The sequence below is a fragment of the Lactuca serriola genome, chromosome 2 (assembly GCF_051521515.1).
Source record: "Lactuca serriola cultivar US96UC23 chromosome 2, Lser_US96UC23_V15, whole genome shotgun sequence".
NCBI lineage: Eukaryota > Viridiplantae > Streptophyta > Magnoliopsida > Asterales > Asteraceae > Lactuca > Lactuca serriola.
In genome coordinates, this window is record NC_136409.1 from 164,098,509 (window position 1) to 164,170,597 (window position 72,089).

General features: G+C 38.6%; 3 protein-coding genes across 5 annotated transcripts in view; all 3 read left to right on the forward strand.

The window, feature by feature from the left end:
• The first annotated feature begins 15,031 nt into the window (after positions 1–15,031).
• On the forward strand, positions 15,032–17,469 carry RKD5 (RWP-RK domain-containing protein). 2 transcript variants are annotated; one of them, XM_079025177.1, is made up of 5 exons: positions 15,032–15,291; positions 15,592–15,850; positions 16,475–16,698; positions 16,812–17,029; positions 17,135–17,469. In XM_079025177.1, exons 1-5 carry the CDS (start codon positions 15,198–15,200, stop codon positions 17,363–17,365), a joined length of 1,026 nt encoding a protein of 341 aa, XP_078881303.1. In that variant the 5' UTR covers positions 15,032–15,197; the 3' UTR covers positions 17,366–17,469. The 2 variants fall into 2 exon arrangements, with proteins under 2 accessions (XP_078881303.1, XP_078881304.1); XM_079025178.1 differs by having other exon boundaries at positions 16,821–17,029.
• Positions 17,470–42,207: 24,738 nt separating this feature from the next.
• LOC145087255 (dehydrodolichyl diphosphate synthase 6-like) lies at positions 42,208–51,225 on the forward strand. Of its 2 annotated transcripts, none has more exons than XM_079025180.1 (3): positions 42,208–42,446; positions 42,518–42,620; positions 50,154–51,225. In XM_079025180.1, exons 2-3 carry the CDS (start codon positions 42,583–42,585, stop codon positions 51,016–51,018), a joined length of 903 nt encoding a protein of 300 aa, XP_078881306.1. In that variant the 5' UTR covers positions 42,208–42,446; positions 42,518–42,582; the 3' UTR covers positions 51,019–51,225. The 2 variants fall into 2 exon arrangements, with proteins under 2 accessions (XP_078881306.1, XP_078881305.1); XM_079025179.1 differs by having other exon boundaries at positions 42,210–42,446; positions 42,555–42,620.
• Positions 51,226–71,742: 20,517 nt separating this feature from the next.
• The window catches only part of LOC145090555 (dirigent protein 19-like), a 793-nt gene continuing 446 nt past the window's right edge, over positions 71,743–72,089 (forward strand). The window contains exon 1 of the mRNA XM_079028712.1: positions 71,743–72,089. This exon is cut by the window's right edge and continues 446 nt beyond it. Coding sequence (XP_078884838.1) covers positions 71,764–72,089 — 326 coding nt within the window. The 5' untranslated portion in view covers positions 71,743–71,763.

The window sequence follows — 72,089 nt, forward strand, 5'->3', positions numbered from 1 at the left end:
CTCAAAACAACTTTCCTTCGATAAAACCTAGTATCAATACCACTAGGGTTTAGTCTAACGATAACCGCGACAAATTAATAGTCTGACTATTATTATTATTATTATATAAGTGTTAAATAACACTCAATATAACTCATAATAATATCCCAAATAATTATTTTAAGGACCTAATAACATTCCTATAATTATTCGAAAGCTATATTAAAAATTGCGTAAGCGTAGCACACTTACAGCGAATTTTATTGAAAACCGGAACTTAATTGGAGCAGCGTTTCGAAACTGAAAGGCTCTTTTTCTCGGGACTCCGAGAGCCTCGAGGCTTCCCTCGGGAGCTAAGGGGTTTAACTAGGGCTTAGGGGGGGTTAGAAACCCTAGAGAGAGAAAGAAATCTAGAGAGAGAAAGGAAATGGTGTGTTTTGCTTGGCAATCTTCGCATCTATTTATAGCCTCAGCAGCCTCGGTTACGCTGGGCGTAGTTCCGAGGTACGCTGGGCATAGTTCGCATTGGGCTACCAGATGGCTTCGTAAGAGACACGCGTTGGACATCGGTTGGGGCTACGTGGCTGCTTGTGGACCGAGGGTGGCAGCTGTACGCGGCACGTACTGAGCTTCGGACGCTGGGCGTAAGCGAGACTTCGTGGCGATCATCGGATGCGAGGCGTGATCAGCAAGCAACGGTCCAGATCATGCCACGTCATCGATTTAGCAACAGACTTCGCAAATTTCACTCTCGACTTCTAAAAATCGTAACTTTTGCATACGAGCTCCGTTTTTGACGTTATTTATATCCACGCGAAGGTGGGATTGTACTCTATAACTTTCATTTAGACTCCGTTGGCTAATTTTGGCTCGATTTTAAATTTTATTTTATTAACAGGTCGGGACAGGATTGGTCAGTTAAATTCTCATAACTTCTTCATCCGATTCCCGTTTAGTTCGTGTAGGCCAAAAACCGCTCGATCTAATATTCGAATTTCGGGTTGTACACTGCTAGTCCGAAACTTCGAAAAATCATAACTTCTTCATACGAAGTCAGATTTGGGCGTTCTTTTTATCGATGTTCTTAGTTTAACGTATTCTACGACTTTCGTTTAGATTGCTAAGGCTAAGTCTCGTTCTATTGTAAATTCACTATTTACGCTTCCCGGTGCCGTGCCGGTTCCGTCGCGAAACTTCGACGGGTCATAACTTCTTCGTTATAACTCGGATTTCGGCGTTTTTATATGTACGGAAACCTTGTGACATATTCTACAATTTGGTTAAGATTATTTATTCTAAATAATCTTTTGTTGAAAATTCGTTTTCGACCCCTATTGCCTCTAATTTGACTAGCTCGGATTTGCGGGCGTTACAGCTGCACCCGAACCCATCACCATGGCTGGAGTACGAACTATGATTCAGACCATGTTGGCTTAACAGAGGGAGGAATTGAGGCAAATGTTGCTGAACAACCGGGATGAACCTTCAGTTCCTGTTGAACAACATGAACTAAATGACGATCGATCTGAAGAAGGGAACAACAGTAGATCGGTTGGTCATAGTGAACCACTTGTGGTTGGGAGGAATAACCACGAGGGTAGAATGGAGAGAAATGGGTGCAAGTATAAGGACTTTATGACTTGCAATCCATCAACCTTCAATGGAAAAGAAGATCATGTCGGAGTAATGGACTGGATCTCGGAAATGGAGTTGGCTTTCATGACTTGTGATTGCCAAGGCAAGTTATAAACTCCCTTTGCAGTACGTCAGTTCAGGGGTAGTGCTGCTCATTGGTGGAGCACTTTGGGGAAAACCCTAAGCCCTAATGAGCCACTGCAACTAACTTGGGCAGAGTTCTTGGTGCACTTCAAGCGCAAGTACTGCTCGGCCCAAAACATACTTGAGTTAGAAAACCAATTTCTAACATTGCAGAAGGGAGTATGACCGTTGACGAATATACGAATAACTTCACGGTCAAAATGGAGTTTGCTTTGCGTGTTGTCCCAGATGAGTTGGCAAAAATTGATAGGTATGCAAAGGGACTTCCATGGGAGTACGCGGTGCCAGTATGTCAGACACTTACTTTGGAGGCAGCTATCTGGGCTGCCAAGTCTGTTGAAGATATGATAAAAGGGAGAGCCGCCAGCAAGGTTGAAGTTGATGAAAAGAGAAAGTTTGAAGGAACTTCAGGTTCCAATAAAAAGAACGAATTCTCGAAGACTGGTTGGAGAAAATTTGGAGGAGGAGCCGAAGCCAAGTGGTGTGACAAGTGTAAAAAGAAACACGTTGGGAAGTGCAGCGTGGAAGTCACTTGTTACAAATATGGAAAGCCAGGGCATTATGCCAATGAATGCACCTTCAATAAGAACGTATGTTTTGGGTGCAATGAAGAAGGGCATATTTTGAGGGATTGCCCGAAGAAGAAGGACGCAGCAAAACCCAATCTACCACCAAAGTCGAAGGCGAGAGCCTTTCAGATGACACTCAAAGCTGCGAAAGAAGAAGCCGATGTCGCTTCAGGTACCTTTCTCGTAAACAAATTGCCTGCCCAAATTTTGTTTGACTCTGGAGCCAATTACTCCTTTATATCGCATGAATTCGGTAGAAAGCTAGCTTTGCCTGTAGATAGGCTAGTTAATGCCTTATTAGTCGAGATTGCTAGTGGCAAGTTTATACCTCTTAGCCATCGTATTAAAAACATCCTCATTGACTTGGATGGGAATAAGTTCCACGAGGAATTATTGTCTATCGATTTAAATGGATTCAACATAGTTTTAGGAATGGATTGGCTTAGCGCCAACGATGCAGAAATATTATGTAGAAAGAAGATAGTAAAAGTAAACCCGCCGGGGAAAGAGTCATTTATGGTGTATGGAGACAAACGCAGAGTAAATTCTGGAATCATTTCCCTAATGAAAGCCAGAAAGTGTTTGGCCAAGGGATGTACATCATATCTAGCGTTCGTGATCGATGCTAAGAAGGAGAAGAAGGAGGTGCAGAATATTTCGGTGGTATGTGATTATCCGGAAGTCTTTCCCGAAGATCTTCCCGGATTGCCCCCTGATCGACAAGTAGAATTTCGTATCGACTTGTTACTAGGAACGACGCCGATAGCAAAAGCACCATCCGCAAACCGATGGTCAGAGCAAACGAACGATTCAAACATTGGAGGATATGCTGAGAGCATGTACCCTAGAATTCCAAGGTATCTGGGATGAACACTTACCTCTAGTAGAATTCTCCTATAATAATAGTTTCCACTCGAGCATCTAGATGGCACCTTATCACGCTTTGTATGGGGAGAAGTGTCGAACGCCATCATGTTGGCTGGAAGCTGGGGAAAAGCAGTTTATGGGACCTAAAATAGTCCATTAGACTACTGAAAAGTTCAAAGTGATAAGGGAAAGGATGTTAGCTGCTCAAGATCGACAAAAGAGTTATGCTGACAAGAAAAGACAACCGATATCCTTCGATGTTGGAGATTCGGTTTTACTTAAAGTCTCGCCGTGGAAGGGACTTATAAGATTTGGTAAGAAAGGGAAGTTGAGTCCAAGATTTATTGGATCATTTAAAGTTCTTCAGAGGATCGGGAATCAAGCTTACAAGCTAGAATTACCGAAAGAACTGGAAGGTATTCATAACACCTTTCATGTGTGTTATTTGAGAAAGTTCACAGGAGATGTGCCCGACATAATTCCGATTTCTGAGTTAAGGTTGGATGAAAACAAGAGGTTGATCGAAGAACCTGAGGCAATCGTTGACCGTAAGACTATGAAGTTACGATGCAAGATGGTCGATTTAGCGCTTGTGTGCTGGAAACATACGAATGGACCAAATCTCACTTGGGAAACGGAGAGTGACATGATGAATTGCTACCCACAGTTGTTTGGTGATATGTGATTCCGGGGACGGAATCATCCTAAGGGGGAGAGAATTGTAACACTCGTGTTTCTAGCCTAGGCATTTATATTGAGTTGATAGTTTAGGTTAACCTTTGTAACTCATTTTAAAAAATGAAAAGGAATTATGTGAATATTATGTGAATTATGTGTTTATGCTTAATTATTAGGGCTTAATTAATTAAAAATAAAAATAAGCATCAAAATTAAAGTGTGAGATAAGCCAAATATCTTTACATAAAGTTGTAGTGGTCGAAACAAGGATTTCGTGGATATAAAGAATACCAAAATCCGAGTTATAACGAAGAAGTTATGACCTGTCGAAATTTCGCGACAAAACCGGCACGACGCTGAATGTCGTAATAAGTGAGTTTTTGATAAACTACTTTTTAGCCTTAGTAATCTAAACGAAAGTCATAGTATTCGTTAAACCAAGAAGTTCGATAAAAATAACGCCCAAATCTAACTTCGTATGAGGAAGTTATGATTTTTCGAAGTTTCAGCTTAGCAGTAGACAACTAAAAAACTCGAATTTTAGATCGAACGATTTTTAGCCGACACAACCTAAACGAGAATTGAAGGTCTCGTCATTTGTAGCACAACGGTAAAGATTATGACGAAAACAGACGTCGGATGAAGAAGTTATGAATTTTTAACGGATTTCCTGTCCCGGTCTGTTAAAAATAATAGTAAAAAAATTAAAGTCAAAATTAGCCGACAAAGTCTAAATGGAAGTTGTAGAGCCTAATTTTAGCTACGCGTGCATATAAAAAACATCAAAAACGGAGCTCGTATGCGAAAGTTATGGACTTTAGAAGTTTTGGCGCGAAAATTGAGAAAATTCGCATAATCACACTTTGCCACGTCACCCTCGCTTAGAATGTGACACATGTCCTGCTGAGTCACCGAGATGCCGAGTCATCCGAAGCCGTGGCACATCCGAGGGGCGACGCGTGTGCAGCCTAGTTCGAGCCTCGCAATGCCTGCCGCGTGTCCGACCTTCGCACCATCTGTCTCCCTTCCCTCCTGCTTCGGGTCCGAACCTCGGACCTAGACTCTGGTCCACTTAGAAGTTGCCAGGGTGCCCCTCGCAGGTGCGACCCATGTGCGAGCCATGCGCAGCCCACGTGCGAGCCCTCCCCTGCGAGCCTTCGGATCTTCGCCACTTGGAGACTTCTCAGCCGTCCGATCAGAAGCTTCCCCCTATAAATAGAAGGTTGTGAGCCTTCTCGGGTATTTTTAAGAAATTGCCATATTTAGCCCCTTTCTTCATATTTTCTTCACCTTAACCTTCCGCGAAGCCCCGGTATCGATTGTAAACCCCGGAATACTCCACGAAGTGCCCGAGAAGCCTGAAAAATTTATCTTTTCGGTTTCGAAGCCCGACTTTTACAAAGCCCAGTTTCTCAATAAAACTCCCGGTTTTATTAGAAACGATCGTTTTAGGAAACAAATTGCTGCCCGATTATCATCAAATCAAGTGAGTGTGTAGTTACTTTCAATTTACATATATATATATATATATGAAGTATTTATCTTGAAATACGTGTTATGTGTAAATAGGTTAATTGTTTATTTGAGGTGACTGTTGAATTGATGTTTTATACAAGTTTTAAACTGTATATGCTTTTTATCTACAAAATATGTTGGGTAGAACATGGGTAGATGAAATAGTTGATGTGTGTTAAAATGGTGAGAGGCCTCGATGTTGTTATTGTTGTAGTCATCTAGCAGAGTATAGATGACGACCACAGACTTTTCTAGACAGTCTAGTGGAGCACTAGCAGGTTCGCAACTTGTAGGTGTTGATGAATTAAATGTTCATTGGCGTACTCCATCCCCCTCATGGTTGCCTTTAGGACATATATGGCTGAGGAAACCCCTTAGCAGTAGTTTCCGTCCCGATGATAATCCTTAGGCTAGGTCCCTTGTAATAGGTGCTTAGGGACGTAAAGTGAGGACAACGGGAATGGGTAATCAGAGTTATTGTTGATTGGTGAACTTAATAAGTATATTATTCTTGTGGGTTGAAAACCCTATATGCTCACCAGGCTCCCAAGCCTGACCCACTCAGTTTTATGATTACAGGTAGTGGACCCCAAACATAGTTGGAGGACGATGCGAGATTTTTGGATTATAGGCCAGTGGTTGTAAATAACTGTTGAAAGGCTTATAATGTCTTTTTTATGCTTTTAATCTGTATCGGAACATGACATCCCGAGGTTTTGATATGAAATGAAACTATACATTTCTTAAAGAAGGTTTTGATAAACTTTTATCATGTTTTGTTTTGGGAACAAATTCCGCAACATCTTTTAAAAAGTTTTCTCTGATTTTATTTTAAAAAGCATAAATTAAATCGGTCTTTTCTAGCCGAGAAATTAGGGGATGTCACATTTCTAGTCTTGTAAAACTAGAGAAAACCCTTTTACTTTTATTACTTGTTATTTAAAATTAGTTATTAGGTTAATTTCCGTTCCTCGAGTTCGACACCCTACTTATTCAACTATACCACTAAAAGACAGGTTCACTGCCTTTGTGTGTTTAAATTAAATTTTTAGTGTAGGAATAAAACGAGTTGGGTTTACACACATCAAAAAGATACATACCCATCACCGCGTCAGGAGCTGCTCATGCCTCATCTGCAGTAAGCTAAAAAGCCCTTCTTCGTGCCATAGGCGTCTCAGCCCTGACCAAACGGCCATCTGTAATCCTCAACGTGGCAGGAGAAGGCGCTGCCACCTTCCCTGCTGCTGCTAAACTCGGGCATTGGGACCGCTTGTGTCCCCTCTGATTGCACTGAAAGCAAATCTGATTTGATGTTGTCGTGGTGGTGGTAGTGGCTGTGCAATCCCGAATCATTTGACCAGTTTGGTTGCACTTGTAGCAACCCAAACTCCTCGCCTTGCACGTCCCCTCGTGCATCCTGCCGCATTTGCCACAACGGCCGTGGCTCTGTTGGCTCCGAGATCTGTGATCTGATACCTTGGGCTTCTTGCTCGAACCCCCTAACTGAACCCCCTATGGTTTCCTCTTCCTCTCCATCTCTAAATCCAACTCTCTCTCTCTCTCTCTCTCTCTCTCTCTCGCCCTATCAATCATGTCCTCCAGCGTCTTGCAGCTGGAGTAGCTCACAAACTATCTAATGTCACTCCTCAACATCTCATGAATTCTGCCCTTCTTCATCTACTCGTCCTCCCATAGTACGGAACAAGTAGGGCTCTCTCTTTAAACTTGGCGGTAATCTCCGCCACTGTCTTCGTCGTCTGCTGGAGATCCTGGAACTCCCTAGCAAGCTGTTGCACCTCAATAATAGGTACGAACTCGGCCCTGAACTTGGTCGTGAAATCACCCAGGTCATCGCATCCAACATTGTGTCATCACCAATGGCTCTCCCAACCTCCTCCTACCACTCACGTGCTCTGTCCTTCAAAAGACAGCACACAAGCCTAACCTTGTTCCCCTCGGGACATCTGCTGGTGCGTAATGCATTGGCGACATCCGCCAACCATCTGGTACTTGCAATGGGGTAGTCGGGAGCTCCACAAGCCCTGAACTCCCTAAAAGTCAGCATGCGCAACCCCATCATGGCCGCCACCTCCGTGCGAAAAGCACTGAACCTCTCATCCAAAAGCTCAAGAATGCCCTCCTTGATCGTGCCAAATATCATAGGATTTGTGTTTAGTATGTTGCGCGTAATCTCCGGGGAGGTGAACTCCCCGATCTGCTCATCTAACTGCTCGACTCCAGAGCCTGAGCCCGATCCCTCTCCAGCACTTGAGCTGCCAACTGCTAGTCTAGGCCGCAAAACCACCATTCTGAAAAACACATCATAATAAACTTCATAATACTAACATAACTCAAGGGATCACATACACTACAAGTTCCTTGGTCTTATCTCGGATCCTCTACTTTCAGTAGTACGGGCCCATACTACCTTCCACATCTATTCGTACTATCCTCAAGAACTGCTTTGACTCCACCAAGTCCCTTCTACTAATACTACTCTCTACTACTCTCATCCCAGGCTTGCCCTAGGGTAATCACCATTCCACTCTCCGCCATTAGCTGCATAAGAAGTCCATGATTTCTTCCCCTAACTAGCTTGTGAATACTATTACATATTGCTCATACTAGATAAATCTTCGAATGAGAGATCCTACCCTACAACGGTTAGACTCAAACGAGAGCTACGAAATAGGGCTAGACCTAACCTTCTGAAATTATTTAGTCATTGCAATATGTAACTTAACATATTCGTTTACTAGTTAGTGAAACACAACTAGAACTCCTAAAAAGCACAAAGCAAGCAGCATTCGGACATTGAGTACACATAATCAAGCATATACTACTCGGCTATCCTACTGTCTAATTTGTACTGGCATGCAATTCATAAAGATGATACATATATAACATGCACATAAGGCATCATTCCTAGATCCTTAGTCCTAATCTAGCATGATGTTCTCATAAGCTGAAAAACATATCATAACATAAACATGTATGGGTAATTTGGGAGTACTTCCTTGGGCTCGACTGATTGCATGCACCACACCCTTTTCTCTTTTCAAATTCCTTTTCTATTTTCAAAATCCTTTTTGTAAAAAAAATGATTTTCTTTTGAAAATTTCATACCATTTCCTTAGTTTAAGTTCAGAAACCCCCGAAAGTGTGCCCAAATCTCTCAAACCAAGGCTCTGATACCAACTTGAAACATCCCGAAAATACAGTCCAAAATTTTCGTTTTGAAAATTATTATAAAACCATAAACCATCCATAATCATAGAGAAAACCACGTATCATGTATCTCAGAACATCATATCAAATACTATGATAAAAACAAATGATAAAAATAATAGAGTAATCTTCCAGGATAGAAAGACTACGGTGTGTGCCATGTTGTCAACCCGAGCCCTTCCCTTTGCTAGCTGAAGTACCTGAAACCAGAACTGAAAAAAGTAAGCATGAAGCTCAGTGAGCTCCCCCAAAATACCACATACCATACACATAACATATAACAAATAACATAACTCTGGGACTACTCCCAACTGCATCGGGACGAACCTGACACCGGCTTACTGGACATCGAACTCCTGCCCGACATCGGGCTCACCCCGACATCATACTCGTCTGGCATCGGGCTCACCCCGACATCAAGCTTACCCCAGAACATACACATCATAACATATATCACATAACCTGCATCGGGCTTACCCCGACATCGGACCGAAACCCAGAACATATAACATATAACATATAAACTAGCATACATCGAGCTTGCCCCGACATCGTACCGAAGCCCGTAACACATAACATATAACATATAACATGCATGAATCATAAAGACGTCAAGCATACATAGATACTTCTTGGGATTGCCCCGACATCGGAATGAAGTCCGGAAACATATAATCTGCATCGGGCTAACCCCGATATTGGACCGGAGTCCGACATACTGTAACTACATAATCGGGCCGACATTGGTGCCTTAAACCCGTTCCTACTGGAGGAAAACTCACCTCTCAATTTGGCTGCTAAAAAATCGTGCAAGGTAACTCTACCTGCTGCTCCAATTACTCTCCGACTATTATGACCAAATAAACACTTAGTCAAAAACTGAGAATCCTTTTAAGGGTAAAATGACTGTTTTACCCCTTTTGATCTAATTTGGGCCATGACCTAGGCCCAATCCTTTCTAGTCCTTCCAAATTCATTAAAGCCCATTAAAGTCCCCAAATGGCCCAATTTTCTAAATTGGGCCTAGTTCCTCAAATGGGTTTTCCTCTCAAGCCCAACTAGTCCTTGGGCCCTTGACCGACTTCTAAAGGCCCATCACGGCCCAACTACTGCTATGTCTAAAGCTTGGCGCAAACTAAGGCCCAATAACATAAAGCCCGCTATCTGAGCGTACCCTTCTGTACGCTGCGCGTTCTGCTTGAATGGTTTGTACGTTGCACGTACTGGCGTGTATGCCAAGCATACTCTCCTGTTAAGCCATTTTCTCCAAAAACTACATAATCCCTTAAGACACTACGTCCAAACTACAGATCTGAATCCAATAATTCGTCCTAACCCATAAAGTCGATCACTTGGTGGCTTGCAACCCACCAAGTGAACCCAACTCTAAAAATAGCAATAAACTTCCATGGAAATGGCTAGATCTCCTGCATGGCTACATAAATGCCTCAAAGCTTGCAACTTTACTACTAAATGAATACTTTAAGCTTGAAGGGTGGAAACCCTAAGCTCAAAAACGAAGTTGCATGAACAAGATCCATTCTTTGGACCTAAAAAGGTCCAAAGCTTCAAAACCCTAGATCTAAGCTTGTAAGAGGAAAAATAGGAGCTTTATACCTCCTTTGGGTGCCAAAAGATCAACTAGTTCTAGGTCCTAGAGCTCAAGATACTTAGGTGCTTCTCCTCCAACTTCTCTTCACTTCTTCCAAGCCTTTCTTCACCAAAAATGAACTCAAAAAGGTCAAACACACACAAAAATGGAGTATGAGGCGAACTAGGATTTTCTGAGGGTGAGGGATTGGTGAGGAGGCCAGAGGGGAGGCTATAATGGGGTATTTATATGTCTTAAACTCTAAAAATTAGGGTTTGACATTTGCCTGCGTACGCTGGGCATACCTCTTGGTACGCTGCGCGTACACCCCCGAGTCCCTCAAATCCAATGTGCCACTACGCCCCACGTACGCCAAGTTACGCCTAACGTATGACTTATGGGCAACCCAACTTCTTGGCCCATTTTTCTTCGGTCCATCCTAAAAGGTCCATTGTCCAAGTGTTATCCCAAAGCTAATATTAATTTACATAATTTAAATAATACCTCGAGAGACGGATGTTACACTTCTGCTCCACAAGCCATGTTACTACACCCTTTTCAGAAAATATGCACAATACAACCCCAAAAAGTATCCTGTGCGAAATACTAGAGACAATGGCAATCCAACCACGTTTGAAAATTTTAACTTAAACATCCGTTACATGATTACCTGCACTAGACTCGTTAAATCTAGGTTCAAATAGCAAAACATATTAATCAATTGATGAGGAGGATGCTCTAGGAACTTGTCAATATGACAACTGACCAAAGCTATGATATAGTTTATGGATTAGGTGTCCAAGCTAATAAATAAACTGGCATATACTTGAATTAAAATAAGAGTCCTTTTGGATTACCGTCAAACCTAGTAATTGATAAAATGACTTTTTTAGAGAGAGAGAGAGAGAGAGAGAGAGACAGAGAGAGATTGATTCATCGATTGATCGGTTTACTATATGATAAACAAATAGCAATAAATAATTTATTAATATATTATGAGAATAATTTATGTAACATCCCGAAAATAGTGATAAATTTTTTCATTTTAAAATCGATTTTTTCAACCATCAAATAGTTCCAAGTCAATCACAATGTACAATATCCAAAGCATCAGAGTAAAAGTATCCAAAAAGTGTGTAAATCATGAGGGGAGGATGTTGTGCCATCACGTTGGTCCCTTCCCTTTTGTACTGGGAGTACTTGAAACCATAAACAAATATACAAGCACAAGGCTTAGTGAGTTCCCTAAAGTACCACATACCAATAATACAACTTGGCCTAGCCCTGGGGTATATTTCAACCCAATACACAAATATGGGCCTAGCCCGGGGACCCAACCATGGGGTTTCTTCCAACCCATCTTATACTCATGGGCCTAGCCTTAAGGTCCATCCATGGGGTCTATTTCAACCCAAACATATAATCATATAAGGATCATGTAACATCTATCAATCCACATAACAATCTGTGGGCCGATATTGGTGCCTTTGAACCACAAGTACAATGAGAAGACTCACCTCTGACAGAAGATAACTGAATCGCACACTCAAGCTGCTACTAACACAGATCCTCACATTAAACATAACTCATTAACAACCATAATAATCAGGGTTTAACCTACGAATAATGGTCCAAAACATAATTTACCATATCAAGGGCAAAAGACCATTTTTCCCTTCCACGTATGGCCTAAAAACCAAATCCCAAAACTCCCTAGTGACTCAACGCCCAAAATGGCCCAAAAAGGTTTTATTGAACGTACGCCTTGTTACGCTCAGTGTACAACTTGATCACGGAAGGCTTACGGGGTTGCAACCCAATACGCCCAACGTACTCCGGGATACATTTAACGTACTCAACAGACGTCTAAAACTCTATCAAGGTCTTAATACATTAAGACTTAGGTGTTCTTTGTTTTTTCCGAGGCAAAATGTCTACAGTCTGCGGACCATATCTGTAGACCTCTGCAGTAGAAGAGGTGGACTAAACGTCTGCAGTCTGAAAATAAAAGACTGTTTGTTTTTTTAGCATTTGCAGACTACTAAAATAAACTAAAATCTAAATACACTGATTTTTTTAAACTACAAAGTGATTTTTTAATATATTTACGACTTTGTTATAAATAATTAACAAATCTAAATCAACTTTTTTTTTTATTATTGTATAAAAAGTGAAAATAAAAATGGTACAAATTAATGCATATATTTGATAAAAACCAACAATTTTGGTCGCAAATTTATGCCTAAACATTGTAATTAGGAATCAAAGAATTTGATATATAAATGAATGAAAATAAACTTCGATTTTTTCAATTAAATCAATTAAAAAAGTGCCATAAATATTTTCTTTAAGAAATTAACGATGCTTTATTAAATGATGTTTTATAAAATTTGGCACAAAAAATATAAGAATATATATATATATTTTTCATATTTATATAAACAACATCAACGACCATTATTGTAATAAACTTTTATTTATAAATTTGTCAAAAATAGTATACTTGTGTCGTCAAACTTTTTTTTTTAAGTATTGTAACTTTTTTTTAAAAAAAAATTGTTTATCACTAATAAAGTTGGAATAAATATAAAATTAAAAAAAAAACTAAAAAAAATAATAAAGTATATGTTTTTTTAGGCTACAAGATGTTAAAAGACTCTGATCCACATCTGCGCCAAGAAGAAGACACACATACATTTTTAGGTCTGTAGTCTTCAGAAAAACAAACAGTCTGCGAAGGCTAATGTATGCACGTGGTCTGCGCCGCACAGACAAAAAAGGCCAGGAAGATATGCAGATAAAAAACAAACACTACCTTAACGTCCAAACTTCAGATCCAAATCTAATGAACGTCTAAAATCATAAAGTTGCAAAATTTATGATTTGCATGGCTACAAGGAGTCCAAAATTAAACTCCAAGTATTATTCATGACCTAAAGACTTAATAGATCTATCATGTATGATTGGGAAAGACCAAGATCCTATTTTTATGAGTCGCAATGCTCTTAAATGAGAGGAAACACTCTTTATTAGGTCTGGAGTTGCTCAAACTCTCAAGATCTAAGGCCAATAATGAACATATTATTATATAACTAGATCTAAAGAAATATGCATCAAGGTTGGAGCTTTATACCTTCATAAGATGCACAATGATGAGTAATTGTTGGATCCAAAGGCTTGAGTGCAACACCATAACTCCAAGTGTCTTCCTTCACCACCAAGAACATCAAATGGCACTCTAAAGCTTCAAAATTCACACACACAATTAGGGTTTCGAAACGGAGGCTACGAGAGGTGGAGGCTGGAGTTAAGAAAGGGTTTGAGGCCACAATGTTCTTTAAATAGGGTCCAAACCCTAAAAATTAGGGTTTGCTCTCTGCAACAGTACACCCAACGTACATATGCATACGCTCAGCGTATGCAAGGGATCCACGATCATCATTTAAATGCCTACGCCTGTCGTACCTATCTCGTACGCACAACATAGGGATCAAATTTGCAAATTTTTAAGGAAATGAACCACAAATGAAAACACATGAAACACTAGTGTTACAAATCCCATTGATGTTTCAATGAGTTAACTTTAGGGGTAGTTTTGGTGTTTGTAAATGGACCGATTGGGCATGCTGTCTTTTTAACATTTTGTAATCTTTTTACCCGTGTCATTTTTGTCTTGGCATTACACATTTCCAACAAAAATCAACTAAGATCACCTTAACTTCATTTATTTTCCTAGATTAAATTAACTAGAACAAGTGCCACTTGATAATGACTAGTGTTTTTTATAAATTGGTGAGGATTATATAAAATTATGGATGATCAGTGATTATTATTATTATTATTATTATTATTATTATTATTGAAACAGACAAGGAAAAAAAACTTAAACTTTAATGGCTATATATATATATATATATATATATATATATATATATATATATATATATATATATTAACTAGAACAAGTGCCACTTGATAATGACTAGTGTTTTTTATAAATTGGTGAGGATTATATAAAATTATGGATGATCAGTGATTATTATTATTATTATTATTATTATTATTATTATTATTATTATTATTATTATTGAAACAGACAAGGAAAAAAAACTTAAACTTTAATGGCTATATATATATATATATATATATATATATATATATATATATATATATATATATATATATATATATATATATATATTGAAGTAATGCTTTATAAACCGTTTTTAAAGTCACGATTAAGTTGGAGATTATTGCATATGATTCTTTTGTACAAAGATTATTGCATATGTTTCTTTTGTACAAGATATTAAAGTATTCATATTAATTTTTTTGAGCAACCATCGAATTTATATTAATGATATTGTGATTGTTACATATGGTTCTTTCGAATAAAATGCATTCTTCATATGTTTAGATAGCACTGATTTTATCTTTTAAAAAATAATTATAATCCTTCAAAATCCTAAAAAAGATTTGAAAGACTTTACCGATCACGACAATTAATATTCTGAATTAAAATTTTAGAAAAATTAAAATATTATGAGAAAAACATTGAGTTTTTCGTATACTTTTAAAGATAGTAAAAATAAGTTACATTATAGTTAATAAAATCTTGTAATGAAGCCACTAATTTTTTTATACAAAATAAAATTTTAGACTTAAACTTGTTATTTATGTCAAAGCATAGAGACAAAAACTTTTTATATGATTCACATCAAAAAAGGGTTATTCAAGCAATTACACAAAAGTAGATGGGTGAAAGTGAAATAAATGTTGGATGATTCATCAAAAACGATACAATTAAATCACATACTTTGAGTTTGAAACAGTGTATTGTCAATTGTGTATGTGTGTGTGTGACTGTGTGTGAAGAGGCTTTCACCTTTCTCTCTCTTCTCTTGGAAGTGACACAAAACGGACCTCATGCAAAAGCAAAACCCCTTCTTCCCCTCATAAAACCCTCCTGAAGTTATGCCTTCTGCTCTTCAATGGCGTCTCCCTCACAACAATCTCCCCCTCCTCCTCTTACTCATCCTCATTCCCTGAAAGCCCTTGTCGCCTTCCGCAACCTCATCTGTCCAGGTAACAGCAATGCCGTTCAAACTTTCAGATTCTTTGGTTTAGCAGCTTAGCAACACATTCGATTAATCTCGAAATCGGTTTCTGTAAGCTTCAATTTTTTTCTAGACCGTGCGTTTGTGCGTTGTTCAGACACAAAACACAAAAAGCATACGATTGTCGTCAACCGATGCTAAATGCTATTCCAATTTTCTAACCCTCGACCGAGGGTTCTCAAGTTGGGTGTTAGATTCTAATTTCAGTTGCAATTAGATAAGTTATACTTTAGATTGATGATTTTGTGCCCGATTTTGTTGATTACAGAGCTGATTAGGACGGTGCATCTGTATCGATCGGAGGAAGGAGGGGAAGAATCGGAGGTGGAAAGAGAGTATGTGTTTCATAAGGAGAAGGATTACGAGGAGATTAGCTTCTGTAAAGTGTTTACCTTGAAGAAATTTGAAGTTTCATCACACTTTGAAGGGCTTGTGAATGGTGTGTGGCTCTGCATTTATGTCTTCGACGCTTCCTGTTGGTCTCCTGCTGATATCGACCGACTCCCTACTGTTCTTACAATCTCCAGGTGAACTCATTTCTGCCATTATTACTTATCACTCACACCTTCCCAAAATTAAAGTTAACCTTTTTTTCACTTTAAAGTTGGTAACATTTGTTGATTGTTATGATTACAAAGAGGAAAGTCGTAATTACAGTAGAATCACTAGAATGAATGAACTACCAAAAGCACAAAAAGGGAAAACTTTCAAGCTAAGTTACCAAAAATACCAATGTGAAATTGAATCTGTAAATTGTAATACATCAGGATTTGATTTTCAAAATGAAAGATTGGACTTAGATTCCTTTCCTGTATTGAAAATCTTTTTTTTGTCTTTTGTCTGTGGTCTTCTGTAGTTCTGTTTTGTTTTGGTTTGTCAGCTCTAGTCAGCATGGTGGGATTTTGTTCATGTTTCTTCTGTTTGATTCTTTCTCTATTTAATAATATATTGACCATTTCATAAAGAAAATTTCCATCCTTTCAACATAACTGTTTCAACTTTCAAGATTGAAATTTTTTACATCTGTTGAGCAGATAAACGAGCTGACAATTGTGATTGTTTTTTGCATTTGGACATTCTATTTCTCCCTATAGTTTTGGGGTTTCAACCTAAAGTTTCTTGAATGTCTGAAAATATTTCATGATTTCCAGGAATCACAAGCTGGATTCAATCCCAACATTGGCTAATGACTTACAAACAATTAATCAGCTCAGCTGTGAAATGGGAAGGCTTAAACATTGTAAAGGAGAATCTGAGGAAGATGGGGAAGAAGACAAAGACAATCGGTATAAGAATCATCACATGTGTGATGTGGATCTTAATTCTCTTCCTTATGGACTTTCAGAAAATGATGAAAGTGATCAAAGCGCCACAGGTTTTATTTCTCAAAATACAAACTTATTTCTATAACAAGTGTCTTTATTAAAATAAAAAAAAAAACAAAGTTATTATATTAACAAGTTAAAATTTAAAATCTGTATTGTAAAGATGTTTCAGGGAAGAAGAAAAGAAGGGCAGCAACAAAAGACATAGCTAGCCTTAATCTAGAGGATCTATCCAAGTACTTTGACCTTCCCATCATTGAAGCTTCAAAAAACTTAAAAGTCGGACTCACCGTCCTCAAAAAGAAATGCCGCGAGTTTGGCATTCCCCGTTGGCCACACCGAAAGATCAAATCACTTGACGGTCTCATTTCCGATCTCCAGGTTCTGTCTCTGTCTGTCTGTTACCAGTTCTCATGGGATCCGGTGCATTAGTATTACTGCGTTGGTGTCGGTACTGATAAAATATAATTTATGTGAAATATGTAGGAAGAGGTAAAGCGACAGCAAGAGGAGGACAAGGGCGGCGGTGGGGGTGGTGGTGCCGCCTTGGCGGTGGTGGAAAGGCAAAAAATGATAGAAAGTGAAAAGGAAACGATAGAGAAGAAACCGTTCATGGATATCCAAAGAGAGACCAAGAAATTCAGACAAGATATTTTTAAGAAAAGGCATAGGGCTAGACTTCTTGAAACCCAATGCCGAACTTTGCCTTTGTTTTAGTTTTTTTTTTCATCTCAAATGACTTTTAACAATCCAAATAAAACTCTACTTTGTTTTTTTCTTTGTTACTCTTTAAGAATTTGAATTTTATGAGTGTTTTCGTATCTTGTGTTCCATTTGTTTCAACAAAAAAAATTACATTTTTTTTTAATCAATTGACAATGGCTTTGGTCCTAGTTAAACACATCTTTAACATGCATCTCTTTGAGTACTTACAGTTGGACTTGGACTTGTTAGCGGATCTTAGTGTAGCCCATATTATGTTGTATAATTGCCCAAAGGCCCATATATGATGTATTTTTAGTATGAATATGTTTTAATGAAACGCAATACCTTTTCACTCTCAAAAAAAAAGTAAAAGGTGAAAGGGTTAAATGAAAACCAAATAACTATCGAAAATGTCACTTCATTTTCTCATGAAGTTTTATAATTATTGAATTCATTCAACTTACAAAAATGTCCCTCCCTTACAAAATGAACCGGTATAAAATGCAGTTTGAAATCTCACTCGACCTAATTTGAAAACCCGATCTAGATTCAAATTTCGTAACATACAGGTTATAACTCAAAATTTTTATATTTGAAGATACATCAGACAACCACAAAGTGAGTAGTACAAAATTAAATCCAACTTTATTGCTTCCATAGATATCTACTACATATTAGTCTTTACTTCAGAGTTTCCCACGAATCTGTTTTTAAGATGTGTTTTGAGTTAGTTTCAAAGTTGTGACATGCTAAGGGAATCGTTGTTTGCATTAATTAAACATTTGTTACAACCAATGTTCTACACTTGGTAACAAAATACATTGGTTGTCACAATTATGATTCAAGTACTTGTTGTCTATCGAAACAATTTCTCAAGTTTCTAACTTATATCATGTTTTAGGTGGTGCCCTCGATCATATAATGTAGGTCCTATAATTATATAATGGGTTATTATAGCGTTGCTTTAACATCCTTTTTAACTTGTATTTTTTTTTAATATATATTGATCTATTGAACTGTTTTATATAAAGGGTGTCTTATTAATTTAATATTTATTTTGATGTTAGAATGATACATATTTAATCATTTGAGGCATGAAAACGTCGCTATATGTGTATTTGGTGTTATATATAGTCATATAACGATATCATTGATAGAAGAAATATTTTTTTAGCCTTTTGGTCACACAGGTGAATGTGAGTTTTCTTGGAAAAACAAAAGTTTTGTATTACCAAAGTTTACATGCAAACCGAATAAATGAGGCAAATAGAAAAAATTGAAGAATATAATTTTTTTTTATATAGACAATTAGATTTAAACCCAAAAAAAATTGTATTTTATGTAATAAACAACATGACATGTGTTCCTAAAGAGTATTTAGTTGTTCCCTTTCCAAAAAAAAAGAGTATTTAGTTATTTAAATTTAAAAAAAAAAAAAGAAAAAAAAAAAGAAAACTTGTAAGGCACATGACGTCGCAAAGAGTATTTAACTTTTGAAAGGGCTACACACACTTTCGTCACACAATAAATTATCAGTCGTGACGCTAGTGACACAACCACATGTTGTAGTGGAATTAATCTGGTTATTTTTATTAAGATTTTTAATCGATGACCATAATTATAAAATAATAAATATTTAATTAATATTCATTATACTTTTCATGCTGCACTTATTCATTACAAAATTATTTATTTTTACTCGATTTTGAATATTTTAAAAACAACATTCATTGTATAGTTAAAGTGAGCGCACTATTTTATTATTTAATTACGTAAGGAAAAAATACATATGATGTGCAAAGTTAAAAAATGGTTTAGATTTTAGAATAAAATAAAAGAAAAAAAATATAAACCAAAGGAAAATGATGAAACACGTTGGATGACAAAGAAACATGGAAACCACCGATTAGAAAAAAAAAAAAAAGATAAAAGATACTAACATAATATAACACTTTAAAAAAATATATATACTAATTAGATATATCGATAACTAATTCATCTATTACTAATTTTCATAGAATATTTTTAACGCAATTTGCAAAATAGTATCTAGTTACGTTTTGATAACAATTCCCAAAACGTTGAACATTTTACAAAGTGGTGCAATTCCAATGTTATCGTGTATTTTCTAGTTAGGGTTTTATCGAATATATTAAAAACCGGTTTGAACCGGCTGGTTGAATCGGTTGGACCGAAAACCAATGAACAGTTCAACTAGCATCGGTTTTATGTCTATTTCTGAACCGAAATGAACCAGGTTTTTACAAAATCCAGTTGAACCCGTTAAATTAAACCGGTTGAACCGGTTAAAATAAATAAAAACACATAGAAATCAGTTAAACAAGCGGTCGAACCGGAAACCGGTCACTATTTCGGTTCAACTAAAAAAATGGTTTTTAAAACATTTGTTTTATCATATTCTTGGTCAATGTTGTGGTATATTGTCATACCCCTGAACCAGACGGTGGAAACGTCTGATGGCTCACGTGACTCAAGTTGAATATAATCACAATGAATATATACATGAAACATAACATAAACTTCACCATGCATCAATACATTACAACTGACATTGTTTACATCAAGTACATTGTCTAAATATTACATATTCATATCATAATTGTTTGAAAGTTTTCAAAAGCATAACACCATAACATACTTGGTACTACTCCTCAACTTACCTGTTACCTGAGAATACAAGTTATTTTGAAAAACATCAACATATGGAATGTTGGTGAGTTCATAAGCATGGTTGTTTTGAAAATGTTTGTATAGTTTATAAAACCCAGAAAATCCGATATTTTCTGAAAAGACAATTGTTTATACCAAAGTGTGAAGATCCATAGTTTTGTACGTAAGTGATTTCAAATAAATGAGAAGTTTTGCATGATAGTTATTGAAAAGTACGAATGAATGGTGTTGATTTCCTCGAAAAACTCGATGTTTTCTGATAACATAAAATATAATATAATTGTTTCGAAGTGTTATACCATCACAACAAATGATTATGCTTTTCCTTGATTACTCGGATAGTATTGGATTTATTTATGTGAGTCGTTATAACCATGCATGATAATGACTAGTTCATTTGTATTGGCATTCTGACGAACGCCAGAATTGATCTTAACATTTTGTCACCCTAGACTGGCCGAGTGTAACTGTAGCGAACAACTGAGGTGTGGGGGAGTCACCCCCGTATATAGATCTATACACAAACTCTCGCTCTCCCTCCAGGAGACTTTGATTATAACTACAGACTACAAACGACCCATAAAGGTGCCGCCCGTTATTACTCACTGAATCCAAATTGAATTTGATTATCATTGATTAACGTCCTGTATTTGTTTACTGAATTGAAGATAAGCCTAACAAACGAGAAGAAGAGGATTACAAAGTCCTGCTAATTACGTGTATTATTTAAGGCTGCTGGGTATACGAAGGACACGTAAGCCCATTTCGCATTTGATTTATTTGGACCATACTAGCAATGCTAATGGGCCACTGAGGCCCAATAGCACTTGAAAGCCATTGAGGGTCCCTTAAACATGTAATTGGGTCACAGGAGGCCCAATAACATTGATTTTTTTATCGTTGGGCTCAAAAGTTATGTTAATGGGTCACGAAGGCCCAATAAGCATGATTTGAGACTTTCAAGCCCAAAGATTTGAATGTTTACTTGTTTTAGGTATATTATAATTGTTGGAAAGTTTAATTGAACGATTGTTAATTTCGTATCGGCACGATGCCGGTCGGTTGTTTATAACGATATTTGAAATTATACGTATATTCATCTTTCTATTTTCATGAGTTGTAGTTTGGTATTTTTGACTCAAATATCTTAATAATAAAATAATTGGTTCAAAATATTGGTTTGACCTTTTCAGCCCTTCTTTAATAAAAATGACAATTTTAGTCCCTTATTTAAAAAAAGACATTTTAGGCCCTTAAACCATTTTCTTGACAATTTTGAACCATAGACTTGTTTAAGTGATGTTTTTAGTTCAAAATTTACTCTTTGGCAGTTTCAGCCCCTCCAGTAAAGAGTTTTTCAGTTTAAGCCCAAACTTTTCGCAAATTTTACAATTTTGGCCCAAAATCCAAAAAGTTTACATTTTTGATCCTTGTTTGGAAAATAAATCATTTTAACCCCTGAATTAGTTTTGTTTACCCTTTTACCCCTTTTTTTGAGGAGTTTACCATTTCAATCCCTTGAAAATTTTATTTTTCGTAATTTTTTGTAACACCCGAAATTAGAAAGGTCAAGAAAGGAAAGGAAAAACCCTAAGTTAAAGAGGGTTGACTCGGCGAGTCTAGGGAGGAACTCGGCGAGTCGGAGCGGGATCCGAGTGTAAAGTAAGTGACCGACTCGGCGAGTCGGCAAGTGGACTCGACGAGTCTGGTCTGGGTTGGGAAACCCTAATTTCGGCACCTGGTACCCTATTTAAGCATCTTATTCTCTTCCCTATGGCTCATTCGCGGCCCTATAGTCCAGAACCCGAAACCCTAAGCCTCCATTGTTGCTCATTCAAGCTTCCAAGCCATTTTTGGGTGATTTGAAGGAAGAAGAAAGAGGGAAATCAAGGAAGCTTCAAGGATTGGTCTTAGATCTGGAGTTTGTGGAGCCTTCCTGAGTTGTTGAAGGTACTTAGTCGTTTCCTTCATTTAGATCTATTTTAGTTGTGAGATTTGGGGCTTTTTGGACAAATTTATGAAGCATTTCGAGTTAGAAGCCCAGATCTGAAGTTGCTACTTCAGATCTAAGTGTATCTTGGCCTAGAGAATCATAAAGCATCAGTTTATGGGTTAATTGTTAAGCCCCTTTGTCTTAAACCCTAGTTCATGGTGTGTTTAGCCTAGATCTCCTTAGCTACACGTAAAGTTTGCCACTTTACGTAAGGAATAAGCTTTAGAAGAATGGATCTACAGTTTGGAGTCCATGCATGACTCAAAAGCCTCTGAATATATGAAGGACTGAATAGACTCGACGAGTCCTTCGAGTGGACTCGGCGAGTAGTATGAAGATGGAGATGAACTCGACGAGTTGGATGAACAACTCGGCGAGTCTGTTGAAGATTGCCTCGGACTCGGCGAGTCAAGTCGCGAAACCCCAAACCCTTCGAGTTAAGACTCGGATCAGTGAGTTGAGTGGGGACTCAATGAGTTGGCCAGGTCAGGACTCGGAAATCGGTAGACTCGGCGAGTCAGGGGCTGACTCGGCGAGTCGAGTCGCGAATGAATGGATTCTGAGCATATGAACTCGGCGAGTCAGTAGGCAGACTCGACGAGTAGGGTTGACCAGGACTTTAACTTTGACCAGAGTTGACTTAGTTGACTTTAGAGGACTGTCAGACTAAGAGTCATATTGATATTGGTAGCTTGGAGAGCTAGAGGAACAGAGGCTCAGAGGATTGTCGGTTAGCAGCCAGAGGATTATCGGCAGAGCTCAGCAGTCCAGGTGAGTTTCCTTCCAGTAGGAACGGGTCTACGGCCACAATGCCAACCCGTTTAGTGAGCAGTAGTTCCAGACTTTAGTCCGATGCAGTAGTTTAGTATGCGTGGTGTCTTTGTGATACATACATGGTATGAGTTATGTGTTCCGGACTATGGTCCGATGCAGTATGTAGTATATGTGTTTATATTATATGCTATGGTTATGTTATGCTATGTTCAGTTAGTTCTAGACCTCGGTCCGATGCAGTAGTTAGAGTGCTTGATGTCTTTGTGATTCAAGCATGTTTTATGTTATGTGTTCCGGACTCTGTTCCGATGTAGTATGCAGTATATGTATTCATGATAGTTGATATGTTTATGCTATGTTATGTAAAGTCAGTTCCGGACTTCGGTCCGATGTAGGGGACAAGGTCCCAATCAGTTCCGGACTTCGGTCCGATGCAGTTAGTTCTGGACTTTGGTCCGATGCAGAGGGCAAGACCCTGGTTAGTTCCGGACTTCGGTCTGATGCGGTTAGTGTTGGATTAGTGTCTAAGTCCATAACTATTTTGGTATGTACTTGACCCGATGGTGCATGGTCCTTTTGGGTTGCCTTCACCAAAACAACTTGATAGGATGAATTATGGAGAGAAAGGATTAAATATGATTTATTAATATATTATGGGAATAATATATTAAAGGAGAAATCATATTGTTTAATTAATATTAGTCAATAATTAATTGGTAATTAGTTTTGTGACTAAAAGAGATTAATTAAACTTAAGGGACTGGAATTGTAATTATAAGATAATTGCAATGTGGGCCATGGATTGCCTTGTATTAAGGAGTGGGCGAATTCTTTGGGGAAGCCCATAAGGAAATCGTCCAAGGCCTTAAGGAAAGGGATCCATGGGTTGCTTAGGGCTTAAGCATCCAAATTAGGGTTTCCTTATTAGATAACCCTAATAGCCTCACTATATATAGACCCCTTAAGGACCAAAAACATGGCTAAGACTTCTTCTAGGGTTTCACACGTTTTAGGGCAGCCTCCTTCACCTCTCCTCTTCATCCTCTTGCTTATGGTGTTTGTGAACTATTAGAGGAGTGACATTTGTGACTCTAAGCTTTCTAAAGTCAATACAAGGAGATTTGGGATTGTTATTGCTACATAACAATCAAGGTAACATCTTAAACCTATTCTTATGTTAATATGATTACTTGTATGCTAGAATTAGGGTTTATAGTCTTGGATAACTTGCATGTACAATAGAGAAACCTAGATCCAAGCATTAGGGTTTGTATGAGCACATAGGATGTTCTTAGGACCAAAACCCATCAGTGGTATCCGAGCCTAGATTGGTTTCTATTGTATTGATGCCTTGTATGTTGAAAAAATTCGTTTTTTGTGGATCTGCTTGCTGAACTCGCCGAGTCTCTAGATGAACTCGCCGAGTCCATGCTGACTCGACGAGTCCATGCCTGACTCGACGAGTCGGCTCGTCAGAAGGAGGGAATACCGGGATTTCTTGCTGTTTTTGCTTAAGGATAGTTGCCTTATCATATTAGATCAATATAAATCCGATTTTATGATATATTTGACTATATTCTTGATGTAATTGAAGATATTTATCAATTAATAAAATATTTGTTTCCCTATGTGATAATTGATTAATTATTTTGATTAAATTGATAAATCGTTTTGCAAGAAATCATTAAATAAATCAAATATGGATAATTATGTGATTACTTGTTAATCTAGATTATTTGTTATTTGATCCTTGTGTTATGAAAAGTTTCATATTTTCCCCTTTAGGTTTTATAGTTTAAATTTGAACCCAAAAGTTTTGTTGTTTTGAAATTTAAATAGTTAAAACCCTAATGTTTTGAAAAAGGTTTCAAAACTTGCCTTAAAGTTTTGGAATTTAAATTTTGATTAATTGTTTAATTTTGATGTATATTTAAATTCTAAACCCTAATGTTTTTAAATGTTTCAAAACTTGCCCTCAAGTTTTGGAATTTAAAAGTTGATTAAAAGTTTAATTAGGAATGTTAAATTCTAAAACCCTAGTATTGTTTTGAAAAAGTTCAAATTACACCCTTATGGTTTTATTAATTAATAAAGGTGTATAATTAAAAGAGATTTAATAAATCCATATAGTTTTTGGTTTACAATTTAATTAAATTAAAAGTGTAATCTATTAAATTAGACCACATAGTATTTTAAAAGTATAAAATACACCCTATACTATATATAACATTAAAAGTCTAACATTATATATATGTATGAGTAAAAGTCAGTTTTACCTTTAGTAGGCCTCATTCACGAAGCTGGTCTATAAGGGGTGTTTAAGGAAATTGCCTATAAAATGGCGATTGAATGGGTATCCACTCTTACCCACCGCACTCTTGACTAGTGGAGGGTCGTTAGCCGAACGGGTAGGATAGGACGAAAACCTTCCATTATAAGTATAATGAATTACAAAAGTAACTAAATGTTTTCATAAAATTCCCAATCTTAGTTACTTAGGCAAAAGTGAATTGATGCAATTCCATGAAATTGCACTTTGTGCCCTTGCGAAGACGTTAATGGAGCGTGTGTGGTTTACCAACACACTAAATGGTTCTAAGCAAAGGTAGCAAAGGGTGACTCAATGTTTGTCATAGTTCGGTGGAGCGTGTTTGGTTTACCGGCACATCGAATAGGTGACTGTAACATGTGGGGGCACCATGTAAGTTTGCATGGTTATTCACACCCGCTTTGTGATCCTCGACATCCCAGTCACAAACAAGAGGGGCATATCGAGATTTAAACATGCCATTGAAATGTTCAATGAATCTCATAGGATCTAGGAGTTTTCATAGATTCAAAACTTAAATTTCCTTTTCGTTTTTCATGGTGGAAATTAGTGAATCGTCATTCACTTACCTTCAAATGTTTTGCAATTTGGGTTACGGCATCCCTCTCCCGAGTTGTAGAATATTGTGTTGGGTCCTAGCCTTAGTATCTCATTTGTGTGATTTACTAAGGACTCAATCAATCAACTAACTTGAATTTGTTTTCTACCGTTTTGTAGATGTCAAAGTTCGACAACTATGGTCTTCCCAAATCCCGTGGAACAAGCTTTCCACATGAAGATGATATTCCACGATTCGATCGAGGAACAAGAAATCATGCTTCACTTCCTCCACCTCCTCCAATTATTCTCCCTAACCCACAAGTTCAAAGGCTTGAAAAGTTCAAGATCATTGAAGCCCTTTTGGCAAGTAAACATAAAGAAGGAAAGTCGGTGTGTGCACACGTCCTAGGGATGAAGTCACACATTGATAGGTTAAGAATGTTGGGATCCGTTGTCTGTGAGGAAATGGCTGTTGATTGGGTTCTTCAGTCACTTCCTAACTCATATAGTGAGTTCGTAAAAGAGTACTATATGATGAACCGCGACGTGACCCTTATAGATCTCACCTATATGCTTATTGCTGCTGAATCAGTAATGATTTGACGCAATAGAAAAAGCAAAGTTGATTGGTGAATCTGCCTTCAAGACCTCTATGGATATAGACAATGGCAATGAAAGACATGCTATGATCGAAAAGTTTGATCATAAGAGAAAGGCAATGTCTGAAGTAGTTCCATGTCATGTTCCAAAAGAGTCAATTTGCTTTTATTGCCAAGAGAAAGGGCATTGGAGACGAAGCTGCTCCATTTACCTAAGAGATCTAAGAGATGGGAGAGTCGAAACATATGGATCTAATATAGGTAAAATCCATTAACTAACTCTTTTAAGCTTCTATTCTAGATTCTTAATACATAATGTGATAAGATTACAATTGATGTTTTGTAGGATCGAAGAAAAGAAAGGAAGCTTAAGGGAAGAAGTGAGCAAAATCTAATCGTGAAGGAATGGATTTCGATCGCATTTCTCGAAGATTAGATTCTTGAGCTACTACTTAGAGTTAGAATTAGATTGCTAAGAAAGATGTATTAGAATAGTTTTTAAATGAATTGCATTGTAAGGATAAATTTTTCCGCAATAAAATAAATTTTGATTTTATATTATTTATTTATCCTTGCAATGGCGTATATGAAAAATTGATGTTTGAATGTTTCTATTATTAACAATAATGGATTTGGTTCTTATTATGTTATTTATGAAAAGTCGAGAGTTTACCAAATAGGGAGAGTTTCTCATCGCCCAAGTTTCAATTGGACAGAACCTTGGAATCATGAAACTTGGTTGCACGATGAATGAGAAATTTCATATTTGGAAATTAGACTAATTCATTGACAAAGTGCCGAGTGAAGGACTATGAGATCAAGTACACAAAGTTGTGTGCTGATCAAGTCTACCACAAGAATAATAAAGATATTCGTCATGATTTACTAAAGGTTTAGTAAATGTGATTATACTTACAAGATTAAGTGTAATTCTGAATTGATTAAAGGGTTTAGATCAATAGCAGAACGAATAAGAAGAATCAAGTAGGCAGAAAGATAAAAGTTTCTCTATTCTAAGAAGAAGGGAGAGTACCTTTTATGCTTTATGATAGGTCTTAATGATTAAGAACCATATCTCAATTGATCCTCTAAGTGAGTCTTAGTGCAATTGTATGTCTAAGAAGAGGAATCAAGAATTGAAGAAATGGTTAAATCAGAAAGTCAATCATACTTCGTTCTCCTTCTTAACAGATAGTTAAGTCCTTCATCCTACTCGCCGAGTTGTATGAACAACTCGTCGAGTTCATCTTCATCCGATGAACACTTATGCTAAGACTCGCCGAGTTGTATGAACAACTCGCCGAGTCTGTTCTTGATCTAAGGAGATTGCCTTGAACTCGCCGAGTCAGGGCATTGACTCGCCGAGTACCTCCATAGACGAGTTCAGCTTCCGACTCACTGAGTCACACCCCGTGACTCACTGCTCACTCGACACTACGAAAAGGGGACAAACTCGGAGACTCGCAAACAGACTCGCCGAGTCGTTGCCATGCACCCACTAAATACACAGATCTGCTCGATTCCAGTACATGCCATTCACATATCTGGGCTTCTAGGACACGAATCACACGTAAAGTTTCAACTTTACGTGTAGATATTCACCAATATGGATTTTAGGGTTCAAAATGCCTCAAAAGGGTAGATCTAGGGTGAACAAGCAACATGGGTCCATAAAGCTAACAGATCTGAGCTCTTGGAGCTCAATCTTGCCTAGATCTAGAGGCCAATCAACTTATTACGAAATATTATGCACATACAAGCTTGGGGAATGGCTCAAGAATGTTTTAAATAAAGCCTTAAGCATAGAAATAGGGGAAAATGGGATATACCTCAATGGAACTGCTGAAAGAACACAATAATGCTTGGATGGCTTCCTTTCTTCTGGATCTACTTCCCTTCTTCTTCAAAACCTTCAAGAGCACACAACAAATGCTTCAACTCTTCAAAGAACAAGCTTAAACGAGGGTTGGGAGCTCTGGGGGGTGAATGGGGGCTGGCCTGGGGCGGATGTGCTGTTTAAATAGGGTGCAAACCCCTGAAACTTAGGGTTTCATCCAACAGTGGTGACTCGTCGAGTCCAGAATATGGACTCGCCGAGTCGCCAACTTAAACGTGTCCCGGGTCCCGCATCTACTCGGCGAGTCGGACCTGTGACTCGCCGAGTCCAAGGCTAAAAGAAGAGAAATACTCAAATAAGATTTACGTACCAGGAACCAGGTGCTACAAATCTCCCCCGCTTATTTTAGACTTTGTCCTCGAAGTCTGCTGCTCGATCCTGAAACAGCTCGGGATAATGCTCCATCATCTCGTCCACCGGCTCCCAAGTCCATTCCGAACCCTTGCGGTGCTGCCATTGCACCTTCACTAGCTCCACCCTCTTGTTCCTCAAATCCTTCGACTTCCTGTCAAGGATTGCGACTGGGCGCTCAATGTAATTCAGGCTGTCATCAACCTAAATGTCCTCTAACGGCACAACCGCTGAATCGTCCACTAAGCACTTTCGCAGCTGAGAAACATGGAAAGTGCTGTGGATCTGGATGAGCTCGGCTGGCAGATCCAACATATACGCCACCTTGCCCACCTAGGCTACAACCCTGAACGGTCCGATGAATCTCGGGCCCAACTTGCCCCGCTTCCTGAATCGGATGACGCCTTTCCAAGGCGACACCTTTAGGAGAACCATATCCCCGACTTGAAACTCCAAGTCGGATCGACGCTTGTCGGCATAACTTTTCTGTCGACTCTGAGCAGTCTGAAGCCTGCTCCGGACTTGCTGAATCCTCTCGGCCGTCTTGAGCACCACTTCAGTGCTCCCCATGACTCTCTGGCCAACTTCATCCCAGCATATCGGGGTCCTGCACCTTCGTCCGTATAACAACTCAAATGGAGGATGATCAATACTCGCGTGGTAGCTGTTGTTGTATGAGAACTCGGCCAGGGGAAGATAGGTATCCCAACTACCACCGAAGTCTAGCACGCATGCCCGTAGCATATCCTCCAGAGTCTGGATGGTCCGCTCGCTCTGACCATCCGTCTGCGGGTGAAAGGCGGTGCTAAAATGCAGACGAGTGCCCAACTCGTCATGGAATCTCTTCCAAAATCTAGAAGTAAAACGCACATCCCTGTCCGAGATCACCGATACTGGCACCCCGTGCCGCGCCACGATCTCCCTGATATATAGATGTTGGCCAATTTCTCGGCTGATATGCTCTCCTGAATCGGAATAAAATGAGCACTCTTGGTCAATCTATCCACGATGACCCAAATCGAATCCACTCCACGTGCGGTCCTGGGAAGCTTCGTGATAAAATCCATCGTGATATCTTCCCATTTCCACAGTGGAATATCCAACGGTTGCATCTTGCCATGCGGTCTCTGATGTTCGGCCTTGACCTTCCTGCAGGTCAAACACCGCTCGACATACCATGCCACATCCCGCTTCATGCAGGGTCACCAATAATCTAAACGAAGATCCCTATACATCTTCGTCGCCCCGGGATGAATAGAGAATCGGGACTTGTGCGCCTCCTCCATCAAAGTCTGGCGCACACCTCCGTGATACGGCACCCACACCCTACGGTGTAATGTCAATAGTCCTCGGCTATCATAATCAAAGGAGGAAACTTGACCCACCACACGCTCGCTCTTCCGATGTTCCTCCTTGATAGCCTCCTGTTGAGCCTCCCAGATTTGCTCCAACAGGGGAGTCACCACGGTCATCCTCATGCAAACGTCCCTGATCGGCACCGCCTTGCGGCTAAGCGCATCGGCCACCACGTTGGCTTTCCCCGGGTGGTAAAGGATCTTGCAATCATAATCCTTCACCACATCCAACCACCGACGCTGCCTCATGTTCAGATTCGGCTGATCCATGGGTACCTCAAACTCTTGTGGTCCGTGTAGATGGTACATCGAACCCCGTAGAGGTAATGTCGCCAAATCTTGAGGGCAAAAACCACCGCCCCCAACTCCAAATCATGCGTCGGGTAGTTCACCTCGTGAGGCTTGAGCTGCCTCGAAGCGTAGGCAATGACATGCCCCCTCTGCATCAGTACCGCGCCCAACCCAGAAATGGACGCATCACTATAAACCACAAAATCCTCTACGCCCTCTAGTAGGGCTAAGATCGGCGCCACACACAATCTCCGTCTCAGCGTGTCAAATGCAGCCTGCTGCTCGGGTCCCCAACGAAAGACCACGACTTTCTTCGTCAGCCGCGTCAGGGGCACGGCTATCTTGGAGAAATCCTGGATAAATCTCCGTTAGTAGCCTGCCAATCCTAGGAAACTCCGAATCTCAGATGGAGACTTCGGAACCTCCCATCTCATCATGGCCTCGACCTTGGCCGGATCGACCAGAATCCCGTTCTGGTTGACGAGGTGTCCAAGAAATTGCACCTCGCGCAACCAAAACTCACACTTGGAGAACTTGGCATACAAGCTCTCCCTCCTCAGGGTCTCCAACACCTCTCTCAGATGCTCCTCATGTTCCTCCCGAGTCTTGGAATAAACCAAGATGTCATCGATAAAGACTATCACAGACCGATCCAGCATCGGTCTGCATACGCGGTTCATGAGGTCTATGAACGCGGCAGGAGCATTGGTGAGCCCAAAAGGCATCACCACAAACTCATAATGGCCATAGCGCGTCCGAAACGCGGTCTTCTGCATATCCTCCTCCCTGACCCTCATCTGATGATAACCCGAACGCAAATCAATCTTGGAGAACCAAGATGCTCCCTGAAGCTGGTCAAAGAGGTCATCAATCCTCGGGAGCGGGTAACGGTTCTTCAACGTTACCTTGTTCAGCTCCCGGTAATCTATACACATCCGATGCGACCCGTCCTTCTTCTTCACAAACAGAATCGGAGCTCCCCAGGGCGAACTGCTCTGGCGAATAAATCTCTTGTCTAGCAGCTCCTGCAGCTGCGTAGACAACTCCTGCATCTCGGGAGGAGCCAACCGATACGACGCCTTGGCTATCGGAGCCGCACCAGGAACAAGGTCAATCCTGAACTCCACCTGTCGCTCCGGAGGTATCTCAGGAAGCTCCTCCGGGAAAACATCTGCAAAGTCTCGGACCACCGAAACCTCGCTCACTGTCGCCTTACCCGCCTCCCGGGTATCCATCACATACGCGACATATCCTGCGCATCCCTGCTGAAGGTAGCGCCTAGCCTTCGCTGCTGAACATACAGTGGGTCCACACTGAGGCCTCTCACCATGAATCACTAACTCTCCCCCGCTTGGGGTCCTGACCCGCACTAGCTGTTGCACGCAATCTATCACCGCCCCATTAGGGCTCAGCCAATCCATGCCTATAATCACCTTGTTCCTACGCAATGAAATGGGAACCAAATCTACCAAGTAGCGCTCCTCAAACAAACGCAGCACGCAATCTCGAAATACCATCGATGCTCGCACCGATCGATCATCAACAATCTCCACCTCCAAAGGGCAATCTAACTCGCCCGATGACTCATGAAACTTCTTGCTAAGCGCAAGGGAAACAAATGATCGGGACGCACCCGAGTCGAACAACACCTGATCTGGAAGGCCGTTCACATGGTACGATCCTAATGCATACATATACATACGGAGCACATATCAATAACATAACATCATAAAAATAAGATAGAGGGAAAGAATCATACCCGTCACCACATCGGGTGCGGTGCGTGCCTCCTCGGTAGTCAGCTGAAATGCTTGGCTCCTCGCCACTGGAGCCTCTGCCTTGCCCTGCCGGCCATCCGTGATCTGCAGGGTCGCTGGAGCTGGCGCGTTCACCGGCGCTGAAACTATCAACTGGGGGCAATTGGCCTTCTTGTGGCCCCTATGGTTGCAGTGGAAACACAACAACTCTGATGTCTGAATAACCGTTGCCGGAGCAGTGCAATCCCTGCTGATGTGCCCAGACTTGCCGCACTTGTAGCAGCCTGATGATCCCATCCTGCACGCCACCTCGTGCGGCCTACCACATTTCCTGCAGCGGCTCGGTCCTGACTAGCCTTTCGGCCTACCATCTGATCCCTTGGGCTTCTTCCCCGAAGCCCCTCCTGCCTGTCCCTCCTTTAATTTCCGTTTCCGGATGTGCTCCAAATCTATCTCCCTCTCCCTCGCCCTGGCAATCATAGAGTCCAAGGTAGGGCAAGCCGAAAAGCTAACATGATCCCGGATGTCAGCTCGTAGCATATCGTGATAATGAGTCCTCCTCATATCCTCGTCACCAGCATACTGGGGCACCAACAAGGCCCCCTCCCGGAACTTGGCGGTGATCTCCGCCACAGTCTCCGTCGTCTGTCTCATGTCTAGAAACTCCCTGGCCAACTACTGAAGCTCGACAGCCGGCGCAAACTCTGCCCTGAACTTGGTTACAAAGTCCGACCAGGTCATAGCCTCGATAGCTGAGGCTCTCAACGAGTCACCCACTGACTCCCACCAATCCCGGGCTCGGTCTCGTAGACACCCTGCTGCATACCTCACCTTCGACCCCTCGGGGCAGAAGCTAGTCAACTGGGCAGACTCGATGTCTGCAATCCATCGCCTGGCAGCAATGGGGTCTTTCACCCCATGGAAATTCGGCGCACCACTGCCCCTGAAGTCCTTGAAGGACAATGTGTGAGATCCCGACTGGCTAGATGCCAAATCACTCCTGAATGCCCGCAGGCGATCCTCCATCAACTCCATGATCCCTTCCTTGATCGACCCAAAGAGGATGGGGGTCGACTCAAGGATGCCTCTGGTGATCTCTGACGCGATGAACTCGCATAGTCCCTCATCTACTGGCTCGGAACCTGATCCCGAAACTGACCCCTCTCTTGAACCGCCATCTACCGGCCTCGATCGAAGTACCACCATTATGCAATACATCACAACAATAATTAGAGATACTGATACTTCCTGAGGGATCACAACTACTTACAAGTTCCCTGGTCTTGTCTTGGCCTTCCTTGGTTCGGGTATGGATCCTCTGCTTTCAGTAGTACGGGCCCATACTACCTTCCACATCTATCCGTACCTTCTTCAAGGACTGCCTCGACTCCACCAGATCCCTTTCCCTATTGCTGATCACTACTATATCCACCCCAGGCTCGCCCTAGGAAATCTCCGACTCTACTCAATCCAGTCCTCAGCTGCTGCAGACCTCCTTGTAATGCCAATTAGCCATCCCCCGAATACCATCACACACGATGAGACTCAGATAATCCTTTGAGTACCCGACTCGTCCCTATAATGGTTGGACTCAAACAAGAGCTGCGCAGTAGGATCAAATCCGGTACTCTAAGATTATTCAACTCTGATCACATGTAACGTGACGTATTCGCCTAATGGCTAATTCCCATTATTCGGAGTCCCACATAGCACGAAGCAAGCAACATTCAGACAAGGGAAACAACCTCAAGCAATTCCGCTCTCTTGGAGGGAAACTGAACTAGCACACAGTGCTAACTCATACTATCGGGCACAACCCTAACAGGCTACCCTACTGCTGTCTACTCGATACTAGCATGCAATTCTCATACAACGGGAACACATAAAGCAGGCACATAAGGCATCACTCCTAGATCCTTAGCCCTATTCTAGCATGCTGTTCTACAAAAGTTGATAAACATAACATAAACTTGTATGGGTACTTTGGGGAATACTTACTTGAGCTCGGCCGGTCGCGCACATCACACACTTCGTTCTTTCTTAAACTCTTTTCTCAATTTTTTAGAAAACATTTTCTTTTAGAAATTCTTTTAATCCCTCGATTTGAGTTCAGACACCCCCGAAGGTGAGTCCGAATCCCTCAAACCAGGGCTCTGATACCAACTTGTAACGTCCCAAAATTTACGACTAAAAATTTCGTTTTAAAAACATTACTTTAGAAAACATTAATAGTTAAAAACATTGTTTGATCAACCATAACAAAACGTAAACCATGTCTAAAAGCCAAATCATACAATCATCAAAATATCAGAGTATAAATCCCAGAGAATCTCGTAAGTGCGGAAACCAGTGTGTGTGTATGATGTGCCGCTACCGCGCCGACTCCTTCCCCTTAGACGAAGAGGTACCTGAAACCAAAACTGTAAACTGTAAGCACAAAGCTTAGTGAGTTCCCCCATCGTACCACATACCATACAAACAAATAACACGTATACTGCCAGGCTATTCTGGGGTGTCTGACTACCTGGTACGGCCATTCTGGGGTGCTGACTACCCGTGTCAAGCCATTCTGGGGTGCTGACTACCCATGTCAAGCCATTCTGGGGTGCTGACTACCCATCGGTCCTAACAACCGATCCTCGGGGACTAGTCCCCTCCTACTACCACTATCGCATATAACATAACAGGCCAGCATGCAAACATATCATCACGTACTGTCAGACATTTCTGGGGTGTCTGACTACCCTCCGGTCCTAACAACCGAACTCTACTATTATCACATATAACATATCATGCTAGCATATAACATATCAGATAGTAGCAACCTAAATGATATCACAAAGACAATCATCTAATCATACGACTCCTACTGGTGGGCCGACATTGTGGCCAAAGACCCACCGCTACTGGAAGGTAACTCACCTCGAAGTAGCTGCTGATCTGAGCGGGAACTGACTGTCTACTGCTGCTGCTGCTGCTCCGGAAATCCTCCGGCTGCAATTCCCACAACATACTCAATCAAACACTGCTAACTGTCGTTTGGGTAAAATGACCATTTTACCCCTGATCATGACCTAAGTCAAAATCAGAGTCAAATTTCAGTTGACCCGACTCGCCGAGTTGGCTTTCCAACTCGCCGAGTCCCTACCCAAACGTTTGCCCTGAATCCCGTTCCTACTCGTCGAGTTAGGCGACGACTCGACGAGTTCTCCTTCTTAACAGATAGTCAAGTCCTTCATCCTACTCGCCGAGTTGTATGAACAACTCGTCGAGTTCATCTTCATCCGATGAACACTTATGCTAAGACTCGCCGAGTTGTATGAACAACTCGCCGAGTCTGTTCTTGATCTAAGGAGATTGCCTTGAACTCGCCGAGTCAGGGCATTGACTCGCCGAGTACCTCCATAGACGAGTTCAGCTTCCGACTCACTGAGTCACACCCCGTGACTCACTGCTCACTCGACACTACGAAAAGGGGACAAACTCGGAGACTCGCAAACAGACTCGCCGAGTCACATGAACGACTCCCCGAGTCGTTGCCATGCACCCACTAAATACACAGATCTGCTCGATTCCAGTACATGTCATTCACAGATCTGGGCTTCTAGGACACGAATCACACGTAAAGTTTCAAACTTTACGTGTAGATATTCACCAATATGGATTTTAGGGTTCAAAATGCCTCAAAAGGGTAGATCTAGGGTGAACAAGCAACATGGGTCCATAAAGCTAACAGATCTGAGCTCCTGGAGCTCAATCTTGCCTAGATCTAGAGGCCAATCAACTTATTACGAAATATTATGCACATACAAGCTTGGGGAATGGCTCAAGAATGTCTTAAATAAAGACTTAAGCATAGAAACAGGGGAAAATGGGATATACCTCAATGGAACTGTTGAAAGAACACAATGATGCTTGGATGGCTTCCCTTCTTCTGGATCTACTTCCCTTCTTCTTCAAAACCTTCAAGAGCACACAACAAATGCTTCAACTCTTCAAAGAACAAGCTTAAACGAGGGTTGGGAGCTCTGGGGGGTGAATGGGGGCTGGCCTGGGGCGGATGTGCTGTTTAAATAGGGTGCAAACCCCTGAAACTTAGGGTTTCATCCAACAGTGGTGACTTGCCGAGTCCAGAATATGGACTCGCCGAGTCACCAACTTAAACGTGTCCCGGGTCCCGCATCTACTCGGCGAGTCGGACCTGTGACTCGCCGAGTCCAAGGCTAAAAGAAGAGAAATACTCAAATAAGATTTACGTACCAGGAACCAGGTGCTACATACATTGATAGGAAAGGGTGAGATGTTTAACTACTTGGAAGACATGGTGGGCAGCTGTGCTACCATAAGGCAAGAAATCAATATTTAGAAAGTTCGATCCATATGAGTTTGAATTTGTCGTAAACTTTGGTTTTAACAAATTCACATGGATAGGAACACATACACTGTTTAAATCTAAGTGTCATAAGATTTCCTCCTTCATGAAAATGATTGTGAGGAAATGCTTTCACTAAGAAAGATTTTAAGAAGATAGTGATTGTAAAATTGCATTCTCGAATTCGATCATGGTTACGGTATCCCTTTCCATGATTTGAATTGTGAGGTTTGGCAATTAGTCTTAATTGTTTAGACACACATATGAACTATCTAAGGCAAAGGTGTATAAGTTCAAGAGGCCTTGATAAAAGATTATCAAAGCATTAAGTATTAGAAACATGGACTTAAGAAATTCAATAGGTACTGTTTTTCTGAAAGTCAATAGGTATTGTTTATGAATACATGTCAAAGCTAGTGGGAGCATACGTGTTATGTTTTATAATAATCATCATGATAGTGGGAGCATAAATGTTATGATTGTATGATTATTAAGGAAAGTATTGCAAGTTGGCAATATTAATTATAGAAAACAAAAGTCATTCTTTGCAAAGTTGTAAGGATGGAATAGTTGTTTTGCTATAATTAAGGGAGAGAATATTATGCTTCATTTCAAATCTAAAGGCTTAGGTTGTGGAATGTTAATAAAATTTAGTCAAAGGTACATAGTGTGTTCTTAAAATTTTGATTATGATTACGACATTCCTCTTCACTATTCGATTTTTGAGAACATAGCAAATAAAACATTATGCGTCGTGTCCTATACGCTTCGGGTATAGGATCGATTGCAAATGCTTTAATGTTTGACCATTCTAAAATTTTCCAAATGTCTAGCGCATTTAGAGGGAAAAGGGACTAGAATCGGTTTTGACTAAAATAATTAAACAACTATCAAAGGACAATCCAAAGTTCGACGAGGATTGGTTGCTTGTGAGTAGTTGGAAGCATGGTATTGAATGGACCATATCGACATTATTATGAATAGATAAGATTCTATTAAGAATGAGTTGTCATATGGAAAATATGGAAGCGTGTCCATATTGGAAATTGAATATTGACAAATCTATGTCTAAGATTAGAAACATTTATGCAAAAGGATGTTCAAAGGAATGTACCTTGAGTGAGAGACATCATATCTAAGGAATTGTCTTGTAACAATCTCTGATAGAAGACTTTGTAATATCATTGGCAATAGTCTTTGTGACTTTGGTGTAGTGACATTACGAAAGGATAGTTGTATAGAATGTTAGAATCTAGCATATTCTATAAGTAGCAAGAATTTGATATTCTTTCACTTATGAAAAAGGATTTGGGATTGTGAAATGAGAATGATTGGAAATGTGCTCAATTTGGTCTATACAACAAAGTAAGAACCATAGGTATACATTGTGTGCATGCTAGGAGCATGGGACAAGTGTAATAATTCAAGTAAAAAGTTGATTACCCGAAACGACAAATAATGAGTAATCAATATGGTGATAAATAAAAGGTGTTTTATTTATGCTCAAAGGGTTGAGGCCATATGGGATTAGTATTATTCTTGTGTTTCACTTTGCATGTTTTGACTTTCTGAATAATTTAATTGGTTAAGAACAGTCAAATTATTCGAACGGGCCACAGTCGTTCATATGTTGGAAGTAGGTATGAATGAAGACTGTCATGAATTGGTGTGTGGATTGTCTAAAGAGCATTAGACATAAGCAAATGTTTGCTGCAACGTTCATGAGTGCTTATGAATATGATTTGATCATTGGATTAGACCCACACTCACTTGGATCACTCCATGAATTGTATCACGAGTGATTGGTGAGACGATAACATCTTATGTTCTTGAAACCGAGATGTGTGAGTTGTATCTTACGAGTCGGTTGCATATTGATAATATGTAAACGCACCAGTAACTTGGTGTCATAAAACATATTGTTGTGTGTAATTCGGTGAGTGAGTGCAAGCAAGCATTGTATCAAAGTTTATTCGTTCCTTTTATCTAAAGTAGGATAAAATCGATATCTTTGGGCCCCTCGATGATTTAGTGATGACAAACGTAAATGCTCGGCCGGGCTAGGGCTAATTTGATTTGTTCAATTAGTCAATCGTCATAAATCGGAATCGAGATATAGTACAAAGAGAATGATTTGAAATCATATCTCATATGATATCTAGAATGGAGGAATATATGATCCCTTATCTAAAGGACACGCGTATCTGATAGGATCAGAGTTGACAGCGGCTTTGGAAGGCTATGATTGCAGATCAAGATCTGAAGTCATACGCATAATAGTTATTAGACTTATCCTAGTGGGAGACTGTTGGATTAGTGTCTAAGTCCATAACTATTTTGGTATGTACTTGACCCGATGGTGCATGGTCCTTTTGGGTTGCCTTCACCAAAGCAACTTGACAGGATGAATTATGGAGAGAAATGATTAAATATGATTTATTAATATATTATGGGAATAATATATTAAAGGAGAAATCATATTGTTTAATTAATATTAGTCAATAATTAATTGGTAATTAGTTTTGTGACTAAAAGAGATTAATTAAACTTAAGGGACTGGAATTGTAATTATAAGATAATTGCAATGTGGGCCATGGATTGCCTTGTATTAAGGAGTGGGCGAATTCTTTGGGGAAGCCCATAAGGAAATCGTCCAAGGCCTTAAGGAAAGGGATCCATGGGTTGCTTAGGGCTTAAGCATCCAAATTAGGGTTTCCTTATTAGATAACCCTAATAGCCTCACTATATATAGACCCCTTAAGGACCAAAAACATGGCTAAGACTTCTTCTAGGGTTTCACACGTTTTAGGGCAGCCTCCTTCACCTCTCCTCTTCATCCTCTTGCTTATGGTGTTTGTGAACTATTAGAGGAGTGACATTTGTGACTCTAAGCTTTCTAAAGTCAATACAAGGAGATTTGGGATTGTTATTGCTACATAACAATCAAGGTAACATCTTAAATCTATTCTTATGTTAATATGATTACTTGTATGCTAGAATTAGGGTTTATAGTCTTGGATAACTTGCATGTACAATAGAGAAACATAGATCCAAGCATTAGGGTTTGTATGAGCACATAGGATGTTCTTAGGACCAAAACCCATCAGTTAGTTCCGGACTTCAGTCCGATGCAGGGGACAAGGTCCCAGCCAGTTAGTCCGGACTTCGGTCCGATGTAGTGGGCAAGGCCCAATATGTGCTTTATATGTTATTGTATGGTATGTGGTAGATTGGGGGAGCTCACTAAGCTTCGTGCTTACGGTTTTCAGTTTTGGTTTCAGGTATTCAGTTTTCAAAGGAGGAGTTCGGGAAGATTGCAGTGCACACACCATAGTCAGTTAGCCTGGGAATGTTTTACTCTGATAATAAGATCATGTTTTGAATTGATACTCGGAAACTATGTTATGAATTATGATACAATTTTTATAAATATGGTTTAAGTAATGTTTTAAAAGAAATTTTTAGCCATGATTTTTGGGACGTTACATTTTTGGCTCAATGGGCCGAAAAGCCCAAAATTTGGCCCATTAAGCTACAAATTACATTTCTAGCCCTTAGAAGAGTATGATATTCATAAAAACATTTATTTTTACTGTTTTGACTCTTTTAGTCCTTAAGAAAACCGTGGATGGTAATTTTCAACCCAACTTTTGTTTATTTGACAAATTTAGTCCAAAAATGAGTTTTATGTTGTAACATGTTTATTATAACCTTAGATGATAAATTTTCTTAACTTGTTAAGTGTAATACATCCTAGATCACATATTTCACCCCCATGAACTATAGATCTCGAAATATCTTTCATTTTTGGCACATATTTACCACATAAACATAAGAAATCACACATAACATACAAATACACATAGATCTACACATTTTACTTGTATTCTCCCCCATAAAACATGTGAAAACCGAAAATAGAGAGGTATGAACTCACCTTGAGTTTGTGGGTTCGGTTTTGAAGAGAAATGGAATAGTTTGATGTTATTTTCGGCTTTAGCAAGCCCTCCTTGGATAGATCTCAAACTTATGGAGGTTTTCTAAGAGTATGATCACAAAATGCTTAGAGTGAATGATCTTAGCATGGAAATGAAGTTATACAACTTAGAGGTGTAAGGACTTACCAAGGGAAGATGAGTTTTTGGTGGAAACCTTCTTGATCCACCTTAGATCCTCGAAAATTTGAGAAGGAAATGAAGACTTTCTAGAGAGAGTGAGGTTGAAAGAAGTTGGTGAAATGTGTGTGTGTGTGTGTGTTGTAATTTTCGGCTGAGAGATAAGAAAAAGAGAGGGGAGGCGAGAGATGAGGTGATATGCATGGAAATATGAGATTTATGCATGGGTTTCCAATGGGTAATTATGAGGTGTCTTGCCCTCATAATTCTACACTTCTCTTTTTTTTTTCTTTTTTTCCTACTTGGGCCGAGATTTGGGTTGTATAAGAGGGAATGGAGTCATTTTGAGCCCATGTTTGAATTTATGAGGCTCAAGTAACATTCTTCGGCCCATTGGGCCTCTAGAGTAAATCACGGCCCAATACACATCAAAGAATGAGTTTTATGGCTTATTAGGGCTAATTAGGTTTGTTATGGCCCAATAAAGCCTATTAAAGATAAATAGTCCATTCTAGACTTATGAGGCCCAAAATATTTAGTTTCATACAAATGGGTCCAAATTAGGGTCCATTTAAGGGTCCTAAGCCCAAAATAGTCAAATTGGAAGCTTATGGGCCCATTAGGCCCAATAAGAAAATCCTAGTCCAAAATGGACTTAAACCGGGATTTTTAGGGTTTCCAACTTTTGTTGACTATTTGAAAATTTGTATAGAGTATTTGATGGGATTTTGTTGTCATTGAATAAACCCCATACATGTTTTAGCTACAATGTCATTATTTGTTAAGTGTTTACAACGTATCAGAATTCCTAGTTGTGACATATATTAAGTTAAAAAGATTGATTATTTTTGAAATTTTTGGAAAGTTTGTGTTTCATAAAAAGAGAATAAATTCGTAAAACTTTAAAACGTTTTTGTAATAAGATGTGTTATACTATGTTATTTTATGTTTTCTTACCTATACTTTGAGTTATAAAATTCAACATTACGTTTATTCAAACAAGATTTCAGTTCGTTTAGTTAAACGATCCAACACAAACAATTGTTTTGTTCGTTCATTTATCTCCATGAACATTTATTTAAGTTTGGATATTTATATTCGTTCGTTTATGTTCGATCATAATATTACACTATATATATATATATATATATATATATATATATATATATATATATATATATATATATATATATATATATATATATATATATATTATAAACCGGTAAGAGTGAAAGTGAAGCTTTTAAAAATGGTTTAAGTTTTACGTTTTTAGATTTTGTAAAATATCATAAATGGCACCGGTAAGTACGGCCAACATATAAGAAGTGTTAATGGTTAACTTTTATGGTTTTTTTTCATTTATGTTTGTTTATGTTCATATTTGTTCGTTAATGAACATCTTGACGAACATAAATGAATGAACACGAACAAAGTAATTTGTAAAACAAACGAATATGAACAAGAAAATTTGTTCATTAACCGTTTACATTTGTTCGTTTGTTCGGTTAACTTAAACGAAAGAATATAAACAAACATTTGTTCGTGTTGTTTTAGATTGTTATAATACCATATAATATAAGCATATAAAAAATATAAAAAAAGGTTGTAGCCAAAAATACTTATGCAAACCCATAAAAAAATGTATTTTTTTTTTTCTTTTTTTTTTTTTAATTTCTTAAAAGTTGTAGGTGAGGCCACCATGAAATAAAGATGATTATAAATAAAAGTGAAAGGCTAACTATTAGATAGAAAATCCCTCCCTACGATGGGCAAATATTTACACCTCTAAAAAAGAGCGTAGATAGCAACTCTTTTTTGCAAAATGTCAAATATAAAGTATCTTGCAAAGGAAAAGTGGTCAAGACTCCAGTGCACAACCTGTATACTTCTCTTCGATTCCATTCCATTGCTATAAAAAGTGTTGTGGGAGCAAGCCACTGCTAAACCTCTCCACATAATTAACATCTTATACTTAATTATTTCTGTCACTCTCTTTCCTACTTCCTCAAATACATAATCGGCCAATAGGGTGAGACTCGAAAATATGTTTTGTTTCAGACGTTTTTACTTTATTTATATTTATCCTTTGTATGGGTGTAGGCCTATATTTGATCGATCTGGATGTTTTGATCAACAGATTAAGCATTCTCTTTTGTTGAACCAATATGGAATTGGATCCAATCATTGCAACGGACACTTCGCTGTAAGTCTTAAGAATTTTGTTCCAAGTATTAATGTGTTTTTTCTTTTGGTTTTCTATATATATCTTGGTGAAAATGATGATAGACCATCTTCAACATATCTTTATTTTACTTTTTTTTTTTACATCAAAATAGACTAAAAATGAAACAAATAGTATTTCATTTCATCCCTACTCCATTTTTTACTTCAAAAATATATTTATAGTATATTTCTTTTTTAAACTTATAAAGATTTTTTTTTAAAAAAAACTTATAAAGATTGTTAAAAAGACCTTTCAATTTATTAGTTTTTTTTTTTACATATTTATAAAATTTTATATGAATTCGATACATAAGTATAAATTTTATATTTATGATTTTCTGATATAATTTAAATTATAGCAAGTTAATTAAAATAAAGTAGAAATTGATAAACCTAAAATATGAGAACTAAAATTGACAAATAAAATATAAATCTATTTTGGAGTAAAAAATAATAAATACTCCATATTTTGAGTATTACTATTCCTTTGCTCCAAAATGTAGTCCCAAATAATATACATTTAATTTCATAACGGAATAAAAGATAGGGTTTAAAATAAAATTGAAAATGCTCTTAAAAATGATTGTTATTTTGATTGTGACCATGTGCCATCACCTTTTCAAGATGTTTCTATTCTTTTTTATTTATAAATTTTGATTGGTATGTTCTATGGTTCCTCAAAGTGTCTAGGTCTACATATAAGTGGCAAAGAGTATTTAATTTAATGCTTGCGTTGGTTTGTATGATCCATCAACATCTATTTGCTTTTGTGTTTTTATATTATGATTAAATACAAGTTTGGAGGTTTGAAGTGCACACTTATATATAAGACGAGTTTAATCTTAAACATTAAAAAACAGTCAGGTATCAATAGGGTTGTGCCTCTTGTCGGGTCAAAGGAGAGAAACCCTGACAGTGGAATGTAGTGGAAAACAATGTTTCAGACCAACACATTAATAGAGAGTAAGTTCATTAATTCCACAACCAAACTATGCTCAAACCTAGATAAAAGGTTTTAGCTTCTCAAAAACCATTTTTATCAACCTTGTCCACATTGTAAATATAAATACAAGTGAAACTTCAAAATTTTAGACTCACAAATAAAAACAATTCTCATACTTTATGTGATTATGGCTTTCGATTTTGCTAAAGTCGAAAGTGAGTTGATTGGTTATCACCGATTGATTTTTGTGAATCCATACATATAGGGTTGAAATAATTTACTAAATCAATCAAAATCCATATCCAAGTTACCATATGATCCTATTTCATATCCAGATTCTATCAACTAGTTAAGTTTTTAAATATTATTCAAGTAGTAATAAAAATAAAATTAAAAGGTTGTAACTATTTGAAAGCATTTTGAATAGTATTCAACATATTTAACCTGTTCTATATTTCTTTTTATTTTTTTATTTTTCGTTGTGTTGTGTTGTGTGCGTTTTTATATGTTGCAACCGTAAATATAACTTATTTTTTTAACACAATTCATTACAATAGCTACCATAAAACAACAATTATTTTCTTTCAATTCACTCACTTGTGAAGAAAAAAAGAAAGTTTACGTTCTAATGGTTATGTCCTAGAAAAAGCTAAGGTCTCATTTGATAGTTTTTGTCTGGGAAAGTGCTGTCTAGGAAAGTTTTCTGACTGGAAAAGAAATCATGCTGTTTGATTGTACATTTGCGTGACTGTGCTGAATGATGAAAAAAAATAATTCAATAAAAAAATAAATTTAAAAAAGTTATTTAAAAAATTAATAATCCAATAAAGAAAGAAATAGGCGGGGTTTGGTGTATAATTGTCTTTCCAGCCTATTTAGGCAGAAAAATGTGACTTTGGGGCTTTGTGGGAAAGACATATTTTACCGGGAAATATCTCTTCTTTTGTGCAAATCAAAAAGTCTTTCCGGTCCATTCAGCCAGAAAGATCTGTTTGGACCTGAAAAGATGTGTACCATATTCCTAATTATGGAAAATACTAAATACTAAGAAGCTATAGATAGGAATTTAATATTGTAAGTACACTTCCACTTAATTCCTTTGTGGTTTCAAAAAAAAAATACAAATATAAATTCAATAATTTATAATCTTTCTAAAAGATAAGAATAATTAAAAGAGTAAATTACACGAATGGTCCTATGGTTTGAGTAATTTGTATGTTTGGTCTCTAACTTATTTTTTTAACTCGGAAAATGTCTACTGTTTATTTTTGTTACATGTTTGGTCCCTATTGTTTGTTTTTGTTACACGCTTGATTCATGTCTTATCTAAAAAAAACTATTATTTAAATAGGAAAAAATGACGGAGTAGGTAAGGTAAGGTGAGAGGGTTGGGGTTGGGGGTGTGTTTATTTAAATAAATTAAAAATCAAGGGAAAATAATCTTTTTAGGTAAAACAATGACCAAACGCGTAATAAAAACAAACAGTAGAAACCTTTCAAGTTAAAAACCAAACGTACAAATTACCCTAAACCATAGGAACCATTCATGTAGTTTACTCTAATTAAAATATGAAGTTGTTTTTTTTCCCAAGAAATCCACCTTTTTTTTTATATCTAGAAGCTAAAAAAAACCATATATTTCCTCGTTTTCCTCTCCGATATGAAGGTGAAAACATAAGGTCGCATAAAAAAAATGTGGACAATGATGGAGAGAGAATAATCACACTTTTATTTTAAACTTCTACTATATTCAAAGGTTCTTTGTTTATTTGAGAAGAGATAAAATATCTTTCTATTTATGTTTTAACTTTTTAAATTAGAGGGAAAGAAATGCGGTAAAAGTCCTATGACATGTTTTATCGTAGTGAACACCGTTTTTTCTATGTGATTTGGGATGTGCGGTTTGGATTGTTCGACTCCCTCTCTCTATTTCTTTCATCTTTTCATGATATATCATCCTTTGAGTGTGTCGCCATTCCCTTCAACTTAATGATAAAGATTTTCTAATATGTCAAATGCCAAATGCATTAATTATATGGAGTATTTTTTATTGAAAAATTTGAAATACATTAGTTATAGAGAATTATGTATAATTATAATATTTAATATTTAATTATGATAAGATTTTCCATAATTAATAATTGATATATGTGTATATTAGAAAATTTCATCTGTTAATTATTTGTTTCATATCATTGTTATAACTTTATTTATTATTCTTACTAAGAGTTATAATCTTTTTATATAATTTTTATTACAAAGTTTTAAACTTGTTTTCCAAATTATTAAACGTTTTCACACTTTCATATAACTTTATGAAGTCTTTTTTTTTTTCCTCAAATGTGTCATTGTGTGTTCTCCTTTCCTTTTGTCTCGTTTCTATTAGCCTATTAGGGGTGTTTACAATCAGATTTTCGAAATTTGGGATAGCAGATTTTGTTATCCGAGTTAGTATCCGAAACTTCGGATATCTGAATTTTGGATATCCGAAATTTCGGATACTGATTCGGATATCAAATCAGATATCCAAAAATCTAACCTTTTTTCGTTATAAAAATTAATCAAATAAAAGAATTAATGTTTTAGTATTAACCAAAAAAAGTTATGATTAAACATTAACAATTTACTCTACGTAATCAATCTCAAATAAAAAGGAGATTAAAAGTCTTTAGTATAAATTCACAACGAACTGATGAACAATTAAGCATTAACGTAAAATTCATTTATTGTATAATCAAGCTCCATTCTTTAGTTACTTAAACAAGTTAGAAGTTAAAACACTACAAGAAAACACTCAAAGAGTATAATAATGTCCACTAAAATAAAAATATTGTATATAATAACGTAGCATCTACACCCATCATGAAACCCCTAGCATGTTGTGACACTTGCATGTACATCTTTTTGATCTTTTGTTACTGTCTTTGTGTCACAAAAGAAACACACACAACACACAGGATGTGTGTCTCACATGCAATTTTTTTGTTACACACGCATCACACATGCACTTTTTTTTTTCTTTTTATTTGCACACACTTGGAATTTTAATTTTAATTTTTTTTGGATATCTTCTTTTACGGCTTTATTTTGGATCAAGAAAACAGATTCCAAATAAAATTTTGAAAACAACGATGTAAAAATTAAAATTTAGGATGAATTTGTAAAAAAAAATGTAAAAATTAAAATTTAGGATGAATTTGCAAAAAAAAAAAAAAAAAAAAAAAAAATTGAGACAAAAGTGTAAATTTTGAACCAAATTTGTAATAAAATTTAAAATCTAAACCAAAAATGTAATTTTTAAAAGTTGGATAACCTGTTGAACGGATAAAAATATCAAATTGAATATAATTCATAGTTTTTGGTTCTTAATTGAATAAAAAAATATATATAACAACTAAATCGGTTACTTAGCCAAAGCATAAAGATTTTTACGGAGTTTTTTTTATTATTACGATGTTGGCTGAAAGTGTAAACAATTAGGGGAGAGCAAAAAAAAGGTTTAAAAAATTAAGAAATATTTTGTTTAAAAAATGTTGTATAAAAATTATAAAAAAAATTAAAAAAATTAAAAAAAACTCTTAACCAAATAAATGTAGGAACATTTAAAAAGTTTACTTTATACAAACTTGTTAATATTATTAATAGAAAAATCAAAAAAAAAAATTATTACATTTGAAGACAGCTGATTTTTTTTGTTTTATTATAATAAAAATAATAATATTCTTTTAAAAAAAATTTAAAGTATTATGTTGGTTTGAATTAAATTTTAAGAACTTTATTTTTTTATTTTTTATACAAATTAAAAAATGTTACGGCAAAAAAAAGAAAAAAAATAAGTTGATATCGTTAAACATGTGACACGTGGCAAAAAAGAGAATCGCAAATGTATGTTTCAAGTTTCTATATTTAGTTGTGATCATAAATTTTATCATTCTTAAAGTTCTGTTTCGAAATATTAATCGTGCATATATATATATATATATATATATATATATATATATATATATATATATATATATATATATATATATATGATCTCTCAACAATTAACAACAATTAACTGAAGGATTCGTTTCACCTGCATTGAGCTGAATATTGTAACACTATGAGTCCTTTGTATATAGTTAATTATAGGAGGAATTTCGTATATATCTTTATTAAATATCAAAATATCATATATACCTTGTTAAATATCAATGATAATATCTAAAATATCCTCCATCTAGAAAATGATAATAGTTAACAACAATAAAAACTAGGCAATGAATGCATACATTTCATGAAGATGGTTGAAGATGAAATATTTTATTTATCAAGAAAGCAACATTCCAACAATTTAGAAATGGTTGTTCTATTATTATAGATGTAAAGATAATATAGTTAAAATTTTTAATTATTATAATAATTCCAAGATATAAAAAATGATTATAAACTACTAAAAACATTATAAAAAAGACTTGAGCAAATATGATAGTTTGAAGTTTTACAAAGGCTAAATATGATATTAAGAGATTAAGTTGAGCGAATATGATATTTTGGTGTTTAAGATTGACATACATTAAAATTCTCTTTTAAATATATATACAAGTGGAAGGTAGTATCTTACTAAAACAAGATAAATATTTGAATACATCACCTTTCTATCCATAAAAAGTGAACATAAATTATCATAAGTTTTTGAAACAAAACCCTTTAGTTATATATAGGACCTATATCCAAAAATGTCTTCATATGCCATTTTTTTTAGATTTGATTACTTTATGAGGAGCGGCTTCTAAATAGATTTTACATTTGATTATTATTCTATAAAAGTGATATACTTAATGAAAATAGAATTAAAGGAATTCATGAAAAACAATCAATTTTACATTTATTAGGTAAAGTTTTAAAGGGAAAATGTCACTTTACCACAATAAACTTTTTCAGTTTGTCCAATTTGATCACTATTTTTTTTCTTGCTCAATAGACCATTAAACTCATTTATAACCTATGAATTAAGTCATTTTGCTGGAATTCAACAGGTTACCCGATAGCAAAGTGTTGATGTGACATTAATAATTAATTTTTGATAACTATGTCATCTAAATAACAAACAAGTTACCCACCCTTTTTCCTATCTATATTCTCTCTTCTTTCTTTCTCCATCATCTTTAATCAACATCATCGCTATCCTCCACGTTCCTCACTGGGAACCACCATCCAACCATCAAATCCAACAACACAATTCCCCCTTCCCTGATTATAACTTCAATTCACCACTAAAAACCCACCTTATCAGCACTTGATAGTCTCGTTATCTTCACCATCACACAACCAAACACTATCCTTATTCTTCATTTCAATTCACTACCAAAGCACAAACCATTCTCCATCTCCACTCCACAAAACCTATAAGAAATACATCTCCGATCAATCAGCTACCATAACCAAGCTGGAACCAAATACATGCCCTTTCTCCATTCCCTTGATTACCATGATTTATCTATCACCATTATCCCTTACAACCGATTAACCTCATCGTATCATTAAAGGATATTAGTTCATACACAACCATCGTCACCAACCCTTACCTGCGCAAAAAAGAAAAGAAACAAACAAAATAAGAACACTGAATACATAGATGCACACACAAAGGGGTGAGAGACTAGCCCTATTATTCAATTTTTTACCTACACTTCGATCCAACAAATTAGCAAAAATATCCCAAAGGAAGAGAGAAGGATGCATGAAGAAGAAGCATAGGAAGAGACGACACCCACTTCGAGTCTCAAGGGACTCTTGTCATATTTCGATCCATCACCGAGTCCAGAAACAATGAAAAAACAGAGATCTGATGATCGACATTTGAATCCAGGGTCATAAGACGTCAGCTCATTTCCTGCTTTTTTTTTCCTCGAAACACACATTTTATTGGTTTTATTGCTGACCTAGATATATAGTCATAAATAAGCCAATGAGATGAATATCAAATTTTACAATAAATGTAGTATTATATAATTCATCGTATCCATCTTATCAACTAGTTTAATGACTACGTGTCTAAATCAGCAATCAAACCAATAAAATGTATGTTACATGAAGAAAAATGCTAAATCATCACTAAAATTTAGTTTGGGAATTATTCGTAAATTATGATAAAATAATGAGACTTTAATGAAACCAATAAATCGTTATTTTTACCGATAATTCATTTTTTGTAAACAAATTTTAGTTTGTGATTTTTTTTCGTAAATTAAGGTAAAATTTTAGGACTTTTCTGGAGATTTGTTTTTAAGAATACAAATTGCTATATTTATGTTTAAATTGATTATCATTTAACAATTTGAGAATTTGGCACTTTAACTTCATCCAAGATAATCGAGTTTCCATATTTTCAAATGAACTAAATTTCAGACACAATGAGTACGTCCATGACTTTTATGTTCATATTACACTTGGAAATTTCAAATTTTTATTAGAATATTTCTCTTTCTTAGAAAATTCAAAGCCTTATCTAATTTTATGTCGTTCCTATTGGTTTAGATCTACATTGGAATTAATCTAAGTGCAATTTTAACTTGTTATTGACAGGAAACAAGCGGAAGACGAAAGATCAAATGGTACGATCAGCAAGCTCCTAGGAGGCGTAAACCACACCTTAAGAAAACTCATATTTCGTGTCATTTCTTCACGCCCGATTCCAGAACACATCGCCTTCATCCTCGACGGAAACCGAAGGTTTGCTAAGAAATGGAAGCTCACGGAAGGTGCAGGTCACAAAGCCGGTTTTTTCGCACTCATGGCAGTCCTAAAATACTGCTACGAGATAGGAGTTAAGTATGTCACCATCTATGCATTCAGCCTCGACAATTTCAATCGACGCCCTGATGAAGTCCAATACGTAATGGATTTGATGCAAGAAAAGATCGAAGGGTTTCTAAATGAACTTACTCTTATAAACCAATATGGCGTTAGAGTCTTGTTTATTGGCGATCTCGATAGGTTATATGAACCCGTAAGGATTGCTGCTGAGAAGGCCATGGAAGCCACCGCTAAAAACTCACGCACATATCTCCTAGTATGTGTTGCATACACTTCTTCCCATGAAATCCCACGAGCAATCCACGAAGCTTGTCAAGAAAAAAGTGAGGCTAATAGCATACGTGTCATGAATGGAGACATGAATAGTGACATAAATCATGGTGGTCAATCGGTGATCAAAGTGTTGGATCTTGAGAAGCATATGTACATGGGAGTGGCTCCGGATCCTGATATTCTAGTGAGGAGCTCCGGCGAGACAAGGTTAAGCAACTTTCTGTTGTGGCAAACCACCAACTCTTTCTTGTATTCCCCGAAAGCTTTGTGGCCAGAGATGGGATTCTGGCAGGTGGTTTGGGGGATCTTGGAGTTTCAGAACAACTATCAGTACTATGAGAAGAAGAAGAAGCAGGCTTAAGGATGTATCTTTAAGTAAAAATATTTTCCTTTGAGTCGGTTTGCAGTGTGTTGTCAGAATTAATGGGAATTTTCTTCTCAATATGAACTTTCAACTTTGGGTCGATAATATCTGAATGCAATGTTATACATACGTAAATGCTTGTCTTATCAAGTAAATCAACTTGATATGTTTATTTGGAATAAAGGCATCACAGATCATATTAAATGGATTGGGACATCATGATTTTACTTTTCATTGAGCTTTATTTTTTATAACAAAACTATAAATATGGTCGTTGTTGTATGTATTTTTTTTGTTTTAGTTTAAATTTCGATTTTTTGGCTTCGTGATCATTTTGGCTATGTTTGTACACAGATTTGATCCCTCGTAAAATTGAAATGACTAAATTGTCTTATTAGATTTATTTTTCATTTTCTTTTTTTGTATAAGTATTTTTATATATTAAATAAAGATAGGGGCCTCTCTCTCTCTCTCTCTCTCTCTCTCTCTCTCTCTCTCTCTTATAAAAACTAAGGACCACACACTAGGGATGAAAGTGGGTCTAAACCCGGACTGGATGGACCCGGACCCGGAAAACCTGGAACCGGTTAACGAGATTTTATAGAACCGGAAATCGGACCGGTATATAGGAACCGGTTCCGGTTCGGTTCCGGGTATGGTTCCGGGTAAAGTGGGTCTAGAATCGGAAAACCCGGAAACATCAAAGTGGGTAGGTTGGAACCGGATAAAGTGAGTTTAGAACCAGAAAACCCGAAAAAACCGAAATTTTTTGGTAATTACTTACTACTTAGTGGGTTGAACTTTGAAAATTTTCATATTGATATCCCGACTTTGGGGGGCTGTAACTTATTGAATACAAAACCACAATTAACAAAATTAGAGTCTAAAATCATGTACAAACTCTAAAATACACTCTGGAAAAACCCGCATGTCAATCCGACTTTAAACGAATGAGATATGCTTGTGTTAGAATTTTCACATAATACAAAGTACAAAAACAAATAGCTGAAAAGTTGAAAATTTTCAGTTTTGATATCCCGACTTCGGAGGACTGTAAATCATTGAATGTTAAACCAAAAATGACAAAATTATAGTCTAAACTCATGTACAAACTGTAAACTAGAAGTTGGAAAAAACCACATGTCAATCCGACTTCAAACGAGTTAGATATGCATGTTTTAAAACTTTCACCGAATACAAAAAAAAACTAAAGAACTAAAAACTTCCAGCTTTGATATCTCGACTTTTGAGGACTGTAAGTCAATGAATATAAAACTAAAAATGACAAATTTATAGTCTAGAATCATGTACAAACTCTAAACTACATGTTGGAAAAAACCGTATGTCAATTGGAGTTGAAACGAATAAGATATGCATCTTGTAAACGTATCACAAAAACCGGTTCCGGCCCTAAAAGTGGTTCCGGTTCCAAAAACCGGTTCCGGCCCTAAAAGTGGTTCCGGTTCCAAAAACCGGTTCCGAATTTTAGACCCGGTTTACCCAGACCCAATGGACCCAAACCCGGATTACCCGGAACCCAGATAAAGCCAATTTTTAAACCCGGAACTGGACCCGGTTCTATATATTCCGGTTCTAACGGGTCCGGTTCCGGTTCCGGTCCAGTTTTCCGGTTCTAAATCTCATCCCTAGTGCTGTATTTTAGATATATAGAATAGATTACAACAATAAACTCCTATAATAAAGGAGAGATAAATAATGAATACATAATTCAATAATTTACTATCTAATTATCTAATATCCCCCCTCAAGCGAATGGGTGGTGGACCAAGGCGTAGCATCGCACAAAAGTTATCAAATTGAGCATGCGAAAGACTGTTAGTGAAGATGTCTGCCACCTGATGCTTGGTTAGTCCAAATTTTGTGTAAAGTTTGCCCGAAGCAACTAGTTCGCGAACAAAATGGTAATCGAGATCAATATGTTTTGCACGTTTGTGAGATTATTAGTCATGAATACGGCACTTTTGTTGTCACAAAGAAAGGTAGGGCAATCAGGAGGTAGCGCGTGAAGTTCCCGTAAAGCTGAGTTATCCAAAAAAATTCAGCTTCTATGTTCACCATGGCCTGGTTTTTTGACTCACAACTAAATCGTGAGACGGTTGGTTGTTTCTTGGCACTCCATGAGACCAAGTTGCCAACAAGAAAAATTGAGTAGCCATAAGTAGACCTGCGAGTCTCAAGAAAACAAGCCCAATCAGTATCTGTATACCCATGAATGTTATTGGTTTGAGGTCGTTTGAAAATAAGGCTAAAAGAGAAAGTGTCTTTTACATACCATAGTATACATTTCACATACTGAAAATGAGCATCATTTGGAGCATGGAGATGTTACTAGCTTGATTTACACCATATGAGAGATCCGGTCTAGTATTTTTTAAGTATTGGAGAGATCCAACTTGGGATCGATAAAGAGTAGCATCAGAAAAAGGTGTTCCATCAGCTATGAAAGTCTCATGAGTGGCCAAGGGTGTTCGTACTGGTTTAGAGTCAATTAAATCAGAACGAGAAAGAATATCTTTAGCATATTTTGACTGGATTAAGAAGAGACCATCATCAGTATAAGTGACCTCTAAACCAAGGAAGTAACTGAGAGCATCAAGATCTTTAATAGCAAACTCTTTGTGTAGTCGTGTAGTGAAGGTTGTAGTGATAGATTCCTGATTCCCAGTAAGGATGAGATCGTCGACATAGATAAAGAGGTACATGATGCATGATTGTTGAGAAAAAATGAATAAGGAGGTGATAGCACAGGTACAGACAAAACCATTAGCAAGCAAGAAGGTGCTAAGGCGTTGAAACCAGGCACGGGGGGCATGTTTTAAGCCATAAAGAGCATTCGTTAATTCGTAAACATGATTAGGAAGCCGAGGATCAGTAAACCCAATTGGTTGCTCCATAAAAACTGTATCAATAAGATAACCATGTAGAAACGCGTTTTTGACATCAAGCTGATGTAAATGCCATGTATTTAAGACAACAAGAAATAGAACAATGCGAAATGTGAGGATTTAACAACTAGACTAAAAGTATGAAAGTAATCGAGTCCAAGAATTTGAGTGAAACCTTAAGCAACAAGATGGGCTTTGAAACGTTCAATTGAGCCGTCATAGTTATACTTGGTAAGATAGACCCACTTAGAACCGAAAATGTTGGAGTGAGAGGATCGAGGCACTAACATCCAAGTGTTATTTGTACGTAAAGCCTCAATTTCTTCATGAATGGCGACCATCCATTAGGGGTGTTTAGCAATAGATTTGTACCCTTTAGGTTGAGATGTAGAAAGTAAAGCAACATGCAATGCATAGTTGGTGAGTAACACAAAATCGGCTATATGTCGTTTTTTGAAAGTACCAGACTTGGACCGAGTGTGCATTGGATGCGTGGAAGAGATTCGAGATAGTGGATGAATGTTGGCGTCATGATGATCATGATCAGAATGATCATTAGTATCAGAAGAATCAGCATGAGCGGAATCATCATCATGATCAGAAGGATCATCGGGTGCATCGGTTAGAGGTTGTCGTGGTTGGGCAGCCAATATCGAGGGAGGCGAACAAAGTGAACAAGGCTCGGAAGGGCCCATAGCGGGTTGATTATGCCCAAATGGCACCGTGCGATCATTCAGTATTGGATAGATTGGGCTAACAGACCCATCATCCAAGAAAGCAGACAAATCTAATGTAGACAAATCTGAAGCATTGTTGGACCCGTCAAAAGGAAATGATTGTTCATTAAAACGTGCATGTCACGTGATATATATGCGAGAAGTGGCTGGATCAAGACACTTAAAGCCCTTATATTGTGAGTGATATCCAATAAAAATGCAAGGGATGCTCCGAGGAGAGAGTTTGTTTGTCGAATAGTCGCGAAGATATGGATATACAAGACACGCAAAGGTGAGCAAGTTTCCATAATTTGGCATGCTTGAGTAAAGTAACTCAAGTGGATACCGGTTGCCAAGTTCTTTAGTGGGCACGAGATTAGTGATGACCACAGTTAAACTAAAGGCATCAACCCAAAAAGTGGAAGGGACATGAGCATGAAAGAGCATTGCAAGGCCCGTTTCAATAACATGTCTATGTTTACGTTCTGCTCGTCCATTTTGTTGAGGAGTATATGGACAGGAGAGCTGATGTAACATCTACTATTCAGGTTTTTATTTTAACCCTTGATTTATACTCTATTTTCAATTTATACCCCGGTGGCAATCACACAATTTCGGAGTTGTTGGAGTACGCGGGACGTACACCCTCGTACATTGAGCATACTACGGATCGCCCTAGTACGTTGCACGTACGCTAGTACATCGGGTGTACACAGCCAGGGTGCAAACCCTAAATTTTAGGGTTTGGACACTATTTAAACACATTTATGGCCTCATACATCTTCTTATCTTCAGCCTCCCTCCTCATTTCAAAACCCTAAAGAGTGTTTGTGCATTGTGAAGCTTGTTGAGCCGTTTTTGGTGCCATTTGGAGATTTTGGTGTAGAAGGAAGAGCATTGAGGGGGTGGTGTTTCACTTAAGGCTTTATATCGAACATCTTGTCCCCCTTGTGCACCTTGTGGAGGTAAAAAGTTTCAACCATGATGTAGAAATCTCATGGATCTAGTTTTAGCTCAAAGTTGTTCCCTTTTGGTCCCAAACTGAGTAGAAGGTACTCCAAGGCATTTGAGATGTCCTTTTAAAGGTTTTAAATGGTGTTAAGTCATAAAGTTGGGTTCTTGGTCACTAGTTTCCCTTGATGCAAGTGTAAGATGGTCTTAATGGGTTAAGAGACTAAGGTTTTTGGAGTTCAGGACTTTATAGACATGCTAGGCCATAAAGTTGGATACTTTATAATTAAGAAAATCATTTGTTGCCTAGATCTGAAGTTTGGACATAAGTGCTTAACGGATTAATAAATTAATAAGAGGGATGGTAAGAAGCCGCGTACGCAGGGCGTACCGAGGGGTACGCTGAGCATACGAGGTCAACTTCCTGATCCTAGGTTAACTGCGGAGTACCCCCCACGTACTGGTTGAGTCGACCCGGTTGAATCGGTTGACTTTGGCCTGGATTTTGACTAGGGTTTGACTAAGGGGTATTTTAGGTATTTGAATTGTAGTCTAAGTTTTGGTTACTGTTATTCGTAAAGGTGATCAGTAGCCTATATTTCAGAGCAGCATGTCAGTTCAACTTTTCGTATGTTTGTGAGTTGAGTCTTATTACTACCTTAAGTGGGCCAAAGGCACCAAGGCCGACCCACTGTATTGTATGTTATTATATGATTCTGTTTGATGTGCTTGAATGATTTATGTTTTGAGTTATATGGGCTCAGATTCATTACGGACTGGGGGTTGATACAAACTCGGGGATTGATTCGGACCCGACACATCTATATGTTGTTATTTTGGGTTGATACGGACCCAGGGGTTGATACGGACCTGACACAGCCACGTGTTGTTATATTATATGTATGTTGCATGTGGTAATTTAGGAAGCTCACTAAGCTTTATGCATACAATTTATGTTTATGGCTTCACGTACTTCCAACTCAAAAAGGAAGGGTCCAACGTTCATAACGATCGGTAATTCCCCAAGGTGTTATTTATATATATGTTGGGTTAATAAATTAAATTGGTTTGGGCTTGGACCTATTGGGCCCTTATGTTTAGGCTAAGATTTCATACGCAGGGTGTACCACTCTAAGTATGTGCAGCGTACTCACAAGTTATGGATGCGAATGCCATGCGTGTACGCGGTGCGTTCCAAAAGGGAACGCGCAACATACGCATGCAGTCTCCAAAACCCTAAATTTTAGGGTTAACCCCTATATAAAGAACATTATGCCCTAAAACCCAACCACCCTCTCACCCTTAAGCAGATTCCAAGAAACCCTAATCCATTGTTTATGTGTTTTGAGCTTATAAGGCCATTAGAAGAGTATTTTGGTGCTTTTGAAGAAGGTGTTCACTCTTGAAGATTCATTGAAGAAGATAGAGCTTGTAAATCCAGAACCTCGTCAGCTTTTGACTCTCATTTGAGGTATAAAGTCTTAAACTTGGTAGTTATTTCCTTAGATCTCTTGTGTTGGGTTTTTGGACCTTTTTGGTCCCAAGGATGAAGCTTTATGGTTCAAATCTGTTTCCTAGGCTTAGGGTTGTCACCCTTGGTGCTGCTTGAGTCCCTAAGACAAAAAGTTGCCATCTTGAAGGTCTTGATGTGTTCATGCATGAGTTACGGTCATTTTTATGGAAGTTTATTGCTATTTCTAGAGATTGGAACTTTTGGGGGAATGGAAAGTCACCAAGTCCGTGACTTTATAGTTCTAGAGGTCCTAAATGGCTTGGATCTACGTTTTGGGTAGTACGGCCTAAGCATTAAGTGCTTGATGCATTTTTTTGAACTCTGGACACGAACATACAGCGTTAGGTCCAAGAACGCCCTGCGTTCCAGCCAAAACCCGCGATTTGAATTGATGAGGAACGCCCAACATACCACAAGGGAATGCCCTACGTTTGATCCGACAGTGGACTTCCTTGGGGCATTTTCTTGGACTTTATTAACATGGGACTTAGTGGATCATCATTTGGGCTTTATTGGACTATATATTATTGTGGGGCTAGAGTAAGACCCATTAGAGGGGTTGGGCCTAATTTAGAAAATTGGGCCATTGGTGGGCCACTAGTGGGCTTGTGAAGGCTATCTAGAATTGGGCCTTTCATGTTTTGGTTTTGGGCCTTAGGCATGGCCCGAATTAGACCAGGGATAAGATGGTCATCTTACCCTAAGAAGGATTATTGGGTTTTGACTAAGTGTTATTTTGGTAATGATAGCTTAGGGAGTCATCAGAGCAGCCGTTAGAGATTCATTATCATGAGATTCAACAATCAAATGAGTTTGCCTCCTGTTTGAACGGGTCGAAGGCACCAATATCGGCCCGTATTTATGATTGTATCTATTCTGAACTAAGGTCTGATGTCGGGCGATGCTCGATGTATGTTTATATGCTTTCTGGATTACGATTCGATGTCAGGCGATGCCCGAGGAATGTTTGTATGCTTGATGGCTTCGTGATTCTTGCATGTGTCTGCATTCATATACTTTACGGATTACGGTCCGATGTCGGGTGATGCCCAAGGAATATTTGTACGCTTTCCGGATTTCGGTCTGATGTCGGGCGGGGCCCGAGGAATGTTTATATGTTTTATGTTATGTGATTATTCTATGTGTATTTATTGAGATGTTTATATGTATACCGAGCTTTGCTCGATGTCGGACACTGTCTGATACCGAGCGGGGCTCATGATATGTTTATATGTGATTATGTGATTATGTGTATGGTATGTGGTAGTTTGGGGAAACTCACTAAGCTTCATGCTTACGGTTTTCAGTTTTGGTTTCAAGTACTTCTGGTAGCAAAGGGAAGAGATCGGGATGACTGCCTTGCACACACCATGATGTTCAGCCTGGGATATTTACTCTAATATAACTAACACGTATTTTGATATAGAAGTACCATTTATGATGTTTTAAGATACTATAGTTTATGTTTTGACGAGAGGTTTTGATAACTATGGTTTAATTTTATAATTAAAATGAAATTTTTGGTCATGAATTTTTGGGATGTTACATAGCACAACATCCTCCCCACATGATTTCCACACTTGATGTATTTATACTATGATGTTTTGGGATATTGTAATCAATGATGGCTTTTGATACATTCAATGAACAAAAATTAATGGTTTTTATATGAAAAATTTTAGTACTATTTTTGGGTCGTTATAGTTGATGAAAAGTGCCCTTTTCTTCAAAGATTTTTGGGTCGTTTAGGAAGTATGCCTTGTATGCCTATTGAATGGGCTTATTGAACTGCATGCTAGTACTGTTTAGTCAGTGATACGATGGCCTGATTAGGATATGCTTGATTATGGTTACTCAATGCTGGAATGCTGCTTGCTTTGTGCTTTTAGGAGTTCTAGTTATCTTTAACTAACTAGTAAACACATATGCTAAGTTACATATTACGAGGACTAAGTAATTTTAGAAGGTTAGGCTTAGCCTTATTTTGCATCTCTTGTTTGATTCCAACCGTTGTTGGGAGGGACCTCTCATTCGATGAATTATCTGGTCTTAGTAATATGTAATGGTATTCGCGAGCTAGTTAGGGGAAGGTAGCATACACTTCTTATGCAGCTAATGGCAGAGTGTGGGTCGAAGGTTACCCTAGGGCCAGCCTAGGATGAAATTAGCATGGAAAGTAGTAGTGGTGAAAGGGACATGGTGGAGTCAAGGCAATTATTGAGGAAAGTACAGATAGATGTGGAAGGTAGTATGTGCCCATACTACTGAAAGCAGATGATCCGTACTTGAGTCAAGGAGGGTTGAGATGAAACCAGGGAACTTGTAGTTTGTGTGATCCCTCGAGTTATGATGAGTATTCTGATGATTGTTATGATGTATTTTTAGTATGGTGACGCTACGCACTAGACCAGTTAGCAGTTCTGGCGCAAGGGAGGGATCAAGCTCGAGCTCTAGATCCAGGCAGCTCAATAATCAGATGAGGGAGTTCATTTCATCTGAGATCATGTGCAGTATCATTGACCAGACTCCTGTGATCTTCAGTACGGTCAAGGTGGGCATTTTGGAGGTTCTTTATAAGAGGTTGGGTGCATTCTGTAATAAGATAGCGGCCATGATGGGGGCGCGCACGATGACATTCAGGGAGTTCCAAGCTTGTGGAGCTCCAGAATACCATAGGGCTAGGGACCCTATTGCTAGCAGCAGGTGGTTGGCAGATGTCGCCAACGCCTTTCGCAACAGTCGTTGTCCCGAGGGGGACAAGGTTCATCTTGCTTCCTGCCTCCTGAAGGACAGGGCGCGAGATTGCTGGGAGGAGATTGGACATGCTATTGATGATGTTGTCCTTGATACTATGACGTGGAGCGACATCACGGACAGGTTTAGGGCCGAGTTCGCACCTGTGATTGAGGTGCAACAGCTTGTGCGGGAGTTCCAGGATCTTGATCAAACGACTGAGATGGTGACTGAGATCACTACCATGTTCAGGGAGAGGGACCTTCTTGTTTCTCAGTATGTGGTGGACGAGGAGATGAAAAAGGTGCGGTACCATGAGATGTTGAGGTGCGACATTCAGCAGTTTGTGAGCCGATCCAGCTGCAAGATGTTGGAGGATATGATAACGAGATCTCGCGAAAGGGAGTTGGATTTGGATTTGGAGAGGAAGAGGAAACCAGATGGGGTTCAGACAGGGAGTTCAGGAATAAATCCCAAGGTATCTGATCACAGATCGAGGAGCCAGCAGGGCCACAGCCGCTATAGCAAATGCAGAAAGTTGCACGAGGGGATGTGCAGGGCAGGTAGTTCGGGCTGCTTTAAGTGCATCCGAACTGGTCATGCCAGCAGGTATTGTACTGCTACCACCACCACCACCACAGTATCTGATCTGATTTGCTTCCAGTGCAATCAGAGGGGCCATAAGAGGTCCCAGTGCCCGAGTTTAGCAGCAGCATGACAGGAAGTGGCACCCGCTCCTGCTACATTGAGGATTACCGATGGCCGTCAGGCCGGATAGAAGCGGATGTGGGGAAGAGCAGAGCCTTCCAGCTAACCGCAGAGGAGGCACGTGCAGCTCCCGATGTTGTGACAGGTATGTATCTTCTCCTTATCTCTTTATTTATATTGATTTTTCACTTATGTTTATTTGTTTCGTTATAGGATCATTCTTAGTGAACGACATATCTGCTCTGGTATTATTCGATTCGGGGGCTACCTGATCTTTTGTACCGCTCGCGCTTAGCAAGCGATTTGTTGGAGCTCCATGAGAGTTGGACTGTCCCCTTGATGTAGAGATTACGGATGATAGGACCGTTCGGGTCGCGAGGGTTCATCGGGGAAGTACACTGCATTTGTTCGATGAGCAATATTCTGTGGATTTAGTCCATATTCCCCTACGAGGGAATAAGGTTATCGTGGGTATGGCTTGGTTGGGCCCCAATGGGGCAATGACCGATTGCGAGCAGCAGCTAGTGCGAGTTCAGACCCCAAGAGGGGGAGGGTTGGTGATTCAGTGCGAGAGGCTATAGTGTGGACCGACTTTGTGTTCGCCAGAGAGGGCGAGACGTTACATTCAGCAGGGTTGCAAAGGGTACGTCGCCTATGTTATGGATACCCGGGATAAGGGTAAGGCGACCGTGCATGATGTACCGATCATACAGGAGTACCCGGACGTATTCCCAGAGGATTTGCTTGGGGTACCTCAAGAAAGGCAGGTAGAGTTCAAGATTGACCTAGTTCTTGGTGCGACTCCGATAGCCAAGGCACCATATCAGTTGTCTCCTCCCGAGATGTAGGAGTTATCTACACTGTTGTACGAGCTGTTAGACAAGGGATTTATCAGGCTGAGCAGTTCGCCATGGGGAGCCCGATTTTGTTTTTAAAGAAGAAGGGCGGGTCACATCGGATGTGTATAGATTATCGGGAGTTGGATAAGGTAACGATGAAGAACCATTATCCCCTTCCAAGGATTGACTATTTATTTGACCAGCTTCAGGGTGCATCTTGGTTCTCCAAGATTGATCTACGATCGGGTTATCACCAGATGCGAGTCAGGGAGGAAGATGTGCAGAAGACAACCTTTCAGACTCGCTATGGTCACTATGATTTCGTGGTGATGTCGTTTAGGCTCATCAATGATATTGTTGCATTCATGGATCTCATGAACCGCGTGTGTAGACTGATGTTGGATCGGTCTGTGATAGTTTTTATCGATGACATCTTGGTGTATTCCAAGACTCAGGAGCAGCACGAGAGCGCCTAAGGGAGGTGCTGGAGACATTGAGGAGGGAGAGACTTTTCGCAAAGTTGTCCAAGTGAGAGATCTAGTTGCGCGAGGTGCAATTTTTGGGGCACCTTATCAACCAGAAGGGTATTCTGGTCAATCCGGCCAAGTTAGAGGTCGTGATGCAGTGGGAGGTTTCGAGGTGTCCATCCAATATTCGTAGTTTTCTTGGTCTAGCGGGTTATTATCAGAGATTCATCCATGATTTCTCCAAGATTGTCGTTCCTTTGACCCGACTGACCAAGAAGTCGGTTGCATTCTGTTGGGGGCCTGAGTAGCAGACAACTTTTGAGACTCTCAGACAATAGTTATGCGAGGCGCCGATTCTGACCTTCCCAGAGGGTGTCGATGATTTCTTGGTTTAATGTGACGCTTCGATCACGGGTATGGGTGCAGTGCTGATGCAGCGGGGTCGCGTGATAGCGTACGCATCGAGGCAGTTGAAGCCTCATAAGGTGAATTAACCGACGCACGATTTGCAGCTTGGGGCTGTGGTTTTCGCCCTCAAGATTTGTTGACACTACCTTTATGGGGTTCGTTGTACCATTTACACAGAACACAAGAGCTTGAGGTACCTGATGGATCAGCCGAATCTAAACATGAGGCATCGTCGTTTGTTGGATTTAGTGAAGGATTATGACTGTGAGATCCTTTATCACCTAGGGAAGGCCAACGTGGTGGCCGATGCTCTTAGCCGCAATGCAGTCGCAGCTTCAACTCGGTATATATGTCTGAGGATTATAGTGATTACTCTATTGTTGGAACAGATTCGGGAGGCTCGGGTCGAGGGTATGAAGAAGGAGCGACGGAAGTGTGAGCGGATCATAGGTTAGGTGGCTTCATTTGATTATGATAGTTGTGGGTTGTTGACCCTGCATCGGAGGGTCTGGGTTCCTTACCGGGGCGGCGTACGCTAGGTTTTGATGTAGGAGGCTCACAAGTCAAGATTCTCCATTCATCCTGGGGCGACGAAGATGTATCGGGATCTTCGCCTTGATTATTGGTGGCCCTGCATGAAGTGGGATATAGCATTTTTTGTAGATCAGTGCTTGACTTGCAGGAAAGTCAAAGCCGAGCACCAGCGACCTCACAACAAGATGCAGCTGTTGGAGATTCCCGTGTGGAAATGGAAAGACATCACCATGGATTTCATCACAAAGCTTTCCAGGACTGCACGTGGAGTGGATTCAATTTGGGTCATCGTGGATCGGTTGCCAAGAGTTCACATTTCATCCCAATCCAAGAGAGTATATCGGCTGAGAAGCTAGCCGATATCTACGTACACGAAGTGGTTGCATGTCATGGAGTGCTGGTTTTGGTTGTGTTTGACCGAGATGTTCGCTTCACTTCCATATTTTGGAAGCGCTTTCATAAAGAGATGGGTACTCGTCTTCACTTCAGTACAACTTTTCGCCTTCAGACGGATCGGCAGAGTGAGAGGACGATTCAGACTCTAAAGGATATGCTACACGTATGTGTATTAGATTTCGGTAGGAGTTGGGATACGTATCTTCCGTTAGCGGAATTTTCGTATAACAACAGTTATCACGCTAGCATAGATCAACCTCCCTTTGAGATGCTCTACGGGAGGAAATCTAGGACCCCAATCTGTTGGGGTGGGGTCGGTCAGAGAGTCATGAGGAGTACTGAGGTGGTACTCAAGACCACTGAGAAGATCCAGCAGGCTCCAGACTGCTCAGAGTCAGCAAAAAAGCTATGTCGACAAGCGTCGGTCAAACTTGGAGTTTCAGGTGGGCAACATGGTTCTCCTGAAGGTGTCACCTTGGAAAGGTGTCATATGGTTCAAGAAGTGGGGCAAGCTGGGCCCCAGGTACATTGGTATGTTCAGGGTTTTGGCTCGGGTGGGCAGGGTTGCGTATCGACTTGATCTTCCGGCCGAACTTAGTCAGATCCATAGTACTTTTCATGTCTCCCAGCTACGGAAGTGCATGGTGGATGATTCCGTAGTTTTGCCTTTGGAGGATATTCAGGGGGATGACCTCCTGAACTACGTTAAGAGACCGATAGTTATTCTCGATCTAAAGACGAAAACCTTGAGGAACAAGGTTGTACAGTTGGTGAAGGTGCAGTGGATGCACCGCAAGGGGTCAGAGTGGACTTGGGAGCCAGAGGAGGAAATGACGGAGCATTACCCCGAGTTGTCCGAGGCGACAGGCTTCGTGGATGAAGTCGGATTTAAGTGGGGGAGAATTGTAATGATCAGTAATTCCCTAAGGTATTATTTTTAGATATATATATATATATATATATATATATATATATATATATATATATATATATATGTTGGGTTAATTAATTAAATTGGTTTGGGCTTGGATCTATTGGGCACTTATGTTTGGACTAAGAGTGCATACACAGGGTGTATCACTCTAAGTCCGCACAGCATACTCACGAGTTATGGACATGGATGCCATGCGCATACGCGCTGCGTTCCAAAAGGGAACGTGCAGCATACGCATGCAGTCCCCAAAACCCTAAATTTTAGGGTTAACCCCTATATAAAGAACATTATGCCCTAAAACCAAGCCACCCTCTAACCCTTAAGTAGATCCCATGAAACCCTAATACCTTGTTTGTGTGTTTTGAGCTTATAAGGCCATTAGAAGAGTATTTTGGTGCTTTTGAAGAAGGTGTTCACTCTTGAAGATTCATTAAAGAAGATAGAGCTTGTAAATCCAGAACCTCATCAGCTTTTGACTCTCATTTGAGGTATAAAGTCTTAAACTTGGTAGTTATTTCCTTAGATCTCTTGTGTTGGGTTTTTGGACCTTTTTGGTCCCAAGGATGAAGCTTTATGGTTCAAATCCGTTTCCTAGGCTTAGGGTTGTCACCCTTGGTGCTGCTTGAGTCCCTAAGACAGAAATTTTCCATCTTGAAGGTCTTGATGTGTTCATGCAAGAGTTAAGGTCATTTTTATGGAAGTTTATTGCTATTTCTAGAGATTGGAACTTTTGGAGGCATGCAAAGTCAGCAAGTCCGTGACTTTATAGTTCTAGAGGTCCTAAATGGCTTGGATCTACGTTTTGGGTAGTACGGCCTAAGCATTAAGTGCTTGATGCATTTTTTTGAACTCTAGATGCGAACACGTTGTGTAAGGTCCGGGAGCGCCATATGTTCCGGCCAAGACCCGCAATCTGAATTGATGAGGAACGCCCAATATTCCACAAGGGAATGCCCTGCGTTCGATCCGGTAGTGGGCTTCCTTGGGCCATTTTCTTGGACTTTATTACCATGGGCCTTAGTGGATCATCATTTGGGCTTTATTGGACTATATATTATTATGGGGCTAGAGTAAGACCCATTAGAGGGTTTGGGCCTAATTTAGAAAATTGGGCCATTGGTAGGCCACTAGTAGGCTTGGGGAGGCTATCTAGAATTGGGCCTTTCATGTTTTGGTTTTAGGCTTTAGGCATGGCCCGAATTAGACCAGGGATAAGATGGTCATCTTACCCTAACAAGGATTATTGGGTTTTGACTAAGTGTTATTTTGGTAATGATAACTTAGGGAGTCATCAGAGCAGCCGTTAGAGATTCATTAACGTGAGATTCAGCATTCAGGTGAGTTTTCCTCCTGTTTGAACGGGATGAAGGCACCGATGTCGGCCCGTATTTATGATTGTATGTATTCCGGACTAAGGTTTGATGCCAGGCGATGCTCGATGTATGTTTATATGCTTTCTAGATTACGATCCAATGTTGGGCGATGCCCGAGGAATGTTTGTATGCTTGATGGCTTCATGATTCTTGCATGTGTCTGTATTCATAAGTTTTTCGGATTATGGTCCAATGTCGGGCGATGCCCAAGGAATATTTGTATGCTTTCTAGATTTCGGTCCGATGTCGGGCAGGGCCCGAGGAATGTTTATATGTTTATGTTGTGTGATTATTCTATGTGTATTTATTGATATGTTTATATGTACACCGAGCTTTGTTCGATGCCGGGCAGGGCCCATGATATGTTTATATGTGATTGTGTGATTATGTGTATGGTATGTGGTAGTTTGGGGAAACTCACTAAGTTTCGTGCTTATGGTTTTTAGTTTTGGTTTTAGGTACTTCTGGTAGCAGAGGGAAGATCTCGGGATGACTACATTGCACACACCATGATGTTTAGCCTGGGATGTTTACTCCAATATATTTGACAGATGTTTTGATACAAATATATCGTTTATGATGTTTTGAGTTACTATAGTTTATGTTTTAACGAGAGGTTTTGATAACTATGCTTTTATTTTATAATTAAAAATGAACTTTTTGGTCATGAATTTTTGGGATGTTACGTGGCACAACATCCTCCCCACATGATTTCAACACTTGATGTATTTGTACTCTGATGTTTTGGGATATTGTAATAAATCATTGCTTTTGATACAATCAATGAGCAAAAATTAATGGTTTTTAAGTGAAAAATTTTAGTATTGTTTTTGGGTCGTTATAGTTGATGAAAAGTGCCATTTTCTTAAAAGATTTATGCACAGTGTTATTGAAAATTTTTGTACCTCCATCACTTTGAAAAACTTTGATTTTTCTTGAGAATCGTGTTTACACGAGCTTGATAAAAATAGATAAAACAACATAAAAATCGTTTTTAGCCTTCATGGGGTAAAACCATGTGAACCGTGAATAGTCATCGACAAATATAACATAATAAAGATATTTACCAGATAAGACACGAGTTGGTCCCCAAAGATCACAATGTATTAGGTCTAAAGGATGCAAAGAGCGTTTGTGATTTTAATCAAAAGATAAATGTTGACCCTTGGAAAGCTGACAAGGGTCACAAATAACAGGTTTTGGTAAAAGTGAAGTAACATACAAAACACACAATTTATGTAAACTAGAAATAACATCAAAGGAAATGTGTCCTAATCGACTATGCCATATTTCAAAAGAAGCCTTGGTTGAAGTTGGAGAAGAAGCCACCAAAGCTGTATGACCATCTCTAAGCACGTAAAGACCATCCTCGCATCTGCCTTGAGCTATCACTTGTTTGCTTTTCCTGTCCTAAATAGTAAAGAACTGTTGAGAAAAAATCACATCAACCGGGTGATCCATAGTGAGCTTACTAATAGATAGAAGATTATTGGTTAAGTGAGGAATAACCAGGACATCTCGTAACAACAACTTATAGAAACGATAGAATTACCAAGATGAGAAATAGGAAGATTTTGTCCATTTCCAAAAAGAACATGCATATTACCCAAATAAGGCGCCGATTACAACACATTGTTGGTGAAGAAGTCATATGTGAAGTAGCCCCTGAGTCAACATACCAATCTAGATTTCCTTGAGTGACATAGCATTGAGAATAGAATGTCTGAGCTATGTTTTCAGAAAAGGGAATGGAGTTGGATGCATATGTGTGAAGGTTTTGGAAAAAGGAGGCATAATGCCCACTAGTGCGACATAACTGGAAATGAGGAGGTCGTCTGCCTCCTCGTCCTCTACCCCTACTATTATTATTTCTACGAGACCCTCCTCCATGAGGATAATATGATGACCGACCCCGTGTATTGTTGTTACGGGACTGAGAAACAAAGGCAACAATATGGGTTGAAGAACCATGAATCGACTGTAAAAAGAGCTCATGGTTTTTCGCCTTGAGACAATAAGTCTCGAAAAGCAGAAGATGTGTAACATCTATAAAATTCACAAATATTTTAAACTTTTTCAACATCTGAAAATCATTATTTATTACAAAATGTTTTCAAAATAGTTTCATATCAGAGTATCCTAGAAATCAAAATCATAAAATGTGAGGAGGTGCACGATCATGCCTTTGCGTTCCCGCGATCATCTGGCGTACCTAAAACCAAATCCAAAACTGTAAGCCTAAAGCTTAGTGAGTTCCCCCAAAATACTTTCACAACAAATAACACACATATAATAATAGCATATTATGGGTCCAATCAATTATCAGGTTGGAATGCCCCAGGCCCTCAACCATCAGGTTGGAATGCCAACATACTATGGGTCCAATCATCCTCGGGATGGTATACCCTCGGCCCACAACCATCGGGTTGGAATGCCCACATACTATGAGTCCAATCATCCTCAGGATGGAATACTCTCGGCCCACAACAATCGGGTTGGAATGCCCCGGTTTGTTGGATCTCGCACAAAGCAGATGAGCCTCAACCACCAATCAATCATGTGTGCATATATCAGATAATCACATAATAGTGTACAGATAGACATACCGATCTACAGATCACTAAGCTTGACAACAACCTATCTACCAGGATATCAATCTAACTGATCATATCCACATAGAAACATCTTATCTACCAGGATACTGATCTAACAGATCACACTAACAATTAAGCAAGATAACAATCCAAATGGTCGGCCTTGGTGCCTTCGACCCTTGAGTATAGTGAGGAAAACTCACCGTACAATGTCGAACTGTACTGAACTGAAAAAGATCAAACTCCTGAAGCACGACTCCAAACTCAAACACCTACAACCACCAATGATCCAATTTCATAGATTCCCAAATTACCAAAATACCCTCAGAAGTTAAACTTGGTCAACCATTGATCAAAGTCAAATTTAATGTCAATAGTCCATGTTGACCTAACTCGTCGAGTGAAACTTACAGACTCGTCGAGTTCCTTCAGAACTCCAAAAATCACGAAAACCCCAGTCAACTCGTCGAGTTACCAAGCAACTCGCCGAGTCCATGCATCATCCAGAATATTGAGAAAACCCTAACCAACTCATCGAGTCATCTCACTAACTCGTTGAGTTCATGTAAAATCCGGAAAGCGGGAAACCCTCATCCAACTCGTCGAGTTGATTATGCAACTCGTCGAGTTCCTTCAATCCTTTTCTCCTCCAAATTGTAGATCTAGCCTCTTAGGGTGTAGTTACCATGTAAAGTTTCTAACTTTACGTACATGCAAGGCGTCCATAAGCTAAAACACTCAAAACTAGCGTTATGAAGAGGTTTATGGCATGGAGAAGGGCAAAAGCTTCATAAAGCTTGAGACTTTATGTCAATGAGGGCCTATAGGAGTCTAGATCTGAAGTTACAACTTCAAATTGTGCTCAAAACCAGCTAAACTCTTGAATGAAGAGATCTAACTAGAAAATGATCAATGTAATGACTTTTTACCTTCAAATGAATGCCAAAACGATGTAGATGTTGGATCTACAATCCCTTTCACGTTCCAAGCTTCTAAATCTTCAAGTTTCTTCAAGAAATGCACCAAACACACACTTTTAGCCTCACACACTCAAAATAGGGTTAGCTAGATTAGGGTTTGCTTCTGGACGTGAAAAGGTGGTAAGGAGGCTGGAAGGAGGACTTAAGGTCCTTTAAATAGGGTGCAAACCCTAAAAATTAGGGTTTTCATGCACAACCTCTACTCGTCGATTTGGGGTCCTCCAACTCGTCAAGTAGGTTCCATAAACCACGCGGCCTGATCAGTCTCTACACGACGAGTTGGGGCAGCCAACTTGTCGAGTAGGTCTATAATTATGAATATAAAGCTTTAAAATTTATACATGGGAGTCAAGGTGTTACAAGATGGCTTTGCGGTACGTATAGATGTGGAGAAAGTCTCAAGCGAAGATCCAAGGCCACAGAGAAACCATGAATCTTATCCATATCATCAACATGTTGGCCTATGGCAACCAATTTATCACATACAATCTTGAATTTTCGACCAAAATCAAAGACGGAGGTGTTACCTTTTTGCATATGGCTTAGGGAATCACGAAGAGAGTGAATGCGTTCAACAGAGGAATTGTTGTAGGCAGCTTCCAGGGTTGTCTAAATGGAGCGAGAATCAGAAAGACCAAGTACTTATGTTGCTGCCTCTTCGATTAAAGAGGAATTGAGGATAATGAAACCCGCTGATCAAGTTCAGTCCAGGCAGAATACGCTGGATTAGGAGCTGGTTTGCTATCAATTTCAATTTGATGGTTTAATAGGTGTGCCATGAATACGGGACATAAGCTTTTGATAGGTCAAAAGCGGCCGCATCTTATTTCTCCACAAAATATAATTTGTGAAAGAAAGTTTAATTGGTATCATGTGCAAGACGGTATTCATAGAGAAAGTAGCATCAATATATATGTCGACAAGATCACATGTTCCAGGAAGAAAGAAATCACGAAAAAGTGAGGGAAAGAAGAGAAACAACGATTTAGGATGGAGGAGATTGGTTAGGCTGATACCATGTAGGTTTTAGTAAATCAACCACACGTTAATTTATATGTGTTGTATTGGATCTATAGAATAGATTACAACAATAAACTCCTATAATAAAGGAGAGATAAATATAGAATACATAATTGAATAATTTACTATCTAATTATCTAATAATCAAACAATAGGAAGGTCTCAGCCAATCAATTTTCCCCATTTAATTTCATGTGGTTCAACAAATATACCTCAAAATTTGTTATTGTTACGGTGCATGTCGAGAGGAAAGGGCGACAGCAAGTGGCTACCTATTAGAGAAATACGTTACGATAACGAATATTGATCATGAATGCCAGATCTACGAAGAACTCAAGATTTAGAAGTTGCAATAGTGGTAGTTATGTAAATGCATCGAGTAGTGAGAAGATGAATAGGTATGAGTTAGGGTTTTTAAGTTAATAACTCGGATTAAATAAATGTATTAATATAAATAAAAAGTAAAGGGCAACATAGTAATTACTTTGTGAGGCTTAACGAATGTTAAGGTCTTCGGGTATATGACCCATGCCATTGACATGAGTTTTCTTCCATATAAGCAATTGTACAAAAGACGGAAGCACGACACCAAACTTGATGTACTCCTAACGAGAGAGAGAGAGAGAGAGAGAGAGAGAGAGAGAGAGAGAGAGAGAGAGAGAGAGAGAGAGAGAGAGAGAGAGAGAGAGAGAGAGAGAGAGAACCCGTGATAAACATCACAGAAAGCCTAAATCGAGAGAACCAAATCCACAATTAAATTAAATGAAAAAGATGATTTCTAAGTGCGATTTTAAAAGTCAATGGACTATAACCTAAGAAATCAACAAATCACATAGACCAAATTTGTTATTTTCTATATAATTTTTAATTTTTAAAATAAAAAATAATACATTATGTAATTGTTAGTTAATAGTGAAGAAAATAAAAATTAAAAAATATGGTTTTTTTTCATTTTTAAAGTTAAAAAAAATGATAAATCTGTGGTAGAGAAGGTTCGAGACCTAAATATGTTGCAATTTATTGAAATCAGGGTCTTCTGTGAAGGTAGAAATCAGAGGTTGATGAAGACACCTACCAACCAACCAAAAAATATAAATGGGTTAACTTCAGAAAACACCCTAAGCTTTTTAACCTGTACATAAATACACCTTCAACTGCTAGTCATTGCATGGAAAGGTGGTGTTTGTTGACATTCAATGCCAAAATCAACACCCTGACCCACTAATTTGATTTAAAAAACTGCACTTTTTTAATTTTTCACTATATAAAAAATGCATTAGTTTCATAATCTATTCTTAGAATCACTCTATTTAAAATGTTTAAATCTCAAATGATTACCACTAAATTATTTTTGATAATGATAATTAATGTTTGAAATCATATGTTCTATCTCGTACTTTGAACAAGCAAGATATATAATTTACTTGTAACATATAAGAAAATATACTTTATACTAATGATACAATACTGGTTTACCATCTTTTCCGTGTTCAAATAAGCAATTAATTTGTTTTCAGGTCCTATGATGAGAAAGACACACCAACAACCTAGGCAAAATGGAATTGACTTGTAGTCCATTCAAGACAGATTTCATCTGCTTTTGTCATAAAGTCTTGGTCTTTCATTATATATGTTGATCTTACCATAGTCTTTCACATTTGCATTTTGCAATGTCTTCCTTCGTGCATTTTTACTCAATTGTTACCATTCTTCTCTTTGCTCTCCCTCCACTTGAGGTCACCTCCCACCACCACCATCACCACCACCACCATAACCATAATGGACTCAAATCTCTTCATTTTGCACTTTTCCAACATGAAACCATAAACAAAACCGGTTACATCATTGTTAATGGAGTGGCTGGTCCACCTGTAAGCCAAACCACCACTCCGTTTGGGACCTTGTTTGCTTTTGAGGATCCCTTAACTTTAAAACCAAACTATACTTCCAAAGTTGTTGGAATGGCCCAAGGAACCTCGATCACTTCAGGACTAGA

What these genes read in the sequence shown, in the direction of transcription:
- RKD5 (XM_079025177.1), top strand. Translation starts at nt 15,198, where the DNA reads ATGGCGTCTCCCTCACAACAATCTCCCCCTCCTCCTCTTACTCATCCT. An exon ending in CCGCAACCTCATCTGTCCAG is followed by an intron (nt 15,292 to 15,591) that starts GTAACAGCAATG and finishes TGTTGATTACAG; the next exon opens with AGCTGATTAGGACGGTGCAT. An exon ending in ACTGTTCTTACAATCTCCAG is followed by an intron (nt 15,851 to 16,474) that starts GTGAACTCATTT and finishes CATGATTTCCAG; the next exon opens with GAATCACAAGCTGGATTCAA.
- LOC145087255 (XM_079025180.1), top strand. Translation starts at nt 42,583, where the DNA reads ATGGAATTGGATCCAATCATTGCAACGGACACTTCGCT. An exon ending in ATTGCAACGGACACTTCGCT is followed by an intron (nt 42,621 to 50,153) that starts GTAAGTCTTAAG and finishes TGTTATTGACAG; the next exon opens with GAAACAAGCGGAAGACGAAA.